General features: G+C 35.3%; 7 protein-coding genes and 1 pseudogene across 15 annotated transcripts in view; 6 read left to right on the top strand and 2 right to left on the bottom strand.

Annotated features, from left to right (window-relative positions):
- Positions 1-5,513: 5,513 nt before the first annotated feature.
- On the top strand, positions 5,514-13,215 carry LOC104091779 (probable CDP-diacylglycerol--inositol 3-phosphatidyltransferase 2). 3 transcript variants are annotated; one of them, XM_070195408.1, is made up of 11 exons: positions 5,514-5,654; positions 6,912-7,037; positions 7,180-7,264; positions 7,344-7,393; positions 11,686-11,725; positions 11,864-11,908; positions 12,004-12,069; positions 12,207-12,321; positions 12,407-12,463; positions 12,558-12,656; positions 12,790-13,215. In XM_070195408.1, the coding sequence occupies exons 2-11, from the start codon at positions 6,977-6,979 to the stop codon at positions 12,841-12,843; spliced, it is 672 nt and encodes a 223-aa protein (XP_070051509.1). In that variant the 5' UTR covers positions 5,514-5,654; positions 6,912-6,976; the 3' UTR covers positions 12,844-13,215. The 3 variants fall into 3 exon arrangements, with proteins under 3 accessions (XP_070051509.1, XP_070051507.1, XP_070051508.1); XM_070195406.1 differs by having other exon boundaries at positions 6,900-7,037; XM_070195407.1 differs by having other exon boundaries at positions 5,515-5,654; positions 6,915-7,037.
- A 628-nt stretch (positions 13,216-13,843) lies between these two features.
- Positions 13,844-18,736, bottom strand: LOC104091780 (chloroplast protein FOR GROWTH AND FERTILITY 2-like). Its single transcript, XM_009597197.4, has 2 exons — positions 18,308-18,736; positions 13,844-14,807 (listed from the first exon to the last, which is right to left on the bottom strand). Exons 1-2 carry the CDS (start codon positions 18,605-18,607, stop codon positions 13,965-13,967), a joined length of 1,143 nt encoding a protein of 380 aa, XP_009595492.1. The 5' UTR covers positions 18,608-18,736; the 3' UTR covers positions 13,844-13,964.
- A 2,906-nt stretch (positions 18,737-21,642) lies between these two features.
- Positions 21,643-23,332, top strand: LOC104091782 (berberine bridge enzyme-like 22). Its single transcript, XM_009597198.4, has one exon. The coding sequence runs from the start codon at positions 21,643-21,645 to the stop codon at positions 23,203-23,205; it is 1,563 nt and encodes a 520-aa protein (XP_009595493.2). The 3' UTR covers positions 23,206-23,332.
- Positions 23,333-44,056: 20,724 nt separating this feature from the next.
- LOC104114399 (dihydroceramide fatty acyl 2-hydroxylase FAH1-like) lies at positions 44,057-50,437 on the top strand. 4 transcript variants are annotated; one of them, XM_033660822.2, is made up of 8 exons: positions 44,062-44,204; positions 44,292-44,385; positions 46,470-46,535; positions 48,140-48,232; positions 48,427-48,623; positions 48,752-48,857; positions 49,420-49,566; positions 50,001-50,437. In XM_033660822.2, exons 3-8 carry the CDS (start codon positions 46,485-46,487, stop codon positions 50,115-50,117), a joined length of 711 nt encoding a protein of 236 aa, XP_033516713.1. In that variant the 5' UTR covers positions 44,062-44,204; positions 44,292-44,385; positions 46,470-46,484; the 3' UTR covers positions 50,118-50,437. The 4 variants fall into 4 exon arrangements, with proteins under 4 accessions (XP_009623138.1, XP_009623139.1, XP_033516713.1 ...); XM_033660823.2 differs by having other exon boundaries at positions 44,064-44,204; positions 44,292-44,369; XM_009624843.4 differs by having other exon boundaries at positions 44,057-44,385.
- Positions 50,438-51,658: 1,221 nt separating this feature from the next.
- Positions 51,659-53,070, top strand: LOC104114398 (uncharacterized). The gene has a single exon (XM_070195405.1). It carries the CDS (start codon positions 51,986-51,988, stop codon positions 52,790-52,792), a length of 807 nt encoding a protein of 268 aa, XP_070051506.1. The 5' UTR covers positions 51,659-51,985; the 3' UTR covers positions 52,793-53,070.
- A 904-nt stretch (positions 53,071-53,974) lies between these two features.
- LOC104114395 (small RNA 2'-O-methyltransferase) lies at positions 53,975-63,821 on the top strand. Of its 4 annotated transcripts, none has more exons than XM_009624837.4 (10): positions 53,975-54,209; positions 55,283-55,597; positions 56,096-56,185; positions 56,896-57,353; positions 58,193-58,432; positions 58,830-59,782; positions 59,948-60,099; positions 60,177-60,293; positions 61,699-61,836; positions 63,204-63,821. In XM_009624837.4, exons 2-10 carry the CDS (start codon positions 55,325-55,327, stop codon positions 63,633-63,635), a joined length of 2,853 nt encoding a protein of 950 aa, XP_009623132.1. In that variant the 5' UTR covers positions 53,975-54,209; positions 55,283-55,324; the 3' UTR covers positions 63,636-63,821. The 4 variants fall into 4 exon arrangements, with proteins under 4 accessions (XP_009623132.1, XP_009623133.1, XP_018632565.1 ...); XM_009624838.4 differs by having other exon boundaries at positions 55,278-55,597; XM_018777049.3 differs by lacking the exon at positions 53,975-54,209 and adding an exon at positions 54,291-54,418.
- Positions 63,733-64,919, bottom strand: LOC108948213 (protein NRT1/ PTR FAMILY 4.4-like; annotated as a pseudogene).
- Positions 64,920-69,565: 4,646 nt separating this feature from the next.
- The window catches only part of LOC104114394 (UDP-glycosyltransferase 91C1), a 1,761-nt gene continuing 816 nt past the window's right edge, over positions 69,566-70,510 (top strand). Inside the window, exon 1 of the mRNA XM_009624836.3 lies at positions 69,566-70,510. This exon is cut by the window's right edge and continues 816 nt beyond it. Coding sequence (XP_009623131.1) covers positions 69,737-70,510 — 774 coding nt within the window. The 5' untranslated portion in view covers positions 69,566-69,736.

The following is a 70,510-nucleotide window of genomic DNA, read 5'->3' as shown; positions in this document are numbered from 1 at the left end:
GCAAGAGACACTACCATCTCGAGAAAATACTTTGAAAGTATCAGAGGTACGAACTTTTTTTTTCTAAATAATGTCAAATCTTTCTAAACTAGAGTTTGTAGCCTTGGATATATCGGGTAAAAGCTACATATCTTGGGTGCTTAATGCCGAAATTCATCTTGATGCGATGGGTCTGGCAGACACCATCAAAGATAAAAATCAGGCATCAAACCAAGACCGTGCCAAAGCAATGATATTCCTACACCATCACCTTGATGAGGGCCTGAAAATGGAATATCTTACTGTTAAAGATCCAGTCATAGTGTGAAATAATTTGAAAGATAGATATGACCACCTGAAGATGGTCGTTCTTCCACATGCACGTTATGATTAGACTCATCTAAGGCTACAAGATTTTAAATCTATCAGTGAGTATAATTCTGCTATGTTCAGAATTATTTTCCAATTAAAACTATGTGGTGATAATATTACTGATCGTGATATGTTGGAGAAAACTTTCACCACTTTTCATGCCTCGAATATGCTCCTGCAGCAGCAATATCGAGAGATGGGATTTAAAAAGTATTCTGAACTTATCTCACATGTTCTTGTAGTCGAGCAACATAATAGGATATTAATGAAAAATCATAAAAGTCGACCTACTGGTTCTTGTCCATTCCCTAAAATGAATGAGACGAACTTCCACCAAGCTAAGCGTGGAAGAGGACGTGGCCCCAGTCGTGGTCATGACCGTGGTCGGGGAGGAAACTCTAATCGTGGTAATAACAATGCACCAAATAACCCTCCTCACCACCAGCAGTGGAAAAGGAAGGAACAAAATCATGAAGCGGTGCAAGAAGCAAAGCCAGAAAATGCATGCTATAGATGTGGAGGAAAAGGGCACTGGTCACGTACATGTCATATACCAAAGCACCTGGTTGAGCTGTATCAAGCCTCCTTGAAGAAGACAGAGAAAAATGCTGAAGCAAATTTTATTTCTGAAGATAATTTAGACTTCATGTATTTGGATGTAGCTAATTATTTTGCACTCCCAGAAGGAGAAACAAGTCATGTGATCGGTAGTGAATCTGTAGAAATATAAATATTTTAATTTATGTTGTTTGTAGTAAATAGTATGATTATGTAATTGTTGTACATAAATAAAAGTTATGCTTTGATAATAATGTTTACTATCATATTTATTTTGTTTATGTCATTTTGAAGAATATGGATAATCCTCAAATTATGTTTTGGATCAAAGACTAATCATGAAGATATTTGTGTAATTGATAGTGAAACAACTCATGCCATATTCAAAGATCAGAAATACTTTTCTTATTTGCATAAGGAAAAAGTAAGTGTTTCTACAATTTCTGGTAGTATAAGTTTGATTGAAAGCTCCGGAAGAGCTATTGTATTTCTGTCTAAGGGAACAAAACTTATTACAGACAATGCATTATTCTCCTCTAAGTCTCGAAGAAACTTGTTGAGTTTTATAGATATTCGCCGAAATGGGTATCATGTTGAGACAATAGATGAAATGAACGTGGAATATCTTTGTATTACAAAGAATATTTCTGGCCAAAAATACATTGTAGAAAAGTTACCCACTTTATCTTTTGGCTTATACTATTCAAAGATTAGTACAATTGAAGCACACTCTATCGTAAACCAGAAGTTTACTGATTCAAATACTTTTGTGCTTTGGCATGGCCGTTTGGGCCATCCTGGATCAATAATGATGAGACGAATTACTGAAAATTCGAGTGGGCATTCATTAAAGAACCTGAAGATTCTTACAAATGATGAATTTTCTTGTGATGCTTGTTATCAAGGCAAAATGATCACTAGACCATCACCAATGAAGGATCCCATTGAGTCCCCTACCTTTTTAGAACGTATACATGGGGATATATGTGGACCTATTCACCCACCAAGTGGGCAGTTTAGATATTTTTTTGTCCTAATAGATGCATCTTCAAGATGATCTCATGTTTTCCTACTATCATCTCGCAACCTGACGTTTGCAAAGTTATTAGCCCAAATAATTCGATTAAGGGCACAATTCCCAGATTATCCTATAAAGGCTATTCGCCTTGATAATGCTAGAGAATTCTCATTTCGATCTTTTGATAATTACTGTCTATTAGTTGGAATAAAAGTTGAACATCATGTAGCTTATGTTCATACTCAAAATGGCCTTGCAGAGTCATTTATTAAACGGCTGCAATTGATAGCAAGACCACAACTTATGAAAATAAAATTGCTCACTACTGTTTGGGGCCATGCTATCTTGCACGCAACATCACTTATCTGTCTCAGACCAACACATTATAATAAATATTCTCCGTCACAATTAGTTTTTGGTCATGAACCAAATATTGCCCATCTACGAATTTTTGGATGTGCCATATATGTGCCAGTAACACCACCACAGCGCAGTAAGATGGGCCCCCAAAGAAGGTTAGGAATATATATTGGGTTTGAATTACCCTCTATTATTCGCTATCTTGAACCATTGACGGGAGATTTATTTACTGCTCGATTTGCAGATTGTCGATTTGATGAAACAAATTTCCCACAATTAGGGGAGAGAAAAAGGAAATCAAAAGAGAAATTGTGTGGAAAGTTTCATCATTATCTCATTTTGATCCACGTACCCCTATATGTAATCAGGAGGTCCAGAAGATCATCCATTTACAAAAATATAGCAAATCAAATGTCAGACGCGTTTACTGATTTGAAAAGGATAACTAAGTCACATATCCCTGCAAAGAATGTGTCTATATGAATTGATGTCCCAGCAGGACCATCTTCTAGCGTAAGAACTAGTTAACCTAAAGCACGCCTGAAGCGTGGTAGGCCTTTGGGTCCTAAGGATCGAAATTCTAGAAAAAGAAAATCGACAAATGATCAAAATGATATTATGAAGGGATCTCCTGAAGAGACCCAAGATCTGATTAGTTCTGAGATTCCTGAAGAAATCAATGAACCTGAGACTCAAGTGAGTGAGGAACTTTTAATAAGTTCTAATGGTGATGGGATTAATTTAAATCGATCTGAAATAGTGATGGATAATATTTTTGCATATAATGTTGCACTTAACATTATGCAAGATAGTGAGGATTGTGAACCCCGATCTGTCAAAGAATGTCAACAAAGATCTGATTGGCCAAAATAGCAAGGGGCAATTCAATCAGAATTGAACACACTTGCTAAAAGAGAGGTCTTTGGACCAGTAGTCCAAACACCTGCTGGGGTAAAACCAGTTTGTCATAAATGGGTTTTTGTGCGAAAAAGGAATGACCAAAATGAAGTTGAAAGATACAAGGCTCGCCTTGTCGCACAAGGATTCTCACAACGACCTGGAGTCGATTATGAAGAAACATATTCACCAGTTATGGATGCCATAACATTTCGATATCTCATCAGTTTAGCCTTACGTGAAAGACTTGAAATACATATGATGGATGTGGTTACATCTTATCTGTATGGTTCACTTGATAATGAGATTTACATGAAAATCCCTGAAGGATTTAAAATGCCTGAAGCATATTCGAAATCTCGGGAAATGTATTCAATCAGATTACAAAGATCTTTGTACAGTTTAAAGCAATCTGGGCGCATGTGGTATAATCGCCTTAGTGAATATTTACTGAAAGAGGGTTACATAAATGGTGTTATTTGTCCATATATTTTTATAAAGAAAATGACATTTGAATTTGTTATACTTGCTGTTTATGTTGATGACATAAATCTTGTTGGAACTCCAGGAGAGCTCCAAAAGGCAATTGAATATCTTAAGAAAGAATTTGAGATGGAAGATCCTGGAAAAACAAACTTTGCCTTGGATTGAAAATTAAACATTTAGCAAACGGGATCTTTATGCATCAATCTGCCTATACAGAAAGGGCCTTAAAATGCTTTTACATGGACAAAGCGCACCCATTGAGTACACCAATAGTTGTTCGATCACTTGAAGTGAATAAGGACCCGTTCCGACCTCCAGAAGAGGATGAGGAACTCCTTGGTCCTGAAACACCCTATCTCAGTGCAATTGGTGCACTTATGTATCTTGCTAATGCTACAAGGCCTGACATAGCATTTTCTATTAATTTACTAGCAAGATATAACTCTTCTCCTACTCGGAGACATTGGGATGGGATTAAGCATATTTTGCGATATTTAAAGGGAACTCTTGATATGGGTTTTTTTATGCTAACAAAGGTAGTGCAGATCTTGTTGGTTATGCAGATGTAGGTTATTTATCTGATTCTCATAAAGTTCGATCTCAAACCGGGTACGTGTTTACATGTGGAGGTACTGTCATATCATGGCGCTCCACAAAGTAGTCAATTGTTGCTACTTCTTCAAATCATGCTGAGATAATAGCTATTCATGAAGCAAGTGGGGAATGCGTATGGTTGAGATCAGTGATTTATTTTATTCAAGAAAAATGTGGTTTGGAGTGTGATGAAAGATCCACAATTTTATACGAAGACAATGCTGCATGCATAGCCCAATTGAAGGGAGGATTTATAAAAGGAGATAGAACGAAGCACATTTCACCAAAATTATTCTACACACACGATCTTCAGAAAAATGGTGACATTGATGTGCAGCAAATCCGTTTAAGTGACAATCCGACAGATTTATTCACTAAATCTTTGCCAACTTAAATTTTGAGAAGATGATATACAAGATTGGAATGCAGAGACTCAAATATTTGAAACAAGGTTTTCACCAGAGGGAGTAAAATACGCGATGTACTCTTTTTTCCTTACTAAAGTTTTTTCCCACAGGGTTTTCCTTATAAGATTTTTAATGAGGCAACTAGAAATGCGTATTACTAAATATGTGTACTCTTTTTCCTTCACTAGGATTTTTCCCACTGGATTTTTCCTAGTAAGGTTTTAACGAGGCACAATACCTTTTAATGAACATACAAGGGGGAGTGTTATGAAAATAATTATATTGTGGATGTTCATTTATTACTCTGCTATAGATAATTTTCCTGAAGAAGATTATCCATTTAGTACTCTGTTGAAGTTTATCTACAAGCAGCTGATGCAGGTAGGTTGCAAGCAACTCAATGAAATGATTTGCAGCAACTTCTTATTAAACAGGCAGGTTGCAAGCAACTCATGCATACAGCTTACAAGCAGCTAAAGAAAAGCCTTGCAGCTGCTTCATGAAAAGCCTCGCAACTGCTTCCTTTCTTCTATAAATAGAGTAGTTTTCAGTTCATTATGTACATAAGTTTGAAGTTTGAATAATATATCAGTTTCTCTATATACTTGTCTTTATTTTACAGTTTTTATTTTATAACAGAGACCAGACATTTTTAGGCCGTGATTCGACTCGGTGGTACGTCGAGTCAATTTTGGAATCTTTTTTCTTTATTTTCTCCACAACGCGAGTTGGATATCTTTTTCACTTTTTTTTTTCTTTCTTTTTGCATCGTGAGTTGGAATTGTTCTGCCAAATCTGACTTTATTCCTTTTTCTTTTATTTTGTTGACCTTTTGTTTTCTTAAATGAAAAGAAGAAGAAATAAAGAGCGAACTCCCCTCCCAAATCGCAAAAAAGCCACGATTCTTCCATACAAAATACAATAACTTCCACTTCGCTTCACACTTCAAACCACCGCGGCATCTTGAATTCTTCCCTTTTCCGGTAAGTTTTCCCTCAAAAAATCTCACTATCTCCGAATTCAAGCCCTCAATATAATTTTGTTTTTCTCTTTCTATTATTGACTATAAGTTGTAATCTCTAGATTTAACATTTGTCAAACATTCCTTTTATTTATTTATTTATTTATTATTTGCTGTTTTTGTCTATAATTCGAAACCCTACATATGGCGATTTAGGGAATTTGCAATTTCCCATAGTGATTTGTAGCCCCGCACGTTTGTGTTTATGTCTTCGGTAGGATGAAAAAGAGTTGTTATATACACCGCGAGTTAAAGAAATTTTTACATGTTGTAGCAGATAATTTTCCTTATTTTCGAGATTACAAATCACACTTATTAAGGAGGCTTAACCGTAGATTTTCTTTATGTGATAGTACATATAGTGACGGTGTATATAACTTAAATAGGATGGGGGATCATAAATAAAATAGGATCAACAAGCCAAGTTTATATGACAAAATGACTTGAAGTTACCCCCCCCCCCCCCCCCCCCCCCAAAAAAAAAAAAAGAGAACCTGATTAACAAGACATTTAGATTAGAAAGTTAATGATGGTGGTGTCCGGGTCAGTTTATGCATACCTCTACTTTTTCACCGATACCTGCTACCTTTCATTAGCACACGGGTAACTCTGCCCACAAAGGCTTAGGTAGATGAGAAGAAATCACATAGTTTTTTTTTAATGAGGGTAGTGTCTGAACTAACTTGTGCGTATCTCGACTATTTCATCAGGTACGTGTTACCTCCCACCAACACAGGTACCGAGTAATTCTGTCCACTAAAGCTTAGAAAGATGGAAAGAAATTGCCTATTATTATTTTGCCTCCACTGAGATTTAGTCTCATGGTTAATTTGCTAATAAGTTTTTTTGTCAGACTTGGTACTTGTTTATTTGCTTGTGACAAGTTAATTTTAATATTACAAGTCGTTACTACTATGGTTGCGAGAGGTTTCTCTTCTGAAATATTTAAGAAGTTAATTGTGTAGCAAATCTTAGTGATGAGTTTTTGAATGCTTGTTTAGTTTGTTATGTAGAATATGAGGTATTCGCTAGTGTAACTATTGATTCAAAGTTTATCCTTTCCAAAATTTGAGAACACGTGGAGGACAATTATAACGGTGATATTGTATTCATATAATGTATTTTATGTTTTTCACTTGATTCTTGATATATATTGAATATTGATACTTGTTATTTGATGCGGTTATTGTTGCTTGTTGATTTGAAGTTACTGTTTTAGTAGAACCCACTGCGGCGAAATCCTTCATCTGCCAACTGGTACGGTTTGAGAATAGTTCTTAGCTGATGGCTGACAAAACAAGAACCAAGCCAGTAAATGTTTACCTCTATATTCCAAACATTATAGGTGAGTTTTTCTTTGAAAATTTGTTTTAAGAAATTCAAAGAAGCTTCATACAAAGAAATGCCGCTTAAGTGATTATTAAAATGTTTAGTGAGTATTTAGATATTTGTGCTGAATTGGTTGTTACATATTCTGTTGGATGCAGGGTACTTAAGAATTTTGATGAATTGCGTTGCGTTTGCTGTGTGCTTTGCGGACAAAAAGCTATTTTCGCTTCTCTATTTTGTTAGGTGAGTTGCTTTATTTCTTATTTGTTTTCTTTTTGAGTTTATGGAAGTGGGGTTGTTTTATTGAGTTTTTGGTTTCCAGCTTTGTCTGTGATGCTTTGGATGGTTGGTTTGCCCGAAAATTCAATCAAGGTGAGAATTTTTCCTAGTTTTATGTTTTGATGAAATACCATGTCTCTTTGGATAAGAATAATAAACCATTAAAACCAAAGGAAGAATATACTGAACAAATTGACTGAATATGCTGAACTTTGAAAGAATACTTAGCTTAGAATAATAATAATGAATAAATACAAGTAAGGATTCAGAGGTACAAACAGAAATGAAAACTAGAATTTTGCCTGAGGAACTAGAAACCTATATGTAACTGACCTTTTACCTTACTTTATCAAAAAAAAGTACCCAAAAAAAAAAAGGAACCTGTACCTGACTCTCACATTTTTATCTAGAAGGTTTTCTTTTATTACTCTATCTGCCATAAAGAATGAAAGAATGACTCTACCTACAAAGAATTTGGTAAAGAAAGAATGAAGATTGTGTGTCTATGAATGACGAAGAGCTTTGACAATAGACCAAGCAATCACCTTGGCTGATAATAAGAGAATGAACTTCCAGCAGCATTAAGGAGTGCCAATCGGAGACTCTGTATAGAGACTGGTCTGAGCTATTTATTTGGGAAGCTCCTACTAAGATGAGAGAATGAACTTCCAGCAGCATTAAGGAGTGCCAATCGGAGACTCTGTATAGAGACTGGTCTGAGCTATTTATTTGGGAAGCTCCTACTAAGATGAGAAATTCCCCGATAAACTTGTACCAGGTGAACTCATATTGGCCAAAGCTCTGAGTAAGTGAAGCATCATTATTTCCCTACTTCATGACCCTGTAGTCCTCATGTGAATGCATCTTCAGCTACATTTGCCTCTGAAGCAGTTCCTTCTCTGTAATCCCGGTGCATTTGAAACTCCCTTTGCTCCATCGGCTTCCGCCATTTCCCAAAACATTCATGCCTTCCAATCCTATCTTGTCCTTCACGAGCAATGATATTTCTGTTCTCTCGAGCAAGCAACTCTATCTTATCCAGGGCTATCTAATGCAACGCTGAAATCAATAGAATAAAAAACAACAGCATAGCATATGAGTGAGTTTGCAAGTCTTGATTCCAAGCTAAGCTCATTGTGCTTAAGAGCAGCCATCAGAACTGTGGCGGGATTTGTGGTTCTAAATAACCGCCAAAAGTCCCTCATGATCCCCCTAGAAATGTCAAATAGATGCTTATGTGTAATAACCCGACAATTTTTATAGAACTTTTAAGAGATTACTTTAATTATTGTTTTCTTAATTTAAGAGTTTACTTACTGAAAGGGTAAGTATGAAATATATATATATATATATATATATATATATATATATATTCTTGGTTATAGTATTTAGTATTTACATACTTATTAATTGTGAGTTGGAGATTTAATTTAGTAGGTGGCTATTCGATGTAGGTAAGGATGTGCTTCAAAGTTTTATATATATATATAATATATTCTTGGGGATAGTATTTAGTATTTACATACTTATTAATTGTGAGTTGGAGATTTAATATAGTAGGTGGCTATTGGGCTAAAACATTACATATAACATTAGAAAATAATATTTTTAAGGGTCTAGAATGTGGGCCAAGCTCATTCTTGTTGGCTGCCACGTGTCTTAGTGGCTTAGGGACTCCACACTAAGATTTTTATCTTGGTTATTTGAGAAAGAACAACAACATTGTGGAGAACTTTCCGGAACAAGGTGGCAGCGACAATGTGTTAGAGAATAGAACAACAACGACAACAACAACAAACCCAGTAATTTCCCACAAGTGGGGTTTGGGGAGGGTAAGATGTACGCAACCTTACCCCTGCCCCTGCCCCTGAAAGGACAGAGAGGCTGTTCTCGATAGACTCTCGACTAGAGAACGACTGAAAAAGAAAAGGTAATTGCAACAAGTAGGAATAACAGCAAGATGAAATAAGATTGAATCCAAGAATACAGTCAAACTCTATGTAGTAATAGCCAATGCTAGCGAACTGAGTAAGACAGAGAGAAACGCTCGACTACCTACGAACCTTCTACTCTAATCTTTGACCTCCACACCCTCCTGTCTAGGGCAATGTCCTCAGTCAGTTCCAGCTGCGCCATGTCCCGCCTAATAACCTCTTCCCAACACTTCTTAGGCCTACCTCTACCCCTCCTGCTACCCACCGAGGCTAACCGCTCTCACCTTCTAACTGGGGCTTCTATACTTCTCCTCTTAACTGTGAGAATCTTTTTTGGGGAAAAGCCAAGCAAACATGTATTTATATCTATTCCTATTCGACCAGTATATATTACATTGAATTTGATCCATGTGGTTATTATTTATATCTTGAAAATGATTATGACAATAATTGGGTACAAAATGGTTATGACAATGATTGATGAGCTTTTAAAGAATCAATCTACTGCAACCCCGCTTTATGTGTTATTAGAATTGGCTATACTTTTCAAAGCTCACATAGGCAGATATAGAAATATGCCTTAGATTAAGTAATCAAATTAAGGTGTCAAGAATGGATCTGGTTGAGGTAATATATCGCTGGTTTAGGATATACATGAATCTCACTTTCTTTTGAATAGGTAAATATTATTGATGTCAGGAAAACATCACTAAGAAGGTGCTGTACATCCAAAAAGAAACTTAAGCGAATCAACCCTGACTATCTATACAAAAGTTTCTGTAAATTGTAAGTGTTTCAGCACCTTCAACTACTTCCAATTTACACCAAAAAGAAATCATAAGGATGTAGTAGTTCTCCGGGCTGAGCTCCTCTTATCTTCAAAACATCTCTTGTTTCTTTCCATATATACCTCCAAATACCAGCTGGTATGGTGTTCCAGGTTTTTCTGTAACTGTTTAGGCAGCCCTTTCCTGCTCCAGCAAAGAAGTACTTCTACTGTTAATTTTGGCGTAGCCCATTTCATTCCCATCATATTCAGTAACATCTGCCGTACCTATGGTTTATGAAGTGATAGGGCAATGTATAAAGTGGTGATTGATATCTTCAAAATATTCCACACAAATAACATCTATTTACAAGTTGTATGCCTCTCCTTTTTTGATTTTCCTGAGTCAGACAGGCTTTCTTAACAGCTAACCATCACATAAGTTTCCCTGGAGCTTTAGTATTCCAGATCTGCTTCCAAGGATTGTTTGCTGACTGGTTCACCTCATTCATAGACATATTGTATCCAGTGTTATCAAAGGCGAAAAGCGCAAAAAAGTTCTAAGGCCTGTTGGGGCTTTAAGCGCAAAGCGCAAATAAAGCGTGGGCTTTAATGAAAAAAGGTGCAACTTGAGAAAAAGTAAAAATATGTATATGTAGTACAAGACTAATAATTATAAGTATGAATAACAAATATATGGACAAAAAAATTGGAAAAGAAAATTACGATAAAGTGAAATATCAATTGTTTAGTGTCACCTTTTTAGGATCACACTCATTGGCAAGGAAAAGTATGCCTAAGAGCCTTGATGCGACACTGAAGCGCCCACAAAGCGAGGCGAAGCGCTCAACATGTTCCGAGCCTCGCTTCAGGGCTTAAGCGCGCCTTTGACAACATTGATTGTAGCATGCCTATAGAGTGAAGATACCATCCATTTGCCCTTTCCAAAAAAATCTTGTCCTCGCTATTGTTTACACTTTTAAAATCTGAGAGCATATAAAGCATTCAGTCATTTCATGGACCTCTCAATCACTGAGCTTTCTTCTGGAATGTAATTGACATTTCAACTGTTGCCTTCTCTGCCTTGTGCTACTTTGAGATCAAAGTTTCTATTTAAATATGCGTTAATGATCTTCTATCTACTCCAGCTCCCTCCCCCCCCCCCCCCCTTATTTTTTAAAGGTAATTATTTGCTTAATTTGAAAGGTAACTGGCTTGAGGATTTGTGACTTCATTTTCTCACAGAATCTTTTATGGATTTCAAGTTATTGGTTACTAGTGATGTGTGCACTAAAATTTGATACAGGTTAGTAACTTCATAAAAAGTTGCCGCCAAATAACCATGAGGTCATGGGTTCAAGTTGAGGAAACAACTCTTGCAGAAATGCAAGTAAGGCTGTATGCATAAGACCCAATGTGGTCCGGCCTTTTCCCGGACCCCGCACATAGCGGGAGTTTAGTGAACCGGGATACCCTTTATTTTATTGCTTCGTAAAAAGAAAAAAAATTACACCGGATAATAATGTGTGCTTGTGTAGCATCTGTGAGTTTTCCCCCCCAGTTGTTTGGCTTTGATGGACAGTATTTGGGTTTCATATGTAAGACCTGCCATATATTTTTGATTGCCAATTTGTTTAGGCAACTGAAAAAGTATTTTGATTGTCAATTTTCCTCTCTGGATTCAGCTTCAACGTTTGGGGCTGTTTTGGACATGGTGACAGATAGGTAGTGCCACATTTCTAACCCTCAACTCTCAATCCCTCAAAACTCTTGTGGTTGAATATCTAATATATTTTCCCTTGCTTTCATATTAAAGATCTCAATTCTACTTTCTTGTTTATGTGGGCCGGTATGATTTTTCAGGGTTAGCACTGCCTGTCTGCTGGTGATTCTTTCGCAGGTTTATAGGTAGTTTCATTAACTCCTATATGCGTAAGCTTTTGGGTTGTTAAAAGCTCTGGCATATTTGAGATTTATTTCCTCCTGTGTCCTCATGCTTCCAGGCCTGGTCTAGTTTTCTTGTCATTGCTTGCTCTAGATATTTCCAGCCATTGGTTGCAAATGTATAGGTAATTAACTCTCCACTTAACAGATATCCTTTAAGCAAGGATTGGTTCTGCATTATCTTTTCTCCTATCTTGTGTTTTAGACTTCTCATTGATCAGGGCTTTGTCAGATGAATAATTTTCTTCAAATAATATTGCAGTACCTTCTTAGTAGGAAAAACAAGTCATAAAGATGTAAAAGACAGCAGTAGCTGGCTATTCAAGCTTTATTATGGAAATAGGATGTTTATGGGCTATTGTTGCGTATCGTGTGAGGTAACTATCTCTATCGATCCTGAAAAGCTTAGAGCTTCTTCTTCTGGACAGAAGTTGCCATCTAACTTTAGTTTTTATTGACCAGGTTCTTTATATTACCTTGTTCCTTCTTGCAAGGAACCAAGCTGAAAGTCTTATTGATGTAAGACCACTGCTATTATGATCTTTTATATCTTTCTATTTCTGTTGCCTTGTGTTTAAGAAGCTGATTCACCATTTCTGCATTTCATATTTAGGTTCTTGTAAATGCTGCAACAACAAGTTGGATTTATCTCGTCTTACTCGCTCTTCTTCTATTTGGATGGGCAATCAAACAATTTGTTAATGTTATCCAGGTAGACAACTGTTACCTATGCTAGATTTTGACAGTCTATAGAAGAACTGTGCATATGTAATATATCTTATTTGCCGAGTTTGTTTTGCCTAGTGCTAAATCCTGTTATCAATATGACGCTTTTCTGGTTTCAGATGAAAACTGCGGCTGATGCTTGTGTGCTGTATGACATCAACAAAAAGCAGTAATAGTGATATAGACGCAAAACAAGAGGCTTCTGCAATAATGCTTTTCAGGATAGTGCATTTGGTTTTCTGGATAGTGCGTTTGGTCATGCATTCCTGTGGTTCTTCGGTGCAGCAGCTTCTTTGGTGATGGCTTGAGTTGGAAATAGCCTTTTGATGCATACGTTCCGTAGAAATGAACCTGAGATTTTTGATTAACAACTGCTTATGGCCTAAGGCCTAATCATGTATGCCATTTCTACCCCGAATGGTTCTGTGTGCTTAAAGTTGGATATGATTCTAACGGGTTCATTTTTCTTTTTTGCTTAGTTGGAATGTACATACTCTTTGGCAAATCACAGGGATTTTAATGCTTATTCTCTGATTGTTTTCAAATAGCCTGTGGATTTTGTCTCGTCTCGGTTCATTTACTTTGGTTGGAATCTGCTGTTTCCAAGAATTCACGCTAATATATGAAGCTCCAACATGTTAGATTAAAGTACTTTTGGTCTTTTTGCCGCCCAGTTTAAGTTTAGCTCTCTTTAATATTACCTATAGAATCAATCGCGAATAGAAAAGAGAAAAATAAGGGATAAGTGAACTCGATTCACTCCACGCTGCAGTGGCTAAAAGTTTATCATGTTCATCTTGTAAGTGCAATTCATGAGAACAGATGCATATCCAGAAGGGGTGTGTAAAAAAATCCTACCTTTGAGAAAGTGTTTTGTTTTGTCAGTACAGATTATTTATCAAGCAAAACTATTTTCTGCAAGGAGCTTGAATCATTTGTTTACTCTCAAGTTTTATTACCCAGAGACAAAAATGCTATGCAGGTTGAAAATTTTGCAGGTTAAGGCTCAACCCGGCTACTTGCCATTTAGGCTGCTTTATTGAAAATCATCAACCCTCTACACAAGAAAACGTGAGTTAAACTTGGAAAATGATAATAGTATCAAATAATAGTGAATGATACCCAGTCCATTTTATAGCAAAAACTGCTGCTACTATGCACATAGGATGAAGATTGAAGAAAGGGATAACTTGAAAATCTCATTAATGAAGATGAATCTTCACTCAAAAAGATATCCTCATAAAAAATACATCACCTAGTATTGAAGATAAACAAATGAAATGCCGGATTAGAATTAATACAGGCTAAAACCAAAAAATTGGCTAATGATAATAGAAAGGCCTAAACCAATTGCAACAAGGGAAGAAGCCCAAGTGAGCTTCTCAGTAATTCTAGGAATCCTATCCTTCAATGCCTGACTACATGAGCCAATAAAAGCAGTATAACTTCCCATTGCCATAACAGTTCCAACCAAGAACATACCCAAGAAAGCAGCACCTGCTAAACGAGAAGGCAAAGCAAGCGCGGGCAAGATTATCATCAGTGCATCAGGTTGTAACCCATGGACAATGCCAGTCGCAAAAGTTGCAAAGCCGACTTTCTTTTTCTTCCCAATAACTGGAGTATCAATGCCTTTATATACACTAACGTCAGACTCGCCATTTTCAAGGGCAACATACAGGGAATGGGCTTCAGATGCTTCCCTAATTCCCATTGCTCCAATAACAAGAAGGGTGAAGCCTACTACTCTTGTACCCCATGTACGAATAACTTCAATGTGGAGTCTGTCCTTTAAGAGCAGAAACAACAAGCCAAAAATCAATTGCCCAGCATCGTGACCACAGCCCCAGAGGGCTCCCACTGCCGCACTCTCCATCCTTGTGCGGCCTATTGACAAAGGTGCCAAAGCAGCAAGATGGTCAGGACCTGATAGTGTGTGTAGGCAACCAGCAAAAAAACCAGTCCATGCACTGCTTAGTAGTTCATTACGAACAAGTCGACTCCCTACTGCTGCTGCTACCGGTCCTCCAGTCTTAGTTGCAGCTTGAAAACTAGCAAATGCTGGTGAAACAATGACCGGGTGGATGAGCATAACAAACACGGCTGACAGAAGAACTATGGTACTTGCAGAAAGGACCTGAATGGAATCATATAAAAACACAAGACATGCTGAGGAGAAAAACTTTTTTGTAGAAGCAAATTGTAATGCATGGACCATCAATGGCCTTTTCTAGCCAGTTACCTGATGCTATGAAATTCAATGAACGCTATTTTAAATGGTATCATTGAAAAACTATATACTGAATATTGTTATTTCACACCACAGCAAGGTGAACCTCTCCGTAACCCGGCTTCAATTCCTACTGGTTTATACTTTATCCAACAGGTTTGACAAGTCTGTGGTGCTTATGCTAAAAGCTCTCTACTACTGGCATCATCTTGACATCAATATTGCAGTTTCATAGAGTTGTAAACTGTTTCTAACTTCCATCTAAATGAAGAAGGTATGTTTCTATTTGAACAGAAGGTTGTTGAATATGAACTATTTCGATATGATGTAACTACCTGTAAATTAATGAATATTCTAATAGAAGGCCCATAAGATAAGAACAGCGGACAAAAAATATTGAAGACACACCACCTTCATCCTTCTTTATAAGTAATAGTTTAATCCTTTTTTTTTTTTGACAAACAGGATATTTATTTATCAAATACTAGGCAACATCAGTCGTAAGATCCATAGGATCATTATATTGCAACGATAAACCATGCATGGCATTCAGATTACCAAGCTTGGCCAACTGCCTATAGACATTCACTAACACAGACTTAATAGTTTAATCCTTAATGCTTCAATATTGGTTTTCTTGCTTTCATTGTAGGAAAGCAGTCGCAAAATGTAAAGCTATGTTTCATATCCATTTCTACAGATCATTCAAATGACATCCTTTTATTAAATAAACCTTCACATTGTTCGACTTGAACGTCTAGTAATTTAACACGTGGATACAACAGATTTCAAAGTATATTCTTTTAACACTTTTTTCCCAAGAAGGTAACAAAAGTACTTTCTTTTAAAACTTATTGAGGTAAAGTTGCAAAACATGCTCTATTGACTTTTGATTTGGTATTTCTTCTTTTTCTGTTGCTTATATTTTCCAAATAATTTGATTGGTTTTAGCTGAACAATGGTATATATTGAGCTAAGATTTCGAAGAGAATGTCTCTGCATTATTGTTTCAAATAGTAGATAAAAATTTCGTAGAATAAATGTAAACGGCAAAAAAGTAGAGGAATAATTAGGTAAATTTTTCATTGTTTTCATTATTTAAGAATATAACTCCAATATTGAAAATTTATTGCTAGTTGTTGTTCTTTCCAAATTAAGTCTGGCAAATGAATATAAGCGAACGTATTCCTAATATCAGATGATTTATGAGATCAATAAATGGAAAGTTAAAAAAGGAACCAAAAAATTATGTCCACAATGCTAATTTGTTTTTCATTTGTAGTGCATAGATATTATACCACACAATGTTTCCTTGGTGAAACTCAAAAATAGAGCATTCAAACAAAATCCAATCCTAGTAAAGAGATTTTGATAAGAATTAAGAAATGGACTTTGGGCTTAACTGAACCCCAAAAGCTAGCTCATGAGGTGAGAATTGCCAAAGACCATATAAAGAGACCTACTGCCCATCCTATGACCGAAGAGGGAGGGACTTCTAACTGTTGGGTTTGTAGTGCAAAAAGGTGGCTAACTCGTCTTCCATCATTTAAATTGAATCTAAGTGGATCAACTAGTTTTTGCATGAAAGATGAAATGTTTTTAGACCATAATTGCAATTACAGTAATGCAGGAAACAAGCAAAAGCATATAGAAAGCCACACTGACCAACTTACCATCGGTACTGAAAAGAATGTTATAACTCATCTGACAGCATACATCAGATTGTGATGAGTGCTTTTAATGCTTTTCAAGTACCCAAATGATCTGTCCCCATAAACCAAGCAACAAAAACACCTCATAAGCAAATCGTAGAACCTAAAATCGATGATAAGACTTTTGAATTGTACCCTAGTCAACAGTATAAGATAACAAACATGTTCCATCAGAAACTAGAATTCTGCTAATTAATTTGCTCAAGTATACCAGTTCAATTAACAAGCACAGATTTGGAAAAGCAACCACATATTCAATCGGATTACTAAAACATGATGCTGAAAAACTAGAAGGTAATATTATTCCCTCTGGATGTTGAAATTCAACCATTGTAGGCTCAGAAACCAGTATTTAGTATCCTAACCAACTCAAGTTTTACCCAGTATACATATATAAAATGAGGTAGTGAACGTGTTGCATTGGCACTGAGAGATATAACTAAATCACGGCAAATTTTCCTTTGAAACTGAAATGCAATCCCCTTTTAAAGTTGGTACATCCAACAAGTGTAAGAAGGTCCGGCAAGAAATGGCCAGCTAGTGAAGTTTTTCCTGGTTACAAAAACCGCAGATCTAAATACAAAATCTACCGAGGAAGCTCTTCAATTACTTCATAAGATTTTGAAAAAGATGGAAAATCCAACGAACTTGAGGGCATGCATAGTTGCATACTACATTTACAAATATTTCCTCAGGATTCCACGGATTACGAAGATTTTATCTTCCCAGCTGTTACCAATTTAACAAGTAAATTGAAGCTTAACTGCAAGCTTAGTTTTTTCTCCTGATATTTTATCTCATTGAAAGATGCTCAGTTGTATGAAACCACCCTTGACGGTTCAATTGGAACTAATGGTTATAGGACCGGCTAACTGAATCATGGACATACTTAATCACTCTTCACATGAAGGTGATTAAAGAACACTATAATAAAGCAAAAATCGACATTAAATTGAAGTTTATATTAATTAACTTTCCTCATATACACCAACATGGGAGCTGAACTTTTCATTTAGATGGCGGTGGTATCTGGGCCAGCTTGACACTTTGTCTATCCAACACTAATGAATTGGGCATAGATACAAAACTTAACACTTTGTCTATCCCAATTTGTTTGAAACTTCTTGCTTATCCTCATAGGCTGAGCTAGAAGCCCGGCTATGGGTTCGGCTGAACCCAGTAGCTTTTATTCCAACGGTGTATTTATGTTAAGAAATTCATTAAATATGTATAAATATTAAATCTAAAACTCAGCTATTTGCAATTGAAGTCATGTTTAAAAATCCAGAGCCAATAAATAGGGCTTATCCCAATGTACGATAACGCTATGAATAACCCAGTATGAAATTTTACCAACTCTAGGAGCTAAATAGGGCTACTTAATTCACTTTTCTTAATTAAATTCTACAAATTATACTAGCAAATTTTCTCGTATCAAAATGACAAAAAACATACATTTATAAATATGAGTCAAAATGCTACCAAATTAAAATCTGAATGTAGGCAAACTAATAGTATCAAACATTCAACTTTAGGAGCTAAATCGGACAACTAATTCACTTTTCTTAATAAAATTCTAGAAATTATACTTGCAAATTTTTCTAGTATCAAAATTACCAAAAGAAAAACATTTTCAAATATAAGCCAAAATTACCCCAATTTTTTTTTTTATCTTGGCAAAGGATAATGGATTACCTTGTTCTGTTGAGATATTCTTTCAGCAATCCGCTTGAGCAAATCGGGCTCCGATCCGGATCCGTTTGGAAAACCCGGAGATGTAAACGGTTTTTTCTCATGTCCATTTTGGGTAACAGAGAATGAAGAATCATGGAGGCATTTGAAGGAGAGCGAGTTGTTGACTCGGCGCGACTCAAGACTCAGTAGTGAAGAAGGGAGGTTAAAGTCCACGTGGCGAATTCTAGGAAGAGAAGGAGATGGGTTTAAATGGAGTTTAGAGGGAAATGGAGTTGTTGTGGAATAGATAAGCTTCTCCATTACAATTTGGTTGCTTGAATTTGGTTATCTTCTCCTCCCTCTGTAGTTTTACAGATTTTGTAGGAGAGAGAGAGAGAGAGGGGTTGTTTGAGTTGGTAAGAGGATAACGTAAGCAATTTTCAAATTTTTATCTTTGCTTTTTCTATTTTATTTCTTTTCTACTTATAATAATAAAAATTCTCCACTTAAATATAATATTTTTATTTATTTCAACCTCATGATATGCGTCCAATTCACACGTTACTGAAGTCCGGGGCTGTTTGTGTTTCGAATGTATAAATACAAAAATATTTAATTTTCTTAATTTTGACTAAAAATGGAGTTTAAGAAAATGAGAAAGACTTTTGATTCTTTTAAACTAAAGATTTATAATATACCAAAATATTCTTTGAATCGTGTGGTCTTAAATATAACAACAATAACAATAACATACCCAGTGTATTCCCATAAGTGAAGTCTGGGGAAGGTAGTATGTACACAGACATTACCCCTACCTTGTGAAGGTAAAGAGGTTATTTTCGGAAGGCTCGGCTCAATAAAGCAAAAACGTGGTTTTAAATATGTCATATAGAATATTGGAATTAAAGAGCCACCAAAAGAAAGGTATTTTTAAAAATAGACTATAAGGAAAAGTAAGACACTTAAATTGAAACGAAGGATGTACTAATTATGCAACTGTATATATACGAAGTTAAAAACCTTTTTTTTGATACACGATCAATAATAAACATAAATATCTCGATAAAAATGAGATATAAACTAATTAGGTGCTAAACATAACTGATACATATATGATAATTAAGAAATACTAGTCTCTTATAGTCTTGTTATTAAGAAATCTAACACTTTCTCTTGATATCCATGTTACGTTGATAAGGAACTTACAATATATAGTTCTTTAATTAATTATATGGTTCCAGTTTCGAATATTTGTTAGTCTACATATGTTGCTATAGAGGTAGAGAGAAAATTGATCGAGGAAACTCGATCAAACTAGAGTAAAAGCTTAAGAGTAAAGAAACCTCAACACACCAATATTCTACACACTTAGAGAGTTTTACTCATTTGCTTTCGCAACACTACTTGTTCTTTTATGTTATTTTGACTATTTCTCTAGATTATTGTTTATTTTAGCTTCAAATCGAGCTCTAGTTTGTTGCAGTCTGATATTAATATTTATTACCTTTTGTAACAAACCAAATAAGAACGTTATCCCCGTAAGAATTGGAGCGTTGGGGATTCACATGACACCTATCATAAACGCTTTTTCTTCTTTGTGATCTAAAACTAAAACACAAAAAAGGAAGGGGTGAATTGTGCCCAATTTAAAAACTTAGTTGACTAGAGAGAGAAATAGTCGACTAATCTTTTCCAGGAGGTTTGATTTCAGCAAAAGTAAATTATGCAGAAATAAAAATAGTAAAGACTCAGGAGATTTATACTGGTTCAGTATCGGTGTGATACCTATATCCAATTCCCTTGGGCCACAAGGGTTCTCTTAGATCTTCAATATTGAGTTGTTACAACAGTGTGATTTTAGTTCGTTCACCACTAACGATATTCAACAACAATGTTTATCTTTGCTTGACACAACTCTTGTTTTGTCTTCTAATTTTCCTATCTTTTGCGACACTAGTAAACTCAAGAGTACAATGTTTGTACTAAGAACTAGAAAGATATAAAAGCATGTATTAAGTTGCGTGAACTTCCTCGCCCTTCCTCCTATTCTTTAATAGTGCTCGATGGAGTTCCTGATTCCTCTTTGATATTGTGAAAAATCATTGATAGTGCGACTTTTCCTTTTAAGGCAGAATCTTCTAAGAGTAGGACCCAAGGGTAGACTCATGAATCCAGCATGTGAAGTACAACCAGATTCATTCTCAATGTGCAATTTGGCTCCTTCATCTTTCCAATCATTTGCTCTTAATTCCTCTGCTAATTTCTCTTTCTTGACTGATTTCCTTTCTTTCTTTGTATTTTTTTGATGGGTAAATTTAAATATCATAGTCGTTGGTTCTTTGATATGCTTAGATTAATTTTCTTTCCTTTCTTGTGTTCTTCAGAGCCGTTGCTTCTTAAATTCTCTTATGCCTCCTTGGATTTGATTAGTGAATCTGCACACATAGTAGATTTACATTAGTCAAGGCTATTTATTATTAATCATCATTAAAATTCTAAACCTAACAAAAACTACGTGGAGTACTAATGTATGTAAGTTGAATACAAACATGTGCACAAAATATTGAAATTAATATTGTGTAAATTGCTCGAAAATAACAACACACAAACAATCACACGTGCATTGTCATGTGCTCCACTCCTATACTTCAATATAACTATGTCGGTGAAAATTTAAATAGAGAAGGCAATATCTTTGAAGCGTCATCTTTTTTATTCGCAGATCAATGTCCCATATGCAATGCAGGAGCAAATGATCTACAATCAGTTTGACTCATAATCCAATAATTCTTTATCTACAGCTGACAATCGGCAACGTGTTTTCCTCTCCTTTTAAAAAAAAAACTCTTTTAAAGAGTATAGCAACATATTTCAATGCTGCATTCTACTCCTAAGAATTTGCAGACGGTTAAAGTTCATAAAAAAAGTTAGCCGATTGAATTGCAACAAGACAAACCACAAGCCCCCAACCACTTCTAGATGATCTTCATTGTTCTTAACGATGTTCCCTTCATTGAAAAAAAAGTTAGATATTGTCAAAACTATCTTTTATCCCGGTATAATAAAATAACTTAACTGTAAACTTTTCATCTTTTCCTTAATGACATGTTTTTATATATAGTCACACGAATATCATGATATATTTAAGATGACAAGTTTCAAAAGTCTTTATTTCTTTCTTAAACTTCATATCCAATAAACATTATCACAGGCTGTAAAGTCTCAAAATATTACTTTGGTCCAATGAAATTGCTCGGTGATATATCTGAGACGTTTGGATTATGTAACACTTTAGAGTGCCAAAAATCCAATATATATAAACCATAAAATGCTCGTTCTTTGATAATATCTAAACAATGGTTTCCATTGTATTACTAGTTTTATTTCTTCTTACAAAACCAAGTCATGGAAATCTTCAAGACTTTGCTATATGCATGACTCTTCACTCTATTTCAATTGTTCACTCCCAAGGATCTTTTTCATATACATATCTTCTACAAGCAGCTGAACAAAATCCAAGATGGTTAAACTCAACATCACTACTTAAACCATCATTCATAGTAACACCAAAGACACAAAATGAAATCCAATTAGCCATTCTTTGTAGCAAGAAGCATGCTTTACAAGTTAGAGTAAAGAGTGGAGGTCATGATTATGAAGGCCTATCTTTTCTTTGCAAAACCCCTTTCGTAATCTTTGATTTAGTCGATTTTCGATCAATTAGCATCAATTTAGAAGATGAAACTGCTTGGATTCAAGCTGGTGCAACCATTGGAGAATTTTACTATAACATAGCCAAGAAAAGTGACATTCTTGGATTTCCTTCTGGCCTATGCCCAAGTGTTGGTGTTGGTGGGCTCTTTAGTGGAGGTGGCATTGGCACTATGATGAGAAAATATGGCCTCTCTGCTGATAATATAATAGATGCCAATTTGGTTGATGCCAATGGTAGAATTCTTAATAGAGAAACAATGGGAGAAGATGTATTTTGGGCAATTAGAGGTGGTGGAGGAGCTAGTTTTGGAGTAATAACAGCCTGGAAAGTGAAGCTGGTTCGCGTTCCACCCCTTGTCACAGTTTTCACAATTCACAAGAGTTTAGACCAAGAAGGTGTCAAACTTGTCCATAAATGGCAGTATTTAGCCAGTAAACTACCCGGGAGTCTCTTCATCCGAGTCATTATTCAACAAATCGATGGACCTGATAGCCATGGAAACGCGAAGCCAGCGGAACTCTTGTTCAATTCCCTATTTTTAGGACTGAGAACTGACCTGGTTTCTATCATGAACAGGAGCTTCCCTGACTTAGGCTTGAAAATGGAAGATTGCGCGGAGATGAGCTGGATAAAGTCCGTTCTTTACTTCACAGGCTACGAAAAAGGGGAGCCATTAGAAGTCCTGTTGGATAGGAAAACACAGTACAAGAGCAACTTCAAGGGAAAATCAGATTTCGTCGTTGAGCCAATCCCAGAAAGTGTTTTCCAGGGGATCTCAGAGAGATTTTTGCACCAAAAGTTGGCTTTCATGATATTGGATCCTTTAGGAGGGAAAATGGATGAAATTTCTGAATCTGAAATACCATTTCCTCATAGGAAAGGGAACCTATACAACATACAATACATAGTGAAATGGGATTCAAATGATATGTTGGCATCCCAACAGCCCTTGTATTGGATGCAAAGGCTTTACAAGTACATGGAACCATATGTGTCCAAGTCACCAAGAACTGCTTATATCAATTATAGGGATCGTGATTTGGGAATCAATCAGCAGGGAAATTACTCAAGCTATCGACAAGCTCTGACTTGGGGTACGAAGTACTTCAAAGGTAATTTTCAAAGATTGGCAAGAGCTAAGCATCAGATTGATCCGAGCAACTTTTTCACAAATGAACAAAGCATTCCTCCTCTTTCTTGTTAGTACAAAGGAAACCTAAAACTAATGTGAGTTCACATTTTCCTTATAACAGTTCACATCTTATTGTTCGGGTAAAAAAAAAAAAAAACTGTTCAACTTCCTTTAATGTTAACTAGAAAATTACTGAGAACTGTGAAAATGGTCACTGCTTGCAGTTCGCTAATGCAAAAACTACTTTCAGTTCAAGCAGTCATAAATGTAAGTTATGCAAAAGATTACTTGTCAGTCCTGCATTCTAAGAATGAAAATTAATGTATGAAATCTAAATGCTGAAGTAGAAAGATTGAGAGAAAAGACTGCTTTTCCATAACTCGAGTTCCTTTTCTACCACGAGCTTTTACACAGGATTGAGTCTGGATGCACTTCTGCTCTAGCCTGTGTTGCTAAATTTATCAAAATTGCCTATGATAAAAAAGCCAAACACATGATATTACAATCAAAGTAGAGGCTCCAAATTAGAATTAATACCTGATATTGATCCAGGGTCGTTCCGGCCACATATAGGAAGCAGTGGTAGAGTACCTTCTATCTTTTGCTTGAAGGGATCTTTCCAAAAGAACCTAACTTTACAAAATTATTTTCCAACAGTGACAAGGTCCCAATCCAGACTGTTTGCTTCTAAAGTTTAAGTCAGAAACCTGCATTGCAGGATAATCTTATTAGTAAAGAGAACATCCCGGGCAGTCTCGTGCATGAATTTGCAAGGAGAATGACAAAGAACCAAAGCAAACCAAAATTGAAAAGGTAGGGAACAGCAAGGTATGGTCAACCTTGTCAAACATGTCAACCATTTTCAAAATCCACGCAACATTTTATGAGTAATATGACTTTAAAAATAGTTAAATATCATGTTTCAAAGTTAGGAGAGAAACTTAATCAACATTCCTCCCAATAACACGAAAGCTTTAATTTAACTAATAGCACACATAAGAGAAACCAACCTTTTCTTGATCATTTTGAAAGAAGCAGCAGTCCAATAAATTTAGAGGTGTTGAAAAGTGAACAAACTCCTGCTTTAAGGCTTAAGCTAACTAATTCTTGCTGTAATATATCATTACGAGTCTTTTCGAAGTCAGCTACTTGTTTGGCATGCTTTACCAGCATCTTTTCAAACTTCAACTGCTTCTTCAACAGCTTCATTTTAGCAGTTTCAACATTGTGCACAAAGACGAGAGCCAACAAAAGAGCTTGCAGCATTGAGGTTTTGAATTTCTTTCTGCAGTTTATCAGACTTCATTGAGTCTATCTTGTGCTACATCAGAATTTGAGTTCTCCAAATTCATATCTAGCAAAGTAACATGTCTCTGCACTGCCTCTGAACCAAACTCAGGTGTCAACTGTGCAGCTCCAAGACTGAGGTAAGTAGAGTGCAGGTAACAAATTACAGTAAGCAAAGCATTGACAAAGTCCTCTCAACAAACACGTAGCACACTAGGCAATAAAAAGAGAAACGTATTTAGAATCAGCTTTCAACAGGCCATAAGAATGATTTCTCAGAATTAGCATTTATAATTAAAGAACTCGTAAATGTTCTAATAAAGAAAGAGTCAGAGTATAAAATCCAAGCTTACTACTGTTATTCCCGCCAATATTGCTGTATTTGTAAATAATAATTCTGCAAAATATAAGGTATCGTAATGAAACAGTAATTAATTCGAGCCCACTGAATTCACAGTGTTTCCTTAAGGAATTTAATCCCCTCCTAGTACCCAAGGTAATGGATTATTTCCTCCCAAGATAGAACGAATCACATACTGGTGTAGCGGTACTTCAAACCTCAGTGTTTCAGCGAACACAAAGTTCGGTAGCAAATCACACTTACAGTTGCTTTGTTTGAAGTTAAAACAATGCAGAACGAAGGAGTAGAAACTCAGAAAATCGTATGGAAATGCTGAGAGGAAGGAGTGCAATGTATAGCCAAATCTGTTGAGCGTTTTCAGTTTTGTGTCTTGTGTATTGTGTGTGTCTTTCTTCAACAGCTGCTGCACATATATATAGCAGCCAGTGTTGAAGAAGAACAATCGTCCACCCTCCATGGTGGAGCAAGCACTTGTTTGTGGAGCAAGCACATTCATGGTGGGAAGAGCATTAGGCGGCTGCTATTGCAGCTGGTGGTCAATACACGGATTGAAAAATATCCGTTACAAAAGCGGATAATCTTACGTTAATATTTACTATTAACAAATAAATTTGGTCCAAAAAATTAATCAATCAATCGATCATTTGACCAAATCCAAATCCAAATCCAAATCCAAAGCCGAAGCCGTAGCCGAAGCCGAGCCGAGCGACGACGACGGCGGCGCGAGGCTTGCTTTCTTCTTAACTCTTTAAGAGCTATAAGAAGAGCAATTATATATATACCTACCAAAAATGTCTTCCACTTCCAATATGGGACAATGTCTCATTGTTAAGAGGGGGAAACTTAAAATTTTACTCAAAATTTCATTTTCCCTCCATTTCCCATTCACCCTCATTTTAAGAATATTACATCTTAAAAAATAAAACCTCAACAATCCCCCACATGAATGGGGAATGGCTATATCACGGAAGTATGCATGAAAAAACTGTGTGATTTACAAGCAAGGATTAATTGCATCTGGATAAGTAGGTTTCCCTTTGAACTTTCCGTAGTAAACTTATGTCGGATATACTCGGTCAATCGGTAGATTTGATATCTTTGAACCGTCGATCTTTGGTGTATACCTAGACAACCATAAGTCACACAATCAACCCTTAACCGTCTTTGGTTCTCATTGTTGTGTTCGTTTCAGCCATGAACACCGCCTGGTTTCATAAGTGCGTAGAGAACTGGCCTTACAAAGTTCTCCTTGAAGCGGCTAACACTTCACACTTACATAGGTGATTCCTAAACGTGTCATCCTGTAGATACACTATTTGATATACCCCGTATCAAATTTAGAAATCATTAAAAAGCCTTAATGCTTTATCCTTGGTACTGAACATTGTCTCATCACGAGAACGGACTAAAATTTTATTTGACAATGTTGAACCGTCATTAATGACTTTGTTTGATCTCCTTGAACCTAGATCTTGGGATCTCCAGTTTTCTAGGTAGAGTTACCGCCACAATGACTTGTTCTCGGCCATAGCCCCATTCCCCTTGATGATTTCTCAACTACCTCTCTAGTTAGGCCTTTTGTAAGTGGATCCGATACATTATCACTTGACTTTACATAGTCAATCGTGATAATTCCTCTAGAGAGTAATTGCCTAACGGTTTTATGTCTTCGTCGTATATGACGAGATTTACCGTTATACATAACGCTCCCAGCCCTTCCAATTGCCGCTTGACTATCACAATGTATGCATATTGGTGCCAACGGTTTGGGCCAAAATGGAATGTCTTCCAAGAAATTCCGGAGCCATTCAGCTTCTTCACCGGCTTTATCTAAGGCTATGAATTCAGCCTCCATTGTAGAGCGGGCAATACATGTTTGTTTGGACGACTTCCAAGATACCGCTCCTCCACCAATAGTGAATACATATCCACTCGTGGACTTAGAATCAGTTGAACCGGTGATCCAATTTGCATCACAGTATCCCTCAATCACCGCAGGGAAATTACTGTAGTGCAATTCAAAGTTCTGGGTATGTTCTAAATATCCCAAAACTCGTTTCATTGCCATCCAATGAGATTGGCCTGGATTGCTCGTATATCGACTCAGTTTACTTATAGCACAAGCTATATCTGGTCGTGTACAATTCATGATATACATTAAGCATCCCAACACACGAGCATAATCCAATTGTGATATGCTTTGGCCTTTATTCTTTGCTAATGCAAGATTCACGTCAATTGGAGTCTTTGCAACTTTAAAGCCCAAATGCTTGAATTTTTCAAGTACTGTCTTAATATAATGAGATTGTGACAATGCCAGACCTTGAGGAGTCTTATGGATCTTAATTCCCAGAATTAAATCAGCAACTCCCAAGTCTTTCATATCAAACTTGCTATTGAGCATACGCTTAGTAACATTTATGTTGGCAATTTCATTACTCATTATCAATATATCATCCACATATAGGCAAACAATGACTAGGTGATTTGGAACATTTTTAATGTACACACATTCATTTATCTTAAAACCATTTGACAACATTGTTTGGTCAAATTTCGCATGCCATTATTTGGGTGCTTGTTTTAGTCCGTAAAGAGACTTAACAAGTCTACATACCTTCTTTTCTTTACCTGGAACCACAAACCCTTCAGGTTGTTCCATGTAAATTTCTTCCTCCAACTCTCCATTTAAGAAGGTCGTCTTAACATCCATTTGATGAATTTCAAGACCATACACTTCAGCTAATGCTACTAACATCCGTATGGACGTAATTCTTGTAACTGGAGAGTATGTATCAAAGTAGTCTAGACCTTCTCGTTGTCTATACCCTTTGACTACGAGTCTTGCCTTGAATTTATCAATAGTGCCATCATCTTTGATTTTTCTCTTAAAAATCCATTTAGAACCCAAAGGTTTATTTCCAGGAGGAAGATCAACCAATTCCCATGTATGGTTGTTTAATATGGATTCTATTTCGCTATTGACTGTCTCTTTCCAAAATAATGATTCCGAAGAAGTCATAGCTTCTTTAAATGTTTGAGGCTCATTTTTCAATAAGAAAGTCACAAAATCTGGTCCAAATGAAGTAGACGTTCTTTGACGTTTACTACGTCTTGGATCCTCCTGATTACATATACTTTCTTTTGTTTCTTCCCGAGGTCGTTTAGATCCTTCACCAAACGACTCACATTCCTTTTTATACGGATATATATTTTCAAAGAACTCAGCATTATCTGATTCTATAACCGTATTATTATGAATGTCGGGATTTTCTAATTTATGAACCAGAAATCGATATGCTTTACTATTTGTCGCATATCCTATGAAAACACAATCAACGGTTTTCGGTCCTATCTTTACCCTTTTGGGTTTAGGAACTTGCACTTTTGCCAAACACCCTCACACTTTAAAATAATTCAAGTTGGGCTTCCTTCCTTTCCATTTTTCATATGGAATGGATTGTATTTTGCTATGAGGCACTCGATTTAATATTCGATTAGCCGTAAGAATGGCTTCCCCCCACAAGTTCTGTGGCAAACCAGAACTTATCAACAACGCATTCATCATCTCCTTTAATGTGCGATTCTTTCTTTCCGCAATCCCATTAGATTGGGGCGTGTAAGGGGCTGTTGTTTGATGAATAATTCCATATTCTAAACATATTTCTTCAAAAGGAGATTCATATTCACCACCCCTATCACTTCTTATCATTTTTACTTTCTTGTTAAGTTGCGTTTCAACTTTATTTTTGTATTGCCTGAATGCGTCTATTGCTTCATCTTTACTATTCAGTAAGTAAATATAGCAATATCGAGTACCATCGTCAATAAAAGTTATGAAATACTTCTTTCCACAGAGAGATGGTATTGACTTCATGTCACAAATATCTGTGTGAATTAAGTCTAAAGGATTTGAATTCCTTTCAACTGACTTATAAGGATGTTTAACATACTTAGATTCCACATATGTTTGACATTTTGATTTTTTGCATTCAAACTTAGGCAGTACTTCCAAGTTAATCATTTTCCGCAAGGTTTTATAATTGACATGACCCAAACGTATATGCCATAAATCAATTGACTCAAGTAAGTAAGAAGAAGCTGAAATATTATTATTGTTTTCCACAACCATTACATTCAGATTGAAAAGGCCCTCGGTGAGGTAACCTTTTCCTACAAATATTTCATTCTTACTTATGACAACCTTGTTGGACACAAAAACGCACTTAAAACCGTGCTTAACAAGAAGTCCAGTAGAGACTAAATTCTTTCTCATTTCGGGAACATGAAGGACATTGTTCAAAGTCATGACCTTGCCAGAAGTCATTTTCAGAAATATCTTCCCATATCCTTCAACTTTTGCTGTTGAAGCATTTCCCATATAAACTGTCTCTCCGGGTCCAGCAGGAGCATAAGTAGCAAAAGCTTCTCTAACTGCACAAACATGGCGAGTGGCTCCTGAATCAAACCACCACAGTTTAGGATTTCCCACCAAGTTACATTCAGAAAGCATGGCACACAAGTTATCAACATCATCATGGTTTACTACTATATTTGCTTGACCCCTTTTCTTGTCTTTCTTCGGAGCACGACACTCCGTAGATTTGTGTCCGGTTTTCTCACAGTTGTAGCAGTTTTCACTGAACCGCTTCTTGCTTGGGTTGTATTTCGGACCAGAAGCCTTCTTCCTCTTTTTGTTATCTTCAACAATATTTGCTCCCATTATTGTTGAATTTCCACGGCCTCTCCTTTCAGCAGCTTTATTGTCCTCTTCGATTCTCAACCAAACAATGAGATCTTCAAGGGACATTTCCTTTCGTTTGTGTTTCAAATAATATTTGAAGTCCTTCCACAACGGAGGCAACTTCTCAATCATTGCTGCTACTTGGAATGCTTCATTGATGACAAGACCTTCAGCAAGTAGATCATGAATAATCACTTGCAATTCCTGGACTTGGGTAATACCAGACTTACTATCTACCATTTTGTAGTCCAAAAATTTTGCGGCAACGAATTTCTTCATCCCGGCATCTTCAGTTTTATATTTCTTTTCAAGCGCATTCCACAATTCTTTTGACGTCTCCACGCTACTGTATACATTATGCAGATTATCATCCAGTCCGCTAAGAATATAATTCTTGCATAAAAAATCAGAATGCTTCCACGCTTCAATCACGATAAAGCGTTCATTCTCTGGAGTTTTATCTGGCAGATCAGGAACATCTTCCTTGATGAACTTCTGTAGACATAACGTAGTTAAGTAGAAGAACATCTTCTGCTGCCAGCGCTTGAAATCAATCCCAGAAAATTTTTCGGGTTTTTCTGCCGGTGCCAACGCCGGTGTTCGGCTTGTCGATGCGTTGGCAGTCACCATCGGAACAGCTTGGTTTTCGCTTTCAGTCGTCATTTTTTTCTGAAAAAAAAATGACACAAACAAACGTTTAATAAACGTTTTCAAACTGGAGTAAAAATTACGTAGATTTTAATCTCCAACAAACCGCCACGAAGGCTTTACTCTCCAAAACGGGAGTACACAAAAACACAAAAGTTTTAGTTTGCAGAATAATAAGAATAACACAAATACAGAAATAAATATTAAATTCTTTAAGATTGTTATTCCCGCCAATATTGCTGTATTTGTAAATAATAATTCTGCAAAATATAAATTATCGTAATGAAACAATAATTAATTCGAGCCCACTGAATTCATAGTGTTTCCTTAAGGAATTTAATCCTCTCCTAGTACCCAAGGTAATGGATTATTTCCTCCCAAGATAGAACGAATCACACACTGGTATAGCGGTACTTCAAACCCCAGTGTTTCAGCAAACACAAAGTTCGGTAGCAAATCATACTTACAGTTGCTTTGTTTGAAGTTAAAACAATGCAGAATGAAGGAGTAGAAACTCAGAAAATCGTATGGAAATAATGAGAGGAAGGAGTGCAATGTATAGCCAAATCTGTTGAGCGTTTTCAGTTTTGTGTCTTGTGTATTGTGTGTGTCTTTCTTCAACAGCTGCTGCACATATATATAGCAGCCAGTGTTGAAGAAGAACAATCGTCCACCCTCCATGGTGGAGCAAGCATTAGCTTGTTTGTGGAGCAAACACTTGTTTGTGGAGCAAGCACATTCATGGTGGGAAGAGCATTAGGCGGCTGCTATTGCAGCTGGTGGTCAATACACGGATTGAAAAATATCCGTTACAAATGCGGATAATCTTACGTTAATATTTACTATTAACAAATAAATTTGGTCCAAAAAATTAATCAATCAATCATTTGACCGAAGCCGAAGCCGAAGCCGAAGCCGAGCGAGCGACGACGACGACGGCGCGAGGCTTGCTTTCTTCTTAACTCTTTAAGAGCTATAAGAAGAGCAATTATATATATACCTACCAAAAATCTTTTCCTCTTCCAATATGGGACAATGTCTTATTGTCAAAAGGGAAAAACTTAAAATTTTACTCAAAAATTTCATTTTCCCTCCATTTCCCATTCACCCTCATTTTAAGACTATTTCATCTTAAAAACAAAAAACCTCAACTACAACAGTCTCAAAATGAGAGAACTCTTAAGAAAGTATGTGAGGCCATATTCTCAATTTCTCATCAATCCATAGCAAGGCGCTATAACTGCTAAATAAGGATGATGATCTTTTTTTTAGGATAGCCGGGAAATCCCTTGTTTTCGACTTGGAAATTTGGTGAATAATATGTCCGTCCCTCTACCCTCCCTCCGGCCTCTACCCAAATACCAGACTTAATTCACACCATAATTCGAACTGGCAGACGTGTGTCAACCACATGTACAGTTGAATTTGTTACGTGGTTGTGGATTAAATTGATGTAATAAAATAAAATAAAATAACACAGTACAAAAGGAATAAAATAAAGATAATTGAAGAGAGAACAAGCCTGAGCTTCAGATTGATCTAACCGGACCTAAGAACAACCGGCAAAGGTGCTGTACAAATGTTCCTATGCTTCTCTTCCAAAGTTAAATTTCACAAACCAAATATGGTGTCATTTTGAAATCAAAGCCAAACTAGAATACTCAAAGTACTTTTTGATAAGGCCATACTCAAAACTAATTTTTGTTAAGGAAATACTCAAACTATTTTTGTTAAGAGAATACTCATGCTATTTTTTGATGAGATAGTACTTAAGCTATTTTTTTTTTATGAGAGAATACTTAAGCAATTTTTTGATAAGAGTGTACTCAAAATATTTTTTGATAAGAGCATACTCAAATTATTGTTTCATAAGAGAATACTCAAAAGACAACGTACAAAAAATCAAAATCCGTAGAAACTGACTAAGTTTGATCTAAGTTTGTTCATAAATTTAGTAAAATGAGTATAAATAAACCATAACATCTCAATTTAAATATTTTAAGGTTGGCTGCATGAATTCTTAGCAGTCATGCTGTTCCAAAAATTCAATTAAATTCATCTTAAAACCATATAAGCACATATAAATTTATATTATTTATTTAAGAATATCGACCAAACTATGTAAAATCATTTTGATCCCCCAATATTAAACAATAGACATTATACTCATCCTATCATATGCATTGTCTATTTTACCCTTGATATTTTTTATTTCTCCTCTATGCATATAATTTTTTTATTATATTATATAAGATATATTTTATCTTTAGCTAAGTATTTTATCAGTTTAAATATCTTGTTATAAAATTTTATAATTAAAGCTCAATAAAATTTAACCGGAATTTTATTTTTATGAATTTGTAACAAAATCTACCATTACTCTTTTTTATTGTTACTTTAATATTAAGCATATTTATAAGTTTTACTTTTTCTTTTATATTCTTTATTATGTATGTGTATATATATCTTTGAATTTTTATTTTTATTAACGAATTTAAAATTGTAATTTAAAGAACATCTAAGGTATAAATATGTAATGTTTTAGGAATTTATTATAAAATTTACCTTTATTTTTAATTTTTTATATTACTACACTAATTAACTTTTATTTGATTGATATTGATAAGATTTTTTATTCTAATATTTTAATTGCGCTCATTTGTTTATCATTCAGTTTTAATAAATTGTACATGATTGATTATACAGAGTGCCAAGGGCCTCACCTTATTGCCACCATAGGGTACTACATCCCCTGGTTGCATTTCTTGTTGCAAACATAGGATACGACATTCCCTAATAGCATCCCAGAGTGCCAAGAGCCTCACCTTATTGTCAACACATGATACTACATCCCCTTGTTGCCTTCCTTCTTGTTAACATAGGGTACGACATCCCCTATTATAAAATATATATTAAAAAAATCACATTTCTTTTTCAATTCTTTATTTTGCAATAGAAAGATAGTTTATTGTATTTTCAATAACTCACAAAATTTTCTAGTGCAAACTGGGGCAGAAAATTTTTGTTCGTTTTGTTTGTTTCTAATGGCTTGCACGTTTTTCTGTAAAGTACGGATTGAATGTGCAAAAATAAGATTCCAGCTCTCGTCAGATAAAGTGAAACATTTGATTTCAATACCAGCCGAACCAGCTTTGACATAATGCATGCAGAGACATGGGATTTCAAGATCCATCTTCTCATCATCTGATCAAGAAACAGACCTGTGAGAATATTTCCTAGTCTGTTGCATCGAGAACATCAAGTTTCAGTCTAAAGTCAATGGGGGAAGCAAGTCAAGAATCAAGACAAAACTCCATATGACATTTAGATAGGAATTTTATAACTCTTAGATTTCAAGAGTATGTAATTTCCTTTTTCTTTTGATGTAACAGTAGGAACTGCGGACCGGAATTTCGACGGAACTTCACTCGACTCTCCATCGAAGCATACTCCATCACTCTTTTTCCACTTGAACTACACGCGACCGGATTCCCTTATAACCCGGAATATGTAGGTTGCCTAAAACCAAGGCTCGATCGCATCTGCTTCTTTTATCTTATTTTGCTTTTTAAATAATAGTGAGGTCAAAAATTAGTCACCTTATTTATTTTCTTTGCCTGAAAACTATTCATGATTCCAAGCAAAGAGGGGCATGCTGTGAACAACTAATTTTTGACTACACCCAAATTTTATACTATTTTAGTATAAATATTTCTTTTAGGTCTAATCTTGATATTTTAAATTTTTATCTTACTCTTAATAGATCTTATTTGGAGAAAGAAAAAAAATTAATAAAAAAAAATGACAAAAATATTCACATTTTTTGAGTATAAGTTTTATTTCTATTTACAAGAGAAAAGAAAATTTACAAAAAAATATTTAGTTTCTTTTAATTAATTTGTTTTTTGATAAGTAAGCTATAGAATCTTTCTTAGTATCATTTAAAGTACATGTAAATATTTAGTTTTTCTATTTATAAGAAATGTTGGTTAATCTTCTTATCTTTATAATTTAATTTATCTTTCAAAAAAAATAATTTAAAGGAACTTTAACGTCAAAGAGATCAAAATCTCATGTTTAATTTTCTAATCCCATAACCTCCATTTTCTAGCCTAACTACCTCACCCCACCTTTCACGTCCCTCTCTCTCAAAACTCATCACATCCCGCTTCTCACGTCCCAACCCCCCTATCCCCTCAATCCCATGATCATACACACGATCTCCCCCACTTCACAAGGTATTAGTTTCTGATCACTACTTAATTGAGAACTTGACAGACGAAAAGAGTGAATTGTTTTCACTCTTCTTTACATTATTTTGGAGGGGAAAATTCGAAAAAAAACTACATAAAGCACATCATATTTATAAAAAGAAATAGATCATATACACGTCTAAGCACTTCAAATATTTGGCATGAAAAATATTCAAGTGATCTCCGATGAGGTTTCTAGTCGAGATTCTTGTTCGTAACTACGATATCGTTTAAAGGAATTTTCAGCTTTTAAATATTCATCCTTGCTCTCGTTGCCTTGTATACATGTTTCGGATGATTTGGAAGCTTTAACGTATTATCACCTTTGGTTGAATGTTTGAGTGTCTTTACTGTGTTAGCTTTATTTCTTGCCTCTCTATATGTGTTTACTTTTAAGTAATGTTAGTCGTAGTTAGATTTATGAGATTAGCATTAATTTTTATTAAAGAAGGCATAGAGGTTTTTATAAAGAATTAGACCGAATTTGTTAAGTTAATGAACTAAGAATTCTGATGGATTTAAGTTTTTTGCATTCTTTGCGGTGAAGTTTATTGGATGTAATAATATTGTTGAAAACCACATTAAAAGCTTGTTTTTATTTGATGTTAACTGCTTAAATATTTCGCATAAGATCATGTTAATCTTCTGAGTTAAGTTAGGTGGTTGACACAACTGTTAGGTTAGTGTATTAGTTTGTTTCCTTAATATTGTTGGTTAGTTCTTTTAGCTATAGTGGGAACGAATTTTAATTTTTGAGACAGAATGATATGTTATATTTAATAACTTGTTAATATTAGTCAAATTTTACACTTCCTCCGCAATCGATTCCATACTTCATGACTTTACAATAATTTAAAATTACTTTAGGAAAATACTCTGAATACGATAGGAAAGCTTTAGATGTTTTCCTAAATATTAGCCCATGTGTTCATACCCGAAACTTGGATTGATATTCTTAAGTGATAAAAGGATCATGTGCGCATTCCCGCGTCATGATACTATTAAATTTAAAATAATTATGTTTTAACCATGTGTACACTTCGTACCTTGGTTTAACATCTAACTTCAAAGAAATACCTTGTGTGCGTATCGCATCTGGGTCCAAACAATTAATAAAATTTAATAATTAGTTAAGTGATAATAGGCAAACCATAATCAATAAAATATAAGAATAGTCAAGAATTAATTTAAGTAGGACATAAGTCAATAAAAGCGATCGTGCTAGAACCACGGGATTCGAGGGGTGCCTCACACCTTCTCCTCGGTCAACAAAATTCCTTACTCAGTCTTCTGTTTTCGTAAACCATAAATAAGGAGTCAAACCTTCCATTTGATAAGGGATTGAAATAAAAGGTGATTTGGAACACCAAAACTCAATTCCAAGTGGCGGCTCTAAATAATAAGTAATCTCTTTTCAAAATATCACTTTAATTGAAAAAACTCTTCAAACTCAACATCGTAATAAGGGTTGCGGGAAAAAAGAGGTGTGACAGCTTTGGTTACTCTGTTAGGGACCCACTAATAAGAATTCGAGCTTTGTATATTGATTCTTGTTTGGCTTTTATCATGTTTTGGTTATTATTGTGTTTCGGAGCCTACTGTGATATTTGTCACTTATTTACTGCTTCAATATTTAATTGAACTGTGATATAAATTGTATCCTCTCTCGCACCCCTCTGAGTCTTCCGGTAGGTAGTTATGTTATGTTTGCCTACCAGCATCACAAATTTTCTGTCTTGAGATAAAGCGAGTTAGCCTACCAGCTTCTGGTGAAGGATTTAGTCACACATATTTAGGCGGGAGAGTCGTTAGCTAGCCAGTGTTGTTCTACTACTGCCACAAGCAACGGATATCCATAGTAGGCTACGTTTTATTTGCAACATGTGCATTGGACTTAACGGGACTCGACACAGGGGCCGGACCTGCCTAGGACATGTACCAATTTTTCATACCAACATGTGCATATTTCTGTGCTATATGTAACATTATTTGGTAGGCTTTACTAAATTGTTTGCCAGCTTTAGGATAGATTAATTGAATAGGGGAGAGAAAAAGAGAAAATTTTCTCCAAATTTTCATAAAATACCCTTTTATTTAAAAACAAAATAAAAATTGAAGTGTTCTCGTGTATAAAGGCATAATTTTCAAAAGGGTTTTTTTAATTATTTTATTTTAACCGAACTACGTGGGACTGATTCTCACCGGATGTAAGATACGTAGGCAAACCTCATCGGTTCCGGCCCCCAATTTTTAAAAAATATTTAAAATATTTTCCCTTTCCTTAATTCCTTCTCAGAATTCTTTCCTTAGAAAATTTAAAAAAAAATAAAAATCATAAAATCCAAATTTTTTCCCCCAAAGTATTTCATTCGAAAAAAAAAAAAAGTTTGCAAATCAAAATCCAAAAATATGTTTTTTCCTTCTTTAGAAGTCTTTCTTCCAAAAATTCAAAGAAAAGTCAATCAAAATCCAAAAAAATATTTTCTTTCTCCTTTAAGAAGTATTCTTTCCAAAATTCCCAAAGAAAAAAAAGAGCTAGCTTATGTACTTTCTTCCCGGTATTCCCAAACTACGCAAGATCTGATTCATGCGTCGTCATGATACGTAGGCAATCCCCATCGGATTCGATCATTGCCATCAAATAAACTGAGTAAAAAAAAGAAATAAAAAAAAGAAAGGAGTGACAAAAATAACAAAGAAAAACAAAGAGCGAAAAACAACCAAAACAATAAAAGCAAGATTGAAAAAATACAAAAAGAGAACTCTTTGTCCAATTTGAAAAAGAAAATCGTGGAAAATCTCTGTGAATGCTGTCAAATGGCGCAAGCAAGCCGTCAAGGTAAAGCCTCAAATGGATGAAGTAGAAATGGTTATGGTATTCCTACAGGCCCAAGAGGCGGACGACTTCCAAAACACGATGTCCGTTATGGGTAATCCGTTCGCCGAGTCTATCAAAATTGGGGAGATGGTCGAAAATAGTTTAAAAACGGGCCAAATCTTGAGTCATGCTGCCTTTAAGGCCACATCACAGACCGTTTAGAATGTTTTGGGGGGGGGGGAGGGTTTGATGAACAGAAACATGAGGGAAGAGGGAACTATGATGGCTTTGAGCTCGAGGGGGACCCGCACGTCATTCAACCAATCATATATGCTTCATAAGGTCTCAAAACACTATTATCTACATCAAGATGTTGCTTATGTCGTGGAACTGCCTCTCTATGCGGTGATGAATGCGCAACCTTACACGCGGCCATAACATTATACACAAAACCGAGCTCCACCTCCTAGAAAAGCCCATCTCTACCAAGCTCCATTTAATCCCCAACCAAATGTTCCCCAATACAATTCTCTCCCAAGAGAGCCCCTCAGAAGGAATCATTTCACCCCTATTAGTGAATCATATTTAAGTTTGTTTCAAAAGCTAATCGGGCTAGGTCTGCTGTAGCTAGTGGCCCCGAACCGGCCAAATCCTGAGTCCCCCTCGCACAAAGCTGATACTAGATATGAATACCACTCTATAACAGTGGGACATGATACGGAGGACTGTTGGACCCTTAAAAGGGTAGTTGAAGAGCTTGATCCGGCACTGAAATCCATTGTAGCCATTGTCTCGACAAAAGAGAAATCTAAAACGGTCGCCAAGCCATGAAAAGTTCTCCGTCAGATGGGAATCTCAGTAGTCGGTCTTGCTGTCCTTTCTGCGTCCGAATTATTTCAGGGTGTAATCCGAATGTTTTTACTCTATTGTCTTACTTTCTGGTGTAAACCCTTCTATTTTTTTTTATTTTTTTTAAGTAAATAAATAAATTCAAATAAATGAAATTAATATTTCATCATCCATGAATGTCTCTTTTCTTACTCTTGTCACTTTTCTTACTTTCTTTCTTGTTCTGTTAAATGCAGATTTTAATAACATGACATACATGCGGACTTCATGTCCAGATCCTAAAACGTTGTCAGGTCTTGAAATAATGAATCAAGAAATAGAATGTACCGAAGATAAGGCTTGTAAGAAAATAAACAGAGAATGGACAAGAAGCTTAAACCAAGTTCAAACGAAAATCGCCCTTACTTGATTGGTTTATGGCACTGAAGCCGTGATATCAGTAGAAGTTGAAATTCCCTCTCTTCAGATCATTGTTGAAACCGAGTTTAAAGATGAAGATTGGGTCAAGACCCGATTGAAGCAAATGACTTTGGTTGATGAAAAGTGATTGGCTGTAGTTTGCCACAGGCAGTTGTACCAACAAACAATGGCCCGTGCCTAAAACAAAAAAGTGCGGCCCAAGAAATTTGAAGTAGGGCAACTCATTCTGAGGAGTATTCTTCCACATAACGAGGAAGATAAAGGAAAATTTATCCCGAATTGGAAGGTCCATACATTGTAACAGGAGTGTTGCCAAAGGGAGTACTGTATTTGGGAGACATCGAATAAAATGTTCCCGATACAACTGTCAATGCAGACACGGTCAAAAGGTACTATATTTGACCTTTTACGCAACTTTAATGCCCTTTGATTGGGATGACGAAGGCTTTCATTCTCACTACCCAAATACTATTAACCCTTTGCTAACCCTTTGAGCCAGATACTTTTTCCTTGGCCACCCTCTGTGAAACCTTGTATGTAATGACAAAGAAAAAGAAAAGAAGGGGATTGAAAAAAATGAAAAATGATAAATAAAAAAAAAATAGAAGAAAAACAAAACAAAAATCAAAACAAGTTCAAGTTAATTGAATTACGTCCGACTTGATTCTGAAAGGATACGTAGGCAGCCTCACTCTAAGGTTCGGTTACACACAAAAAAAAAATTCACATTCCCCAAAACTGAAAAACTGGGGCAGATGTTACAATGGTTCGACAATGGTTTCGCCCGAAAGGTTTCAAAGTTGTAATTTAATCCAAATTCTTTTTACCCAAATCCTTTCAAGTCCTTCCGATCAATCGGTGAGAATATTCAAGAATTGGAGGATACAGTTATTTGGATCGGATGCAACCAAATGAGAGAAATAAAACGAGAGAGTAATATTGGTGAAAACCCTCATGGGCACTGTAGGGCGATAGTGAGTAGAGAAAATAAAAATGAGAGAGTCTTGTTAGTGAAAACCCGCAAAGGGTACTATAAGGCGATGGCGAGAAGAGAAATGAGAGAGATCGGCTAGTGAAAACCCGCAAAGGGCGCTGTTGATCAAAAAGAGGAACCACACAGCCATGGAATCAACATAGTCCTGAGCAAGATTTTTTGGTTTCAAGTCAAAAGTTGTGATGAGTTTCTAAGAGTCGGACAATTTACACAGATCAAACATCCAGTCTAAAAGGTATGTCATGTTCATTGAAGTCCGCATGTACTCCCAGATAAGTCCGTCTTTCTGTTCCCTGAAAGGGATACCTCTTGTTTTAAACTCATTTTCTATTCCATTGTTTATATTTCTTTTAATCTCTTCGGGTCTAACTTTGTTTAAAAAATAAGGTAAAGAAAAGACGGCAAGACCGATTTACAGGGTTCTCATTTGAAGCGAGCTGATATATTCAAAATGCGCCTAGCCTCGGCAAGGGCCTCAAGTCGACCCCGACTGGCTATGATTGGCCGATTCTTTGAAATGGAAAATTTTGAAAGAAGCCAAAAGCAAAATGCCAACAAAGGCAAAATAAAATTGAAAAAGGTTAAGTCCCACACGCTCAACCGTCATGGCAAAGTTTGGAAATGCCAAAGGTTCTCCGGGGTCAGAAATGCAGTTGTTATTCAGGAAATAATCAGTTGCAGTTGAAAAGAAAATGAGCCGAGATCAAGAGATCGAAATAATCAAGGCCACAAACCGACCTCCATTTTAAAACTAACGAATCTTTCTTTGTTCAGAACAGGAACAGAACAGTTGTAGGAAACAGTTCGTGAAAAAACGAACACCACCAAGTGTTCTCAAATCCTTGATTTTCTTCCAATATACAAGTAATCATTTTATTTTTAGTTTCATTTTAGGGAACCAATACCCTATCTTCAACACAAGGTACTATATCCCTTGATTTCATTCTTATTGCCAACACAGGGTACTACATCCCTGGTTGCATTTCTTGTTGCAAACATAGGGTACGACATTCCCTATTAGCATCTCAGAGCGCCACAAGCCTCACCCTATTTCAAACACATGGTACTACATCCCCTGGTTGCATTTCTTGTTGCAAAACATAGGGTACGACATTCCCTAGTAGCATCTCAGAGCGCCACGAGCCTCATCTTATTGCCAACACAGGGTACTATATCCTCTGGTTGCATTTCTTGTTGCAAACATAGGGTACGGCATTCCCTAGTGGTATCCCAGAGTGACAAGAGCCTCGCATTATTGCCAACACAGGGTACTATATTCCATGGTTGCATTTTTTGTTGCAAACATAGGGTACGCCATTCCCCAGTAGCATCTCAGAGTGCCAAGGGCCTCGCTTTATTGCCACCATAGGGTACTACATTCCCTGGTTGCATTTCTTGTTGCAAACATAGGGTACGACATTCCCTAGTAGCATCCCAGAGTGCCAGGAGCCTCACCTTATTGTCAACACATGATACTACATCCCCTGGTTGCCTTCCTTCTTGTTAACATAGGGTATGACATCCCCTATTATAAAATATAACATAGGGTACGACATCCCCTATTATAAAATATATATTAAAAAAATCACATTTCTTTTTCAATTCTTTATTTTGCAATAGAAAGATAGTTTATTGTATTTTCAATAACTCACAAAATTTTCTAGTGCAAATTGGGGCAGAAAATTTTTGTTCGTTTTGTTTGTTTCTAATGGCTTGCACGTTTTTCTGTAAAGTACGGATTGAATGTGCAAAAATAAGATTCCAGCTCTCGCCAGATAAAGTGGAACATTTGATTTCAATACCAGCCGAACCAGCTTTGACATAATGCATGCAGAGACATGGGATTTCAAGATCCATCTTCTCATCATCTGATCAAGAAACAGACCTGTGAGAATATTTCCTAGTCTGTTGCATCGAGAACATCAAGTTTCAGTCTAAAGTCAATGGGGGAAGCAAGTCAAGAATCAAGATAAAACTCCATATGACATTTAGATAGGAATTTTGTAACTCTTAGATTTCAAGAGTATGTAATTTCCTTTTTCTTTTGATGTAACAGTAGGAACCGCGGACCGGAATTTCGACGGAACCTCACTCGACTCTCCATCGAAGCATACTCCATCATTCTTTTCCCACTTGAACTATACGCGACCGGATTCCCTTATAACCCGGGATATGTAGGTTGCCTAAAACCAAGGCTCGATCGCATATGCTTCTTTTATCTTATTTTCCTTTTTAAATAATAGTGAGGTCAAAAATTAGTCACCTTGTTTATTTTCTTTGTCTGAAAACTCTTCATGTTTTCAAGCAAAGAGGGGCATACTGTGAACAACTAATTTTTGACTACACCCGAATTTTATACTATTTTAGTATAAATATTTCTTTTAGGTCTAATCTTGATATTTTAAATTTTTATCTTACTCTTAATAGATCTTATTTGAAGAAAGAAAAAAAAATTAATTAAAAAAAAAACGACAAAAATATTCACATTTTTTGAGTATAAGTTTTATTTCTATTTACAAGAGAAAAGAAAATTTACAAAAAAATATTTAGTTTCTTTTAATTAATTTATTTTTTGATAAGTAAGCTATAGAATCTTTCTTAGTATCATTTAAAGTACATGTAAATATTTAGTTTTCCTATTTATAAGAAATGTTGGTTAATCTTCTTATCTTTATAATTTAATTTATCTTTCAAAAAAAAAAAATTAAATGAACTTTAACATCAAAGAGATCAAAATCTCATGTTTAATTTTCTAATCCCATAACCCCCATTTTCTAGCCTAACTCCCGCACCCCACCTTTCACGTCCCTCTCTCTCAAAACTCATCACATCCCGCTTCTTACGTACCAACCCCTTATCCCCTCAATCCCATGATCATACACATGATCTCCCTCACTTCACAAGGTACTAGTTTCTGATCACTACTTAATTGAGAACTTGACAGATGAAAAGGGGGGATTTTTTTCAGTCTTCTTTACATTATTTTGGAGGGGAACATCTGAGAAAAAACTACATAAAGCACATCATATTTATAAAAAGAAATAGATCATATACACATCTAAGCACTTCAAATACTTGGCACGAAGAATATTCAAGTGATCTTCGATGAGGTTTCTAGTCGAGATTCCTGTTCATAGCTACGACATCGTTTAAAGGAATTTTCAGCTTTTAAATGTTCATCCTTGCTCTCGTTGCCTTGTATACATGTTTCGGATGATTTGAAGGCTTTAACGTATTATCACTTTTGGTTGAATGTTTGAGTGCCTTTACTGTGTTAGCTTTATTTCTTGCCTTTCTATATGTGTTTACTTTTAAGTAATGTTAGTCGTAGTTAAATTTATGAGATTAACATTAATTTTTATTAAAGAAGGCATAGAGGTTTTTATAAAGAATTAGACCGAATTTGTTAAGTTAATGAACTAAGAATTCTGATGGATTTAAGTTTTTTGCATTCTTTGCGGTGAAGTTTATTGGATGTAATAATATTGTTGAAAACCACATTAAAAGCTTGTTTTTATTTGATGTTAACTGCTTAAATATTTCGCATAAGATCATGTTAATCTTCTGAGTTAAGTTAGGTGGTTGACACAACTGTTAGGTTAGTGTATTAGTTTGTTTCCTTAATATTGTTGGTTAGTTCTTTTAGCTATAGTGGGAACGAATTTTAATTTTTGAGACAGAATGATGTGTTATATTTAGTAACTTGTTAATAGTAGTCAAATTTTACACTTCCTCCGCAATAGATTCCATACTTCATGAGTTTACAATAATCTAAAATTACTTTAGAAAAATACTCTGAATACAATAGAAAAGCTTTAGATGTTTTTCTAAATATTAGCTCATGTGTTCATACCCAAACCTTGGATTGATATTCTTAAGTGATAAAAAGATCATGTGCGTATTCCCGTGTCTTGATACCATTAAATTTAAAATAATTATGTTTTAACCATGTGTACATTTCGTACCTTTGTTTAACATCTAACTTCAAAGAAATACCTTGTGTGCGTATCGCATCTGGGTCCAAACAATTAATAAACTTTAATAATTAGTTAAGTGGTAATAGGCAAACCATAATCAATAAAATACAAGAATAGCCAAGAATTGATTTAAGCCGGACATAAGTCAATAAAAGCGACCGTGCTAGCTCACACCTTCCCCTCGGTCAACAGATTTCCTTCCTCAGGCTTCTGTTTACGTAGACCATAAATAAGGAGTCAAACCTTCCGTTTGATAAGGGATTGAAATAAAAGGTGACTTGGAACACCAAAACTCAATTCCAAGTGGCGGCTCTAAATAATAAGTAATCACTTTTCAAAACGTCACTTTAATTGAAAAAACTCTTCAAACTCAACCTTGTAATAAGGGTTGCGGGAAAAGAGAAGTGTGACAATACCTTATTTGATTGACGGTATAAATTTATACCTCAAATTAAATAAAATATAAATTTAATCCCAGACTTAATTTAAAATATCGATCTTATTCCATTAAATATGTATTATTTTATCACATCTCTTGTATGGTATAAATTAGTATTGAGACGTGATAATTTAGTTCGGATAGGCTGGAGAGAAACTGCTTAGATTCCCGTCCTTCCCCCCAAATAAACTGTTAAGTGATAACTATTCTTGCGGCGAAGATCTTCCACTAACCAAATAGTTGACAAAAAGAGATGAAAAATTTATTAAAAACCGGTAAAGGTAAAGTAAAGAACTCATAAATATATCACATCATATGCCAGCAGTGTATTACTGGTACTTCACTTGTAGGTTTTGTGGTCTGCTTAGGGAGAGAGAGAAAGGGAAACCTTTTTTGCTGAACCACTGGGATCCTCTCAATAGAAAATCTCTGCTGACACAAGCTAGGTCTGCATTGTTCTCTGTAAGCCTTTTCTTTGTTATTTATGAAATAGATCTCTTTTGTTAGAGTATGTGGGGTTTTGAGATTTTCTCTTTTTTGTTTGTGAATTAAATGGTGGGTGAATGTGCATTGTGGATTTGGTTGACAGTTTGTGAAAAAGCTGATTCTTTAAATGTAAATTGTGGATTTTTGTTTGGTTTTCTTTAGTTAGATCAGATGCACTCTCAGTAAAATGAGGTAGCTTGGTAGATTTTTGTTTCATAATGTGTAAATTTGTCTTGCTGCTAGTAATTTAAGGTGAAAGGTGCTATGGAGCAAAGGTCAGTGGTTTCTGAAAAGTAAATAGATGGATAGATTAATGATTTTGTGCAAAGTTGAGGGTAAAAGTGCTTTCATGGAGTAAAGTTCAGATTTTTGTTGAAAATTATGAGCCCGTTTGGATTAGCTGATTGTAAATAGTTGATAAGCTTGAAGTGCTAAAAAAATATTTCTAAATGCTGAAATTAATTTTTCAAATAAGCATTTATGTGTTTGGATAGACGTGCTGAAACTGATAATAAGTTGTTGATGTGTTTGGTAGAAAAGTGCTTATAAGCTATTCTTTTGTTAAAATAACTAAAATACCCTCAAAAATTTACAAAAGATTATGAATTAAAAATTATCTTTGTAAAGAAAATGATGAAAAACAAATATGAAATGAAGAGAAAGTTAGAAAATTTATTGTAGGAAAAATATTTTGTGAATTAAAAAATATTATTAAGGATAAACTAGTAAAAACCTTGGTCAAGCTAAAAGTGCTTATAAGCTGAAAAGCCATTAGTTGAGGATGACCAACTTATGACTTATGACTGATTTTAGCTTATAAGCACTTGACTTATAAGCACTTTGGGTATTTACCAGACACGTAGATAAGCCGAAAGGTGCTTATAAGAATATAAGCCAGTTTGACCAGCTTATAAGCTTAGCCAAACACCCTCTATAAATGTTTGGATGTTTCTTTTTCCTGATAAATTGAAGGGAAAAAATCCGCTTTTTAACTTCTCAAAAGGTAGCTGCATCATATGAGGCTTATCAGTTCTTTTTCTTAATTCTTACAATAACATTTGACATCATATATACGCGATGTTTGCTTGATCAAATAAACTTGTCTCATAAAAAAAAGATATGCATGCTTGCACAATTTGCCATAATGTCCCTTGAAGACAAGTTGCAAATGGAATAGGCCAAGCTATTTTTTTTGTTGGAGTTAATAGTTCTCCTCCCAAACTCGCGAGCACCCCGAAATATGACATGAAATATTGGTCGGACTCAATCCTTTGAGTTACTTAATTAGTTTAACTTAAATGCCCAAAGGAATAGAATGGTTCACTATCAACCTAAGTTGCTCGGACTCGGGTGCGGGTGTCCGATACGGGTGCGGATCTAGAGGTCAGATCCTTCATGATCTAAATTTAAAGATTCGGGGGTACGGATCCAGGTACGGATACGGATGCGGGGATTCAGCTAAAAATAATTCAATTATTTAAAAATAGAGTTATAAAAATATGACTAAATTATGAGACATTATGTGGAAAACTTACAAGGTATTCCGAGAAGGAGAAAATATTGAACAAGAGTAGAATTTTAGGAGATAAAAAGGAAAAGGACTGACATAGAAATTTATATATACAGGGTATTACATTTTTTTCCATATCACCCTAGCTTTTGATTTGTTTTCAAAAATCATTGTATCTGTTCCAAATTTCTCCGTTGATTTTGGTCAAAGTACCTAAAATCGGTTGACTAGATCCGACACGGATCCCACACCCATACCCACACCCACGTCGTGTCGACACGGGTGCGACACTGAAAGTGAAGAGTCCGAGCAACTTAGCTATCAACTATATGTGCCAAGATGGACTGGAAGTAAAAAATGTAATACTGTACTGATAAGAAGGAAAAAAAGTCGTCAAGTAGCACCTTGCGGATGGCTATATGGTTTGTCTTCTACTTTCTTTATTGGAGTTGTTCTCATCTCAGCAGTTGCTCTTGAACTTTTCATGAAGAACCATATCCTTGCAACCTTCTGACTACTTTCTGTTTTCTTTGCTTTATCTATCAATTAGCTGCCGAATCCCACAATGGTTGCACAAGGCTTCAATGTAGATTTAAATAAAGCACTTGTATTCCAGGTAAAACTGTACACCTTTACATTTTTTCTTCTGCCCTATTGTATATGTTACTGTTATCATTTGGGAAGTTGATGGTTCTTTTACTACATTTTCTTCAAACATTTTTAATTGTAAAAAATTGTAATTCATAGTACTCCCTTCACTCAAAGTTATATGACACTTCCCATTTTGGGAAATTTCAAAAATGTTTGATGCCGTTCTACTAATAGTATTATCCTAATACTTTTTTTCTTACAATTGTAAAAAAATTCAAACTCATTAACGATTTAGCTCTGCAACTTTGATATGATGTTATCTCTATGAACTCATTTGTCACTACTTTACTATTTTCTTTCACTCTGATTGAAATAATACAATAGGTGGCATTCACATCCTAAACTCTTTGTCCAGTCAAGCAAGCACATTCACTTAAAATGTGATGGAGGGAGTATTCTGTGTAGGTTCGAAATAATTTATAAAATTGAGGAAGCAATGTCCAAATGTCTGCCGAAAGTAGAACATTTGATTCTCGTACTTTATACTTTGTTATTTCTTTCGGGATGGAGGATGTATCTGTTATTTTTATTCTTATTTTTGATAAAGTTAGTAATGTTGTTGATGGCATCAAGAAGATGCAGTAGGTACAAAAGAGAATGTTAGCTCCATTACATAAGAGATTCCTATCATAAGATCAGGGAGCTAACAAAATCCAAGGGATGTATCTTTTTTTTAAAGATCTGCACACATCTCTTTAAGGTTTATCTTACCGTTCCTGTCCCTTGATCCTCTTTGCTGCCAATCATATAAGGGTTTTCCTTTTAAGTAATTAAGATTATTCCAGTATGAATTAGCAGAGATGCTTGCCTTATCAACAACAACAACAAACCCAGTGTAATCCCACAAGTGGTGTCTGGGGAGGGTAGTGTGTACGCAAATCTTACCCCTACCTTATGAAGGTAGAGTGATTGTTTCTGATAGACCCTCGGCTCAAGGAAAGCATAGTCATAGCAGTGTTGAAAAGAAATACGGTAGTGGAGAAGCCATGGAAAAGAAGCAGTAACAATACCAAGATAATAAGAAAACTACAACAAAAGAGACATATAGTAATTGAAATCTAAGAATAAGAAAATACGAGAATAATACTAGTTCTACATGTAAAAGAAAGATGCTCCACTACCTACTAACCTAGTATTCTAATTCTCGACGTCCACACCCTCCTATCAAGGGTAGATACGCTTGCCTTATCATTTCGTTTTTTCACTCTATCGCATTCTTAAGCTCTGCATTTCTTTGTTTAGAAAAATAGAAGGAATGACAAAAAAAGGCAGAAAGGAATAAAATGTGGTGATATATTTCCTTCACAAGATCTTTCAGATTGAAACTATTTATGGTTTTAATGTTGCAAGCTCCTCTTCGTCTTCTTCTTTTTGTTTTTGTTTAGTAGTTTTTGCGATGTCTTCTCTGCCATGTCTAACATGTTCCTTAGACCAAACCCCTCTATCTCCAGCTGAAATTAGTAGTACATAAGCTGTCCTCAAAATACTTATTCCGTTAATATTTTTCTTATATGTTCTTCATCAAAAAAGAAATTCTTATATGTTTTGACTTCTGAAATGTGCTCTCAGGTTGGCCACCTTGGAGAAGCTTACCAAGAGTGGATTCACCAGCCCATTGTCAGCAAGGAAGGTCCGCGATTTTTTGAAAGTGATTTTTGGGAGGTAATGTTACCGTTAGAATTCATTTTCTTCATTAGCTTGAATTTTCATTTGTCATACGGTTTATGTAAGACAAGTATGCTATAAAACTTGCTAGAATGCATCCCATACAAATTTTCCACGCCACGTGAGATAACTCATTTTTACATCATCTCGCTATATACAGAAGGTATTGATAACTTTTATTTGTGGAGCAGTTTCTGACTCGCACAGTTTGGTGGGCAATTCCAACCATATGGCTTCCAGTTGTATGCTACAGTATCTTCACGTCTATCCATATGGGTCATACTGTCCCGGAGGTGGCATTGATGGTGGCGTTGGGCATTTTCATCTGGACACTGATGGAATACACTCTTCATCGTTTTCTTTTCCACATTAATACAACGAGCTATTGGTCAGTGCTCTCTCTGTTCTTTTTGCGTAACCTGAAATGGGAATGTATCATTTCTGCACTTCTGCCTGACGTTTCCCGCTGCTTCTGGTTCTTTATTCCTATGTTCTTAAACCTGTGTGTTGTTACAGGGGAAACACAGCTCATTATCTTCTTCATGGCTGTCATCATAAGCATCCCATGGATGGTCTAAGGCTTGTTTTTCCACCTGCTGCAACGGCTGTTCTTTGCATACCTGTATGTTGGATTTTCATATCACAGCCTCATTTTATATTAACTGAGAACCCTGTTTTTTTCCTTAAATATTTTCACACAAATGTAAAGATCCCAATTTCTAATGCTTAAAAGCGCCATTAGCGAAATGAAAAGATAATACTGCCTCCATTCATTGATTGTTGCTTCATTCTGTTTTCAGAGGTCAAACCACGCCTTGGCAAAGGCATCTTAATCTGCTTTTAAGTGAAAAAAATGTTCGAAGTAACTAGAATTTTAGAGCTTATACATCAAATATTACATGAATCCGCACGGAAAACCATTGGACAAAATCTAGTTTGATTTTGAAAAAAATTCAACAAGGCCAAAGTGACTTAGGGAATATAATGCCAGCCTACTTCAACAGCTAGTCAAAGTTGGTAGTTTATATATAAATGTAGCAAGTTGAAAACTACTACGGTATAATTTGCTTCTTGTAAGTGATAATGATCACAAGTATACTAAATGCTGAATTGTGTTAATATGCTGAAGAGCTATGACTATCTACCTTTCCCACAGCTTGTGATACAGTGCTTTGTAATTGCAGTTCTGGAACTTGATCAAATTCCTGGCGACTCCCTCTACTGCTCCTGCTTTGTTTGGAGGCGGTCTATTGGGCTACGTTATGTATGATGTAACCCACTACTACTTGCATCACGGACAACCGACAAATGAAGTGCCTAAAAGTCTTAAGGTAAGAGGATATGTTTGTGGATACCTCTCTACGACTTCCATGTGGCTGTTTGTTTATTTAGTTTTCCTAGATGTCTCCTTTTAGGTGTAAGACTTGTCAGTTTTGGGGAGTTGCTTTTACATCCCTGCTGGTTATTAATCTATTTTATCCAACTACTAACCAGAGATTTTATAATAGCATAGCAAATTATTTAATACTCATTTGTGGTGCTTGAGAATTGAGACTGTTAATTTCAGGTTTTAGTATGTGGTCCAATCCCTTCTTTAGTACTCTACGGAAGGGCTCAGGTGTGGTTTTTTTTTTTTTTTTTTTTTTTTGTTTGGGGGTGGGGGTTGATTCGAAGTGAGAGCTTCATCTCAATTTGTGAATCTCGAAAAGGTGTTCTAAACCTGTTCAATGAACCTAACTGGTGATTTTTTTTGCCCCTTTCACAGAAATATCACTTGAATCATCATTTTCGTATCCAGAACAAAGGTTTTGGCATTACCTCCTCTTTCTGGGACAAGGTGTTTGGAACGCTACCACATTCAAAATCAGCCAAGAACAGATGATTCCCGTCGCGGGGGAGAACTAGTTACAGCTCTAAGTGCTATTTATTAGAAGGGGTTAGAATTTGATTATTTGAAATCTGGTTCCATTTTTTCATCTATAATTATATTCATGTCACAGTTTAATCGACAAATTGGCATCTCAGCCTTATGACAACTTGTGTAAGGGTTACTAACCTTGCTGCAAAACATTGTGCTCATCAGTCCATCTAGGCTGTATTTATCTTCATCATTAGGCTGTATGTTGACCAATTATTGTATCTTGTACGAGTTTGGCAATTGGAACGATCTGGTTAATGCATAGCAACTTTTTTCCCGGTGAACTGACTTGACTGACCTGATTTTTAAACTACAACATTGGCTTATTTTAAAAGGTATCACTATTTGTGTCAGCAGTTGCATCTAATGGCAATGCGCGTAATCATGCAAGGATGAAACCTCCTATTATATGGAAGAGGTATCTATGCAGCTATCCATAGTGAATTAAGTGAAGGAGATGGAGTCATTCATTAGTCAACCTGCATAAGCAAATATCCCTCTAATTCTTCGAAATCTATTCGAATATTTTTGGTACTGTAGTTTGGAAGAGATTATGCATGATGTGTTTCTGGAATTAGCAGTAATGGGAGACGTACGCTGACTATATGGCATTATTTTTTGTTGTCCTTTGAGTAAGTTGAGTGGAGGTTTGAGAACCATATTATACCCTGTTTGGCCAAGCTTCTAAAATCTGCTTATTTTGATAAGTGTTTTTTCAAAAGTGCTTTTCAAAAAAGTATTTTTGGTGAGAATCAGTTTGTGTTTGGCCAAACTTTAGAAAACTGCTTTTAAGTGTATTTTTCTTAAAAGTGCTTTTCAGAAAAGTGCTTATGGAGAGAAGTTATATTGTTTTTGCTTCTCAAAAAACTGCTTCTGCTTTTTCTTAAAAATACTTTTTTTTCCTTCTAAAAGCTTGGCCAAACACCTCAATTTTTGGCCAAAAGCACTTTTGGTAAAAAAAAAAATAGCTTGGCCAAACAAGCTGTTAGTCATGGTATACAACATTACCAAATTATAGTGAAATTTGCACAATTCATTTTCCCCTTGTTGATTACTGCTATATGCAATAGTGTACGCGGTGAAGAACAGCAACTCAGCGTCCTTGACTCCCAACATTCTTCACATGAAACATCTGCATTTAGAGAGCCCCACTCTCTATAAGTGTGCCTTTTTTACTTTTTTGCATTACACTGGGGAATCTTGAGTGCAGTATCTTTTTTCTTTATAATAGTAAGTATTAAGCTTGTGTATCATGAGACCTAATATTGATTCTTACCTAACCACCTGTCTCCAACTCTCCTCTCCCCAATCACAATCTTGCAATTGCCACATGAGAAAAGAACACAAATAAACAAAGACTATGAAAGCCAAAATTATTGTGGCTACATAAAGTTGTAGATACTTTGAAAAGAAAAAGAGTAAAGGAAAGGCACCATAGTAGAACCTTGTCCCCCTTTAATAATAGTGTTTCTACTTTCTCCTTCACGACACCTTCCTCCACTAATCTAAAACTTAAACATACGGTTTTGAAACACTTTTTTGATTTATTTAAATCATCCTCTCCTTCTCTGCTACTTCCCAAGCCTCTTATTCTTTATTTTCAAATAGATACCCCTGACCAGACATAAGTTCTCTCCATCTATATTATTGTCCAAGATCATGACATGTCCCAACAGTCTAAAACTATAAAGTCTCGACCTTTGTAATGTTCTTGCATCTTGTCTCAACTTTTTATTGGATTCTTGCTCTGGATTTCCCCCATCAAAATTCCTCAGATACTAATAAAACTTAAGAAAATAAAGATCTTTTTTGTTGAATTGGAGTTTGCAAGCATGTCTTTTCCATGGAAGAAGGTGAAGAAGACAAGTATATGTCAATTGGTGAAGGACCATATTCGTTTTCACAGGAATGGTGGATCTCCTCTTATAGTAGAGACTGGTTTCCCCACTTCCCTTGTCGATCTTTTTTTCAAGAATCGCCAAAGGTTCATAAAACCTTCCAAGAAAAAGGTGGCTAAGCCCACTTTGAGCTCTCCTTCTTCTCTGAATTTGCATTTGCCTTTTCCTATGACTCCAACTTCACCAGCCACTTACACAATTAATAAGGGGTCTCAGTTAAAGGATGAAAGATTTGATCTTGATGAAGATATCGATACGAATAGGCTGTTAATATCCCTTCTGAAGATCTTTCTGGTGGTGGTTTTAGTTTTAGGAGCAAAGAACCTTTTAATGGGGATAACAATGTCAGCTTTCTTGTTGTTTTTCTTGGAATATTCAGGGGAATGTTTGTATAGATGGCTCATGCCTTGTGCAGGAGCAAAAAGGAGGATTCTTTTAATGGTTTGCAGATTTATTGGAGGCAAAATGGTTGAGTTAGAAAAAGATGAATGTGTTTTTAAAGCACCATCACTGCAAGAAGAGTTGGCTAATCAATGTATTAAGGAGAAAACTGATGAGTCTAATTGGGATAGCAAATTGAAATGTGAAGGAATGGACTCAAAGGGAAAAGAAGAGGAATTGAGGAGTGAGTTGTTGGAATCCAGGAAAAAGAAATCTCATAAATCCAATATGAAATCCAAGATGAAGAAATTTCTTTCAAACAAGTTCAGAAAGAAAATAAGTTCAATGATTGTCAAGTGAAAGTAAACAAGTTTTGCTCAAAAATCTAACCAGAATAGTTCAACTTATTCCAAGAAAGCTGTGAATTGCAAATATTTAGATAGTATAGTTTGCTTCTTATGAAGTGCTGATTAAGCCTTGGTAGAATGCTCAACATTTGGTTAACCACTTAGCTTAGAGGTTTTGTATTGTATCTGTAAAATCTCTGATACATACAAGATTAACTTTGTTATACAGATCTTACTGATTCATATATTGCCTTGCCTTGGCAAATAATTCACCCTGTTTCTTTTTGAAAACCTTGGACTTACTGATAATTTATCAAACCTTTTGTATTTTTACAAATGTATAGGGACAAATCGCAGTGAATGGCACACAATGCAATTGTTGTTTTAGGTTAATAGTATTTCCCTCGCAAGATACTCCTCTGTTTAAATTTAGACGACACACTTTACTAAATTTAGACGACACACTCTACTTATTAGTCTGTTCCAAAAAGAATGACACATTTCTACAATTGGAAAAAATTCAACTTTAATCTCTTCATTTTAGAAGTTTTTATAATCACATAAATGTCATGGCCCCACAAAACTTTTATCCCTTAAACTTTTAAGACTACAAGTTTCTCGAGTCTTTCTCTTTTTCCGTAAACTCTATATCGAGTCAAACTAATCATCTAAATTGAAACAGAGTGACTCTTAAGCTTGTGAGCATCTTTTTCATTATTTTTTTTTTAAAAAATCTTCACTTATTACTTTAGGTATTTTAGAAAAAGAAACATTAGTTTTCATCTTGAGGTGAAAACGCCCAAGCTTCTAAAATTAGTTTTTTTTTAAAGTGCAGTTTGTTTGTGTTTGATTAATTTATTTAAAAATATACTTTTGAATAATAATTAATATTTGACCAATCTTTTGAAATGCATTTCTTTTCTTCTTTTTTTTTTTCAAAAGTGATTTTCGAAGAAACTGCTTTTTCAGCTTTGACTCTTTTAGTTCTAAAAGCGGGTCAAACAACTTAACTTAACCACGTTTAAAGTCTTGAAATGTGTTTATAAATTGGTCTTAACTAGCTTTTGCAGTTTCAACTTTCAACTAATAGTAAATTGAATTGCTTCTAAAAGTTGGTACGCCCTATTTGATAAACGAGTTCTACAATTATTATTATTCTTTTGCGTGCAAAATTACTTTTGCCAAAGCGGCAAAGCCCCACCTTTCCCCTCCAACTCCCAAGCGTTTGTTTGGGAATAAATAAAAGGGCAAATTTCTACATTAATTTTTTCTTTATATTCTCATAAACCCAAAACTCCATTACCCTTTAAAACCTTTTCAAATTCCCAAAACCCCATAACCTTCTTTCTCTCTTACCTTCCCCACAATCAAAATTCACAATATATGCTTGTACAAAATCACATTTGTTGTACCTCTATTGCCAGTAATAGGTACTATCATCTTCTTACCCTTCTTGATTCTCTCTTATTTGTTGCCTATCTTGTAAAGTAAAGTTTGTGGCCCTTTTCCTTTCTTTTTTCTTTTTTCTTTTTTAAAGATAAGCACACAACCCACAAGCATACACGTATCGAATTTCTAAAACCAGCTTTACTTTTTTCTCTTGGCTTTTTTGCTGACCCAGAAACAAATTTCTTTGCTTGTAAGTTAACGAAATTCTTTTTTTATTTTTTTAGGTAAACTATTAAAGTTTTTTTTTTGGTTGGGGTTTGTTATGTAGGAGTGAAAGAATGATTGTTTAATGTGTTATGCATGTAATCTGCACTTTAGAAGCAGAATTTTCATTATTCATTTAACATTCCCATTTTAAACGCAGTAACTTTTCTGTCGTTTAATGAACATGCTGCAGTCGAAAAGTGTAAACATGTACTGACTTCTCTAAAACCTGATTAGCTGTTGAATAAAGTATTAGCATTGGATGGAAATTGATTCATTTGTCCCGCTGGATTGTTGGCAACGGAATGAGTATTCGAATCAAATTAGGAAATTGTTACTGCTCACTCCGTTTCAATTTAGATGAGTTAGTTTGACTTGGCACGAAGTTAGAAAAAAGAACAAGACTTACGAAACTTGTGGTCTTAAAAGTTTAAGAGGTAAAAGCTTTGTGGGGCCATGTCATTTGTGTAAAATGGGTAAAATGAAGAGTTTAAAGTTGAATTATTTCCAAATTTAGAAATGTGTCATTTATTTTGGAACAGACTAAAAAGTAAAGTACCTCGTCTAATTTGAAACGGAGGGAGTAATATTTATTATTGTATTGTGTTCTTGGCCAGTGGCGGAGTCAGGGTTTTTAGATCATTGGTGCTCAACAAATTTTAGCCTGAAAATGCTACCGAGATTGGATGCTCAGTTGATATATTTGTATGTTTTACTAGCTTTTCTATCTAAATAATAGTGGTTGGCTCCAAATTTAGCTTTAACTTAGGTCCGCCATTGTTCTTGGCCTCACTGTGCTTTCTAATTGATGCATGATGGAAATCAGTAATGAAGTGCCTTTTCAGTGTAGGAGTTGAATTGGTCTAACTATTCAATTCTTCCGGGTAAAACTATGGAAACTGGAAGAAACCCAGCTAGCGGTCCAAAGAAATCGCCTTTCACGCCTAAGGCTATCATACATCAGAGATTTGCTGCTAAAGCTTGCTATAAGGTCGAGGAAGTTCAAGAGGTTGTACAAAATGGATGTCCTGGTTTAGTGATCCCTCAGAAAGGTCCTTGCCTCTATCGCTGTACTCTCCAACTTCCAGAATTTTCTGTAGTCTCTGAAGTCTTCAAAAGAAAGAAGGATGCTGAGCAATCTGCTGCTGAGAAGGCTATACAAAAGGTTTTTTTTCTCTGTTCTTGAGCTATTTAAATATTTGAAGGAGAAGAGTGAGGCTTTGCCGTAGGAGCTATTTAAATATTTGAAGGAGAATAGCCTAGTACAAAAGAAAAAAAATTAAGACTCAGGTAAATTGGGTCTCAAGGAAACAACTTTTTTACTTTCCCTTTTTTGCTGATAAGTCAGGTGGTAGACTCCCAACTCTTAATCATAAATCATCCATTTCACTTGAAGTTTATCTATGCTAAGCATGCTCTTACAATGGGTGCTGCAAATGTAGTGGACAATTGATGATTTTATCTCTCTCAGCTTGTCGCATAGATCTAAAATGTCTATGAAAAGTTCATCATTACCTCATGATTGTCGTTTATCTCATGCTTTTGTGATTAGTTTTAACATATTAAGTGGACAAGTTCCAATTTTTCTCTCAGCTTGGAGCTTAGATTTTCAAATGTCGATGAAATGCTAATGCTTTAATGACTCATGGTTGTTTATCTGCAGTTAGGCATCCAGCCTAAAGAAGATAATCTCACTGTGGAGCAAGCGTGGGATGAACTGGCTGGTCGACTATCATATTTACTTTCAATTGAGGTATGTCACTGTATTGGTGTTAATGTGATGATGCAATTCTTCTTGGAGTTAGCTGCAAGATTACAAAGTTTGACTAGCCATCGAGATTGAGTGAGAACTTTAACTTATAGACATGTTTGTTGCGTAAGAGAGTTTTTAATGAATTACAAAAACTTGATTGTGAAGCTGGTTATATAGGGTATTGTCACTGTTGTGAAATTTATTTTACTAAAAAACAGCAAACAGTCTACCGAATACGTCATATTTAGTAATATATCAGCTTTGGAAAACTTTTTGCACTTTAAAAGTCTTTCTGTGCTATTTGATTGTTTGTAGAGTCTGAAATATGATGTTTTTATGCTGTATTGAAATTTGCCAAAAGGTTTCATTAGAAAATAGAAAATTTCCTGTGGTTTCATCACATATTTTGAGACATGGTCTTATAAACAGTTGTACTGCCTTATCAAAAAAAATAAAATAAACAGTTCTATTGAGTTTGTGAGATATCTAATGCTCATAAAGGTTCATTCATGTTTTTTAATTTCTTGGTATTTTCATTGACTCCAGCCTCAGTAGATAATAATACTGAGTTTTCTGTGTGTAGGATTAGATGATGTAAACAGATTCACTAATTGGATGTAGTTATGTAATGCATTTTTTCCTGCAGCTAATGAACTACCCGACCTATGTTATTTACGGTTCACTTTTTTGTTTCCGGTTGTTGATGAAAGTTCTTGTCTTCAATTCATCCGCTTAGTGGGCACTTCAGAGCAGCGTTGCAGAGAGGAGGTCACCTTAATGGATTTATTTCTGTAGCAGCTATTGCTGCGTTTGATGCTAAGATTAATAGCTTATGTAAATATATAAATCCTGAAGTGGAGTGGAATCAATTTTTGGTGATGTCACTTATTATTGAAGCAGCTAAGAGATTAGCGAATGCGCTTATGTTCTCTGAGGAGAAGCTTTCATTGCAGAGGCTAAATCCACACCCTCCTGAGATTATACATTCTTTACTAAAGAATGAATCTAGTCTCCCAGAGAGCATTTCAATTGAAGCAGTACGTATTCCATCTTCAGCAGAGAAGATTGTGGAACCTTCGATACTTGATGCCTCTTTTGGCAATTATTACCTGGATGCCATTGCAAAGGAACTAGGGGTTAAGGATGCTTCTAAAGTTCTGATTTCTAGGTGAGAAAGAATATATACAGAGCATTGAACTAGTACTTTGTTTGACTGGTAAAATGTTGTAAGCTTGAATTGTAGCAATCAGAAGTTGATTTTAATGCAGTATGGTAAGAAGTATATGAAGGAGCTCCTATCCAGTGATGGATGCAGCCTTTATGCTGCGAGTTCAACCCAGTATTCTCAATACAAAGTTTAAATATACATGTGAAGAATCACTAAAAGCTCAACAAATATTAAATCTGCGCATAATTTCAAAGTACAATTGCCATTGGGCTTTAGTCTAGTGGTGAGCGCAATGTGTGATGTGTAGGTTAGGTGCATGTCACGGGTTTGAAATCTGCTGCAGCCAAAAGCCTGGTATTTAAGTAGAGAAGGGTAGAGAGATGGCCCCCATTACTCACCGAGTTTCAAACCGTGCACCATTGGCCCTCGGGGATTTCTCTGTTGTAAAAAAAAAATCAGAAGTACAAAAGAATTTAGTGCTAATAACTTTGAAGGTTTAAACCATCAAATTTAAATTCCAGATCCGCCTTTGCTTCTATCTAGAGTTTTCTGATAGGTTGTATTGTTCCTTCTTCCAAACTGGTATGATATATACGTGATGCATCCTGGTATTTATTTTTAAGCAAGACAAAATTAATCTAGTATGACCAAAGCTGACACCCTTCATCATAAACTGGTTATGGGTGGGGGTTGGAAGTTAGTTAATGGCTGGTTCATTGTGAGCTGTAAGGTAGTTTTGTGGTTTATGTTGGAGAAGGCTGGATCAAATAAATAATTGCTCCCATTTTACTTGAGTATTTCCTGTATCTTTGATGATGAACATTTGTTTTCTGTTACAGGACTATTGGCAAAGCTTCCTCAGAAACGAGGTTGTACTTCTGTGCTCCAGAATCCATAACGATTGGCCCATCATCAGAGTTACATATGAAACTAGCCAGTTCATTTAGAGAATTTAATGCCATTGCGACCTACCTATCTGGTCAAGAAATATACGGTGATGCAATTTTGGCATCGGTAGGATACACCTGGAAGTCTACTGATCTTTCTTATGAAGATTTATCCTTGCGTGCATATTACAGGTATGTCCTTGGCACCATTTTTGAGTTTTTAGTCAGCGAAGTCTGGCTGAATCAAAACAGAGTCTGGCTTAATTACAACTGGATTGTCATCTAGTATAGCAGAATTATGATAGCCATTGTAGTAAGTTTCCCCCCTGAGATCTGGGTGTGGTGGGCTAAATAATGGAGACAGTGAATTTGCATGATGAGTTTAGGGTGCCGGCACTCAGGACGTGAAGTCACGTGTTGTACTTCAGGAATTTCTTTTCTTTTTTATTTTTGTTTTTCCTTTTGATTTCTTTATTTAACTGTGACACTCAGTTGCTATCATCGATTTGCATAATATTTTTCTTTTCTTCTTTTTTATTTCACTCATAATAGCGGGGTTCATTTTCTTTTCTCTCTTTTTCCTCTCAAGAATACTTGCCAACAAGATACCTAGCGGAATTTACAAGTTGTCAAGAGAAGCAATACTTGCCGCAGAGCTGCCCACAACATTCACAACAAGGAGCAATTGGAGGGGTTCTTTTCCCAGAGATATTCTCTGCACATTTTGCCGCCAGCATCGATTATCTGAACCTGTCTTTTCAAGCGATTCCTTTGAACCTCTGCCAGATTTACCTGGACGTAAAAGATTGAGGGATACAGCATCAAGTGGAGACGAAATTAATGAAGGTGGTCTTGCTGCTACTGCTACTGCTACTGCTGTTGCACAAGGAGGGTGTACTCTAGTCTATAGATGTACAGTGAAGATATACTCCAAGTGCCAGGATTTGATTCTGCTGTGTTCACCAAAGGAATCTTACAAGAAACAGACTGATGCAATTCATAATGCTGCTTTAAAAGTTCTCTTATGGTTGGATAGATTTCTTGATAAAGTTGATATGTCTGTGGAGGAGATGACATCATCTGCAAAGGGACTTGAAGTTCTTATTTATCCTCAACAGTTTGTTAAGGAGTTCTCATCATGTCAATTCTTGCCCAAATATCGGTGGAGCAGTGCAACACTAACAGACAGCTCTCTGTGTTCTAGCTACTCTAATGTACAGAAGAACACGCTTGAAGATGAAGTAGCATCTGTTAGGATAAGTGGTGAATATTCTGGAACGACTCCATCTAATGGTTCTTTGGTGTGTGTGACTTACAACATATATTTAGTCACGGAAAGGGAAGGCATTAAGGAACAGCTTGAAGGGTCTGAAGAGTTTGAGTTTGAGATTGGCAGTGGAGCCACATCACCTGTTCTTGAAGCAGTTGTAACACAGATGTCCATTGATCAGTCTGCATGTTTTACTATGGAATTGCCTTCCACAGAGATTGTTCTAGCAGTGGCTCGTGATTCTACAACTGTCCTTTCATTATTGTCTTCAGGTAAGTAAGGCAGTTGTTTCCTTTTGTTCTGATTTTTTTTTGGCTCTATTTGTGTTGATTTCCATTTTAGAGCATGCTTTCCGTAGGACATTTGTCGTGTCCAACCCATGAAAAATTTCTGTTGTATTCCGATAATCTAGAGTTTCCTCTCCTCTCTGGAGACAGGTACTTGTACAATGAAATGTGAAGTCACCTTGCTGCGGGTGACAGTACCCCTGGAGGATAGAATGGAGCAGGCCTTATTCTCTCCCCCATTATCAAAACAACGTGTTGAATATGCATTGCAACACATTAGAGAATCTTGTGCTGCCTCTTTGGTATAGGCCTTTTCAAATGATTTTGCTGTCTTTTTAGATGATAAAAAGACTTGATTCTGATCTTTATTCCATCACAGGTTGATTTTGGATGTGGTTCTGGAAGTCTCCTGGAGTCTTTATTAGCTTATCAAACCTCTCTTGAGAAAATAGTAGGCGTTGATATTTCACAGAAAGCTCTTGCTCGTGCTGCCAAGGTCTGATGCACTCACAGCCCTCTTACACGGCTTTTCAACTTTCACAATCTCTCTCACTAATTGTCCTGCAGTTTATTCTTTTCTTTCTACTGCATTTCTTTTTCTTAGTAATGATAATAAGAGCTTGTGTATTCTCTAACTTAATTATGTAAGGTGAAAAGTGAACTGTAATTCGAGCGAGTGAGAAAAATCAGGATCTGCAATGGTCATCTTATGCCAATCCAATATTTAGATATTATCCTGCATTGTCAGCTAGATCTAGTTTTGCCTATGCTTTCAGTGCGACGTTGTCCATCTCATAGGTAATGACAATATTTTCGGATTGCGAAAGCTAGAGAGATGTTTCCTTATTCAGGAAAAAATTTAGCATTCCAGATCAGAGTAATCTATTTTTTTAAACTCTCTAGTTTTATTATCATTTGTTAGATAAATAAATTGGATAAAATAGGTTCTTCATATTAGCTTGACATGACTGAAATGAGAATGTAATTGCATTAAATGTAAATACAGTAAAAGAAAGAAAAAAGGCCGATAAACAAAGAGATATGAGTAATAGCTGAAGTAGCTCCAGCACCCAAAAAAGGATAAAAATAAAAATAGAAAAAGAGAAAGAAAGATAATCCAGATGGTTATATGCCCATTTGAAGGTTTAAGATTTACTAATTGGGAAGACTAATAGTATAATCATTACTTGGGAAGTAAAGGAAATTCATAAATGATTCAAAAAAAATGTTAATTGAATACATAACAAATATGATTTTCTGATTATGATTGTTGGAGTGAAAGCTAATTTGAGTTCAGATGACTATTTGAAGGTTACTAAAAAAAAGGTAATCACATGTACTCCTTATAAGATACTTGGACAGAGAAATGTTAAGGTCCTTTTACCCATCACAAGTAGTTGTACAACTTATATCCATGATATATGTTTTCTATCTCCTTATTCTAGCATCAGAAACTCCAAAGTAGATACCATTCAGTCAGTGGTGGTATAGGATTCTAGAATTGGGAAGTATGGTATTGGACTATCATGAGAAAATGAAATAGCTTTTGGTGGACCTTTTTCTCCCAAAAAAAAAAAAAGAAAAAAAAGTTTCTGGTGAAAAAGAAGAAACTTTTTCTCCTTTCTCGCTTTATTTGTGGAAGCAAGCAACTTTGAAGCTTCAAGAATATAACAACATGAGCTTTTTATTGGACATTCAGAACTAGTAAACTAATGAGGTCAAATATGTTAGTTCAAGATGCTAAGAAATTTCTGATTAGCATAGTTCACTTTTTCTTTCTGTTGCATTGACGGAGCATAGTTCTAAACATTTAATGTCTGCCACATGTGTTGCTGGTGCCAAATCATAATTTTGACTTTTTTTTTTTTATGCGTTCACCTAAGAGTCTTCTTAATTTCCAGATACTTCATTCAAAACTCAATGGAAATATAGAAGCTGAACAACCGACTAACAGAATCAAGTCTGCAATACTATATAAGGGTTCAATTTTGACTTGTGATTCTCGGTTATGTGGGTATGACATTGCAACCTGCTTGGAGGTAATTGGTTCCTCTTCTAGTGATGGTTACACAGCTTTCCAGATTTCAGTTTTTCTTCACTTTGTTTCATGAAGTATTTGCGTAAAAATGCTTGTGTACCTTATATCCATCCCAAAAATGAGATCTATGGTTGGTTATATCATTCTTTTTTATTGAGCGCAGTGGTGGAGCTAGGATTTTTACTAAGGGAATTCAAAATATTAAAAAGTAAACACACAAACAAGCCAAGGGGATTTAACATCTACTATTTATGCATAAAAACAATTTTAACCTTATATGCAGTGTAATTTTTTGGCGAAGAGAGTTTAGGGATGAACCCCCTTCCGCCACCCTAGCTCCACCCCTGGTTGAGCGGATCAGTGAACTTAGTGTCTGGAGATGATCTGTCAACGAGATTGCCGTAGAATGGTTTAATATGTTATTTTATCCACACAAAAAAATTGTCGTAGATGGTTTAGTATGTTAGATGTCATATATTAGTATTTGAGTTCAGAAGGTAGATATTATGGACCAATAAAACAAAATGTGATTAAAAGTGTTCTGTGGGAGAAAGTAGTTTCTGAAGCTTGCCATTATATAAATTGGAGACTGGTGTAAGTGAGATATTGAAACTTTTATGCATTTGATTTGAAATAGACGTCAGACTGATTTTTCTGTAGCCTTCACATGAATTTGCAGAGATAGACACATTGATTCACATACCAGAAGAGCATAGTGCTACTACTCGTTAATAAAGAGTGTAAGAGTGCAAATAATAATTTTTCATTCTGAGTTTGTGTAATGGGTTGCTAGATCATATGCTATAGTTCTAACCCTTTGTAATGAAATATATTGGAGCGTGTGTTCTTGATCTTTATGAGTGGTAAGTTTGGTCCATTTTAGCTTCAATTGGAATAAAGATATGACAATGATATTTTCAAGTTGCATGTTAGGGTCTATCCACTTAGTAAATTATCTGTTTAGTTAAAAGAGTTTTGCCTTGCTAGGGAGACTAGTGATGCATATGATGGTTCGAAGTTCGTTATTGGCACTTATTGGCCGAATTAAGTATGAATTATTTGGCACCTTTTCCTTCGTGTTTTTCTTTTTGTGGCTTATTTCTTTTTATTTTTCAATGTATCTCTTTATTCCCATCATTTAAGTGGTCTTGCCTTTATTCGTGATATATTGCTATAGAGTTTTTGAGATAGGTTTCTTCAGTTATTGATGATCCTAGGTTGATACATTTTGTCAGCTCGGGTGGTTGAATGAGACTTTGCTTTTCTGCAGTTATATATCCATCATTCTGTCTTTTCTTTGTTCCATAGAATCTGTAAAAATTAGATCATCTATTGATCGTGATAGATGGGAATTTTGATCAACTATAGGTGATTGAACACATGGAGGAACATGAAGCGTGCTTGTTTGGCGATATCGTGCTCAGTTCATTTTGTCCACAGATTCTTATAGTCTCCACTCCCAATTATGAGTACAATGTGATTCTCCAAAATTCTTCTCCTCAATACCAGGAAGAGGATCCAGATGAGAAGAGCCAGCAGCAATCTTGCAAATTTCGCAATCACGATCACAAATTCGAGTGGACTAGACAGCAATTTTGCCAATGGGCATCTGAGCTAGCTTTAAGGCATAATTATGATGTTGAGTTCAGTGGAGTTGGCGGAGAGCCTAACAAAGAACCAGGATTTGCCTCCCAAATTGCTGTCTTTAGAAGAAAAGATGGCAGTCCCGCGAATGCAGACTTTACTAAACACTTTGATGTTATTTGGGAATGGAGTAGCAGCAGTAATTCAAGATCCTAACTGTAGATGCTTTCTAACAAACTCATTTTTTGCTGCATCTTAACTGTAGATGCTCTCTAACAAACTCATTTTTTGGTTAGTCATGTCGATTTCAGAAGTTATAGAAGTCTGCTCCTCCATTCATACCTCTTCTTTTCCCCCCTTCTAAATGGAAGATTTGCTCATGATTTCTTTTGCTTATACTAAGTGCTGACTGTTCTAGAAAATCATACTTAGTATTCCTTACCTAAATGCGCAGAAAATCATACTTAGTATTCCTTACCTAAATGCGCAGAAATTTCTACTTACTAGGTGCAAAATGATACTAGTTGTTTGAAGAAGAAAAATACGGTACTCCTAACTCATGGTTTAACATTTATGCTTGAGTTTTAGTTTTGTTCGGTTTTCCTTTCACCTTCACTTGTAGAGATGGCCTGTTGTGAGGTCATACTCATGGTTACAGACTTGTCCGCTTGGAGAAGTTTCTGTTCATCGATAGGAACAATCTCTTTGTGCTTGTACCAGTTGGCCCAAAAGACATAGTTCCCAAAGTTGAGCAAGCTGAGGATTGCTAGGAAGAACCAGTAGAAAAGTTCGATATGGTTCTTGTTCGTGTCTCTCCATTGAAGCCATCGTTGCTTGTTGGATGTGAGCTCTGAAGTGATTGTGTTGATGAGCTCAACAAAAGCTGAGCTCAAGTAGTAGCCAATCGAGAACGATAGAAACGAGAAGGAAGTCTAGAGAGATCTCATCCCAGCTGGGGCCTCGCTGTAGAAGAATTCCATCAGCCCAACGAGCGTGAACATGTCTGCTATCCCGAAGATTGCATAATGAAAGGAGAACCAGAAAAGGCTGGTCTGATGGTTATGTTGGTTGAACTCGTTCTTCCTCTTCACTTCCATGGCCCCTGCAATAGCCATGGACAGAGCTGAGAGGACGAGTCCTACGCCAACTCTCTGAAGGTGAGTTATTCCATTCGCGTGGCCAGTGAGCATCCTCATTACAGGAACAAAGAGGAACTCGTAGATGGGAATGAGGACGGACATGAATACAAGAGGAATGACTGGAATTGAAGCAGCAGGTACGTCAAACTTGCCAAGGCTAGGGTCCATTAGTGTACCTTGTTGCACTGAGATTGTTTGTAGTTGTGCCAAACATGTGTTCATGAGGATAGTACTTAGGAGGATTGGCATCATCCTTGTTAGGATTCACTTCTTCTACTTGAGTGACAGTACAAAGCCTCCATTTTCGTTGCTTATTGGTGCCTTCCATTTCAACCGCAGCTTTGTCTAGTACTCTATTCATGATTCAGATGACAACATAAGATTAGCATGATTATATAAACCCCTTTGATTTAATTTATGTTCTTGCATTGAACATGATAAACTTGCCTGAATTGGTGGGTATGAGGAAGACGTTGTCCAGTTAAAAGAGAGACAGAGTTTGGGTCTCGCATCTCATATCAGTTGGTAGTTTCACAGACCAATTTCGAGCTGCTGCCACCACAACCTGCAAAAATGCTGCTTAAACCGTACTCTTTTGATAGCAAAAAAAGATAACAAGTTCCATAAGTTTTTTATGTTTCTGTTAAATTCCGTGCTTAGTCAAATTACGTCACATAAATTTGGGGAGCAATAGGAGTACGAGCTTACCTGTAAAACTCTAAGCAAGGAACTTTCTCCTGGAACTCTTACTCTGTAAAAATGCTTTCCCAAAACAAGGCAGCAAAACAGCAAAGGGTGGAAATAATAAACCCTTTTATCCCATCCTACATTTGTACTGACCCAAACCACAACAGATGCTCCAATAGTTATGCTTAACAATAACCAGTCTACATAGTAGTGTCCAAAAAAGAAGACGAATAGTCACTAATATTGGGCATCTTCTGTAGCTAGAATTTAACATTATTAGAAGTTCAGGAATATGGTCAATTTGGTCTCGAAGTTATTACTTTATCAAGCTTTTTGGTTTTTGTGATATTTAGCTTATCATATTTAACAATTAGTTAAACATAAGTGCCATTTTGTTCCCTAACCAAATTAAATATACATGGTCCATCGGATTGGCTTTCCGTAGTACCTTGAATTACTTGATGTTTAATTTCTACTATCCCTTATTCCTTTAGCAAAAGCTTGAAAGCACCGATTCCTATAACATGGAGGAATAAATACCGAATTATCGCATCGAAAATTTTGGTATATGATATTCGGTAGTTTGGTATTTTGTATGGTATTTGGTTTACGTTTTTTAAATAATTTGGTATTAGATATGGTATTTGATATTTAAAAAAATAATAACAAAATATTGATATCGTACCAAAATATGTACTAAATTACACATTACAGATATTATTGATCAATATACTAAGTTACACAATATTTTTCTTTGGCATTCATGTTGAGGTTGACCGTAAAACCCATGTACTTCTTTAGGAAAATGGAGGATGGAGATTCCAATTCTTACTCTCTAGGTTGCCAAGCAGTTTAACGTAATATTTCAATGATTTTGGGGTGTTTCTTACTCAGTTACTCCTGTATTGTTGTTGCATATGTTGGATTAGTCCTTATTGTATTCTCTAACATGATATTTTCAATGATAAAATGTATATCCTTTATGTACCTTTTTTCTCTTAGTTGTAACTTTTTTTTTTCGAAATCGGAAAATAAGTAAATTGGTCGTAAAAGTCAAAGAAAATATTTCTGACAAGGGAAATAGTGGTCCCACAGCAAATATATAACAATTCCGACCGATTTCGGTCGGAAATTGGCCAACATTTGACCAACACCTAGTCATACTTGTATATTATCTACAAAAATAATTTTTAATTAAAAATTTTCAAATATACCGACCGATTTCGGTCGGTAAATTTGAAATTATACTTTCCCGCCCAAGGCAATTGGTTTTTAATATAACAAAAAATTTTATATATATATATATACTATACTATACTATATGTGCATCTTATATAGTTTATGTACTATACACTTAATATATATATATATATATATCGAATATAGCTTATATATTATACACTTAGTATATATACTATATGTACATATTATATACTATACACTTAGTGTGTGTGTGTGTGTGTGTGTGTGTATATATATATATATATATAGAATAAAGCTTATATACCAATTACTTAACCAATGTACGATATATTTAATTCCGGTTAGTTAATATATATTTTTATATAAAATAATTAATGTGTTATTTCAGGAATATAAATAAAATTTTAGAAAAAATAACTAAGCATATTTTTACATTAAAATGTAATCATAATTTTATTCACTTGAAATAATTTTTTATTGATTTATGGAATCCTTATTTAATGCACTCTTTTTTTCATAAAAAGAAAGAAAGAAACAAATAATAAAATGGATAGATTAGTAAATAAATATTCCATGGGAAGAGAAGTAGTGGGTTTTCCTTGGAAAAATATTTTTTTATTAAAAGTTTTCAAAAATTCCGATCGATTTCGGTCGGAATATTTAAAATTATGCTCTTGTCCCACATCGGCCGAAAGATGTGAGCTTTTTCATCTTATAAGTTGAGCTTTGATGCCATAGAGTCCAACAGCCGTGGACTAATAAAAAATAAATAAATATAGGAAGGGTTGTAATTAGTGCTTAGTAATAAGATTTAATATTCTATATTTAGAATTAGAATTTAATAAAAATAATAATGATAATATATACTAGTACTAATTAGTAATATAGTAATAAGATATAATATTGTGGTGCTATGATATCTCGAGTTAGGGAGTTTACATGTGATACAAAAAAATATATATCTAGAAGATTTCTAAAATTATTATATATTTAAAACTTCGACCGATTTCAGTCGGTATTTGAAAAATAAATAAAAAAAGATTTAGTTATATATGTAGTTTGGTATTTGAAAAATAAATAAAAAAAGATTTAGGTAATACCGACCGATTTCGGTCGGTATATGTAGTTTAGTTGTCAGCCAACGCATTGAACTAACCGACCGTTTTCGGTCGGAAAATTTCGACTGATTTCGGTCGCAACACTTTAGCGACCATCATTTTTCCGACTAATTAAAAGCAGTCGGAAATCGATCGGTTTTTCTCAAATTCCGACCGATTCCGGTCGGTTTTCCTGGACGAAATTAGCCAGTTTTTTAGTAGTGTGGTTTTGGACAAAGATTTTATCAACAATCAGGTTAGTTTAGAACGTTTTCATTGAGTACTTTAATTAAGAATATTACAGTCTATAGCTCTATGCACTAGTTAATATTCAAATCGAATAAACCGAAATTAACGAACCGAATAAATCGAAACCGGAAGGAGAAAAGCCGAATCATATCGAATGTAATTAGGTATGATATTAATATAGCATTTTAAGAAACCGTATACCGAAAATAATGAACCGAATTGACTAAATATCGTACCGGACCGACCGATGAACATCCCTAATAACATGTCCCAAAAAGTGAAAAAGAATTTTCCGTGAATTTTATTTCTTATCTGCTTTTTTATTTCTAACATCAAATCATCGGAGTTTAACTTTGATGAGAAAGGGCTAACTTTTTTCCTTTCTGGGCTCGTGTTTCTCTAAAATTTTGAGAAGAATTCCAACATTGCGGTGGCGCGCATTTGGGCTAGAAAATTAGAATAATAATGTTTTGTTGTGTTAGTCCGTAGTAGATATATTTCAATTGGCTGATGCAGCCCGCACTTTGAAAATCTTGCCTTTCGAAAACTCCAAAGGGCCAAATATACCCTTTTATTTTCGAAAATGGTCTAAAAATATCTCTCGTTATACTATTGGGTTATCTATACCCCTACGGTCATACTTTGGTTCAAATATACCCCTCATTTAAACGGAGTGACACATGTCATCGTCCTGTTAGTCAATTCTAAATATCTTCTAATTAATTAAAAAAACTCATCAATCATACCCGGAAAATAATTTTTTAAAGCAATCTTTTTGGAAAAATTGAAAAAAACTGAAATTATTTTTACTAAAAACTGAAAAAAAACGAAAATATTTTTTTTTTCAGTTTTTACAAAAAAACTGCTTTAGAAAAAACTGAAAAATATTTTCTAAAACAATGTTTTTGAAAAAACTGAAAAAGAAAAAGCTGAAAATCAATTTTTTAAAGCAATTTTTTTTTGTAAAAACTGAATTTTTTTAAACTAAAAACTGAAAAAAAAACGAAAAAAAATAAAAAATTCCAGTACTGCTTTAAAAAAAGCTGAAAAATATTTTCTAAAATAATATTTTTGTAAAAACTGAAAAAAAACTAAAAAGCAAATTTCTAAAGCAGTTTTTTGGTAAAAACTGATAAAAGAAATATTTTCTTTTTTTTATCAGTTTTTAGTTAAAAATAATTCAGTTTTTTGGTAAAAACTGATAAAAGAAATATTTTCTTTTTTTTATCAGTTTTTAGTTAAAAATAATTCAGTTTTTTTCAGTTTTTAATTGCTTTAGAAAATTATTTTTCAGTTTGTTTTTTCAGTTTTTACAAAAATATTGTTTTAGAAAATATTTTTCAGTTTTTTTAAAGCAGTTTTTTGTAAAAATTGGGGGAAAAAAATATTTTCGTTTTTTTTAATTTTTAGTAAAAATGTTTTTTTAGTTTTTTCTAGTTTTTACAAAAAAAAATATTATTTTTCGGGTATGGATAATGAGTCTTTTTAATTAATTAGAAAATATTTAGAATTGACCAACATGACGATGACACGCGTCCCTCTGTTTAAATGAGGGATATATTTGAACCCAAAGTATGATTGCAGTGGTATAGATAACTCAATAGTATAAGGAGGATTATTCGTAGACCATTTTCGAAAGTATAGGGCTATATTTGGCCCATTTCTTTAACCAAATAATATATTACAAAGTTCCAGGAAGTTGCTGCCGAAAGTGGCACAAGATTTCTCTATGTATAAAAATAATTGCCTTGTATGTATTAAAATACATAAGCTTCTGTCTAGCTAGCGTCAGAGATGTTGAATCCTCTCGTTTATAGAAAGTCAAAACACGGCAGTTCACCATATATTTGTGTGCAATGATAAGATCTCAAGACTATGCTTTATAGGCTATAGCAATATTACAAATTAGTAACAGGTTATTTGTAGTGCTTTAATTCCTTAAATGGAGAATGAGAGAAAACCTCTTCATATAGTTATGTTCCCATGGCTAGCCATGGGACATATTATACCTTTTTTCCATTTATCAAAGTGCTTAGCACAAAGAGGCCACAGAGTAACTTTCATTTCCACTCCAAGAAATCTTGAGAGATTAGGTAAGGTTCCCTCTGATCTTACTCCCCTACTAAATATAGTTAGCATTCCTTTGCCTAAAGTAGAAAACTTACCAGATCAGGCTGAATCCTCAATGGACATACCTTATCAAAAAGCTCAGTTCTTGAAAATTGCTTTTGATTTGCTCGAAACTCCGTTAATCACTTTTCTTGAAAATTTATCAAACCCAAAACCAGATTGGATTGTTTATGATTATGCATCTCACTGGCTACCTCATCGTGCACGCGACTTAGGCGTCTCGTGTGCTTTCTTTAGTCTCTTTACAGCTGCAACTATGGCCTTTTTTGGACCTCCTCGGGCTTTGCTTAATGATGAAAGGTCAATCCCTGAAGATTATACAGTTGTTCCGAATTGGATTTCTTTCGAAACGGACGTTAAATATCGGCTGCACGAGATAAAGAAGAACTTTGAAGCACCAGCAAATGAGTCAGGTACATCTGATGGAGCCCGATTTGGTGGTTCAATAGATGGAAGTGATTTTGTGTTGTTTAGAACTTGTGTTGAGTTTGAACCCGAATGGTTCAACTTGGTTTCTGAGCTTTTTCAGAAACCTGTTATCTCAATTGGTGTTCTTCCTCCATCTATAGAAGATAATGAAGATTTG

The sequence above is a fragment of the Nicotiana tomentosiformis genome, chromosome 2 (assembly GCF_000390325.3).
Source record: "Nicotiana tomentosiformis chromosome 2, ASM39032v3, whole genome shotgun sequence".
Taxonomy (NCBI): domain Eukaryota; kingdom Viridiplantae; phylum Streptophyta; class Magnoliopsida; order Solanales; family Solanaceae; genus Nicotiana; species Nicotiana tomentosiformis.
This window is presented reverse-complemented; position numbering and strand designations above follow the sequence as displayed.

What these genes read in the sequence shown, in the direction of transcription:
- LOC104091779 (XM_070195408.1), top strand. Translation starts at nt 6,977, where the DNA reads ATGGCTGACAAAACAAGAACCAAGCCAGTAAATGTTTACCTCTATATT. An exon ending in TCGCTTCTCTATTTTGTTAG is followed by an intron (nt 7,265 to 7,343) that starts GTGAGTTGCTTT and finishes TTTGGTTTCCAG; the next exon opens with CTTTGTCTGTGATGCTTTGG. An exon ending in TGCCCGAAAATTCAATCAAG is followed by an intron (nt 7,394 to 11,685) that starts GTGAGAATTTTT and finishes CTCTGGATTCAG; the next exon opens with CTTCAACGTTTGGGGCTGTT.
- LOC104091780 (XM_009597197.4), bottom strand. Translation starts at nt 18,607, where the DNA reads ATGGAGAAGCTTATCTATTCCACAACAACTCCATTTCCCTCTAAACTC. An exon ending in GAATATCTCAACAGAACAAG is followed by an intron (nt 14,808 to 18,307) that starts GTAATCCATTAT and finishes GATTCCATTCAG; the next exon opens with GTCCTTTCTGCAAGTACCAT.
- LOC104091782 (XM_009597198.4), top strand. Translation starts at nt 21,643, where the DNA reads ATGGTTTCCATTGTATTACTAGTTTTATTTCTTCTTACAAAACCAAGT.
- LOC104114399 (XM_009624843.4), top strand. Translation starts at nt 44,239, where the DNA reads ATGCCAGCAGTGTATTACTGGTACTTCACTTGTAGGTTTTGTGGTCTG. An exon ending in ATTAATACAACGAGCTATTG is followed by an intron (nt 48,624 to 48,751) that starts GTCAGTGCTCTC and finishes GTGTTGTTACAG; the next exon opens with GGGAAACACAGCTCATTATC. An exon ending in AAGTGCCTAAAAGTCTTAAG is followed by an intron (nt 49,567 to 50,000) that starts GTAAGAGGATAT and finishes CCCCTTTCACAG; the next exon opens with AAATATCACTTGAATCATCA.
- LOC104114398 (XM_070195405.1), top strand. Translation starts at nt 51,986, where the DNA reads ATGTCTTTTCCATGGAAGAAGGTGAAGAAGACAAGTATATGTCAATTG.
- LOC104114395 (XM_009624837.4), top strand. Translation starts at nt 55,325, where the DNA reads ATGGAAACTGGAAGAAACCCAGCTAGCGGTCCAAAGAAATCGCCTTTC. An exon ending in AATCTTGTGCTGCCTCTTTG is followed by an intron (nt 60,100 to 60,176) that starts GTATAGGCCTTT and finishes ATTCCATCACAG; the next exon opens with GTTGATTTTGGATGTGGTTC. An exon ending in ACATTGCAACCTGCTTGGAG is followed by an intron (nt 61,837 to 63,203) that starts GTAATTGGTTCC and finishes GATCAACTATAG; the next exon opens with GTGATTGAACACATGGAGGA.